Source organism: Lutra lutra, chromosome 2 (genome assembly GCF_902655055.1).
Source record: "Lutra lutra chromosome 2, mLutLut1.2, whole genome shotgun sequence".
Lineage (NCBI taxonomy): Eukaryota > Metazoa > Chordata > Mammalia > Carnivora > Mustelidae > Lutra > Lutra lutra.
Window position 1 is genome coordinate 186,546,385 of NC_062279.1, and position 72,089 is coordinate 186,618,473.

The window sequence follows — 72,089 nt, forward strand, 5'->3', positions numbered from 1 at the left end:
TATTTCTTGTGTGCAGTATTTTGCATTGAGTCTAAAAGCCTAACCATGGTAACCTTTATGGCAATAGAAAGCATTTCCATTTCAATTCAACGCAAGTCACCAATTTAATATTAATTTTACTGTCATTTTTCTCCTTTAGAAATATGACATCATTATAAAGAGCAGTTAGACTAAGCAATGATACATAATTTACCATGCTTCAGACTTTAGAATAAAACCCTGTGTGGACACTTCTTCCAATAATACTCCATTAGTTATAAGTTGAACATACACTTTGCATCTATAAAATAATTTTTTAAAGAACTGTAAGGACCTGTCATAAGCATATTCTTCAACACTGACAAAGTGCTTTTTCCCAGAATAATGTGCTTGACAAGTCATCAATCTTAGAACTCTAAATAGAGATTTATTATGCTTTTAAGATAGCACTCCCTATCACAATAGTGCGATTACTATGTATGGATTCTAGTCTATGCGATGGTCTCAACCAGGCTGTGTGCTTCCTAAGGTCAAAGCAGCACGGGGCTACATACAGAATAAATGCTCATTAAGCACTGTAATAACTAAGTAATGAATCAGAGTATGGGATCATGGAATGTTAAAGCTGGAATGGGTCCCAGGGATCTATGGGTCTGGCTACCCCTTTTGTACAATTGAGGAAATACTAATGAGCACTTGATTGTGCACTTGGGTCAGACATTTCATGCATATTTGCTCACAGCTGCCCCACTAGACGGACAAAGAAAGAGAACTAGAGACTTCAAGTAATGTGACCAGGATCACACACCTGGTCAGTGCTCACACTGGGACTCGAACCAAGGTGACAGGAGACCAGAGTTTCTGCAATGATGTAGCACAGAGACGGACGTTGACTGATTTACATGTGATCATATGGCTGGCTGCTGACGTCAGGCCTAGACTTCAGATTGGCTGACTGCCCAGTATGGTAGCTTGTTGTCAGATCCACTAGTGCAAGTATTAAGTTAAAAATTAGTTTTCGTCTGCTGATGTTCTTTACTATAATTCCTTATTTTTGTATAGTGAAATTTGAAAAGACCATACATGTACATTATATCTGCAAAATTGTTTCTCTGAAATGCATATCTTAGCATGGAAAAACATCAGCTCTGGTTCTCTTTCATTTCTTAAATAGAGCAACGGAGGCTCAGAGAGATGAAGAAACTAATCCAAGACCATGCCCAAAATGCCACAGCTGAGGAAAGACAGGGAAGTGGAACGAGGTCTCCTGCCTCCTAACAAAGGGCTGCCCCTCCTACATACTCTGGTTCCATATGCTGACGGAAGTCTGTTTCCCATGATCTATAAATCCATATTCCAGATATATCCTTCTGGAACTTCCCATTTTCTCCAATGATATTCATTTGTATTTACAAATATTTCCAATCTCTGGTTTACTTCTTACCCAATACTCTCAGTATTTGGGTCTAATTTGTACTCCTACTCACGTTAGTTCTCTGCCACTTGCCACTTGCTCGGTGGAAAGATCTGGCTACCTCCCCCACTGCCTCTCCTCCTCACACTGCTGAATTTCTCCTTCTTGCAAGGGGAAAGACTGGAACTGGCACGGCCACCATCATGCTCAGAATCATAGCAACCATGGCAGCTCCAATACCAAATCCAGTCTTCGCAGATTCAAAGAGAAACTCTGTGCTGCAAAGCAAGAAAATATGAATTTCCCATCAGCTGTCTGAAGAGGTCAATTAACACAACAAAAATGGGACAAACTTTTTACAGATGAGAGTCAAAAGGAAGGAGGGAGCCAAGAGATAAATTCATTTCCTTTCTTTCCTAGAACAAATTGTCTCATGTACAATGGTTCCATAAAGTCTATCTGAAGACATCCTACTTGACCAAGTACAAGCTGTGTTTCTTTTTGAAGCTTTGTCCAGTGTGGTAACATTCCACCCTCCTTCTCTGCCTCACGCTCCTTTCCCCCTCACTCTTGCTGCCCTGGGACTGCATTCCCAAGTAAAACATTCTCATGAACACTTTGTCTCGGGTTCTGTTTTCTATCCCACTCATACCATAAAAGCTTAATTTTTGAAGGGATAAATCTCTTACAAAGTAAAAATATCCTTTCACAAATTCATCTGGAAATTATTTAGATGAATACTCTTTTCTGAGATCTCCTGAGTCATGGCGATGGGGAGAGGAGACATATAGGAGGAAGCAGAAGAGTTCGTAGAAGGTGAAGGTAAGGCCCATTTAGCCTTATGTTTCTCTCCACTTTAAAAGCAGTTAAACATCTCTGCTCTCAGCAGACATGTGGTATTTACTAATGAACCTAGAGCTTTGAAGATCTTCAAGTGAGGTGAGGAAGTGGATGTGTACATTCCTCTAAAATATCTAGAATATCTAGGCTAATGGAAACTCTTTGGATTGTTGTTAAGTTCGATGGTAAGGGCCAGAAACTCCCTTCCCTTTGAAACCTGGATATTAGCTACCCGCTCTGAGCTTGGAGGAAGAAAGAGGTTTAATCTATGGGAAGAAAGGCCCAGAGAAGCAGTTGGCAACCCTCAGAACTCAAAAAACACCAGCCTAGGGTATTAATCATGATTTTTATTTTCTTTATTTTATAATGTTTGGACATTGTGGGGGTCTTGCAGATGTCCCTCCTAGGGTCAAGCTGATTTCTAAGGACTCTTTTTTATTTTTATTTTTTTAAGATTTTATTTTTAAGGAATCCCTACATCCAACATAGGGCTGATCAAGAGTCTCATGCTCCACCAACTGAGCCAGCCAGGTGCCCCCAGGTTAGTTAATTTTTAAAGATAGCAAACAACTCATCCCTGAACATGCCCTTATATGCAAACCAACCAACTCATAGCCCACACCCCAATCACTTTCTTTATCATACTCTCACTCACCAAGCCAATATTCCCCCTGCCCTAAATCACTCCAGGGCCAGGTACTTGATAGCTAGAAACCACTTCCCATAGCCCAGAGCCTATAGAAACGATTCAAACCATCTGATCCTAATAATACGCCCTGCCTTGCTTTTCCCGAAGATACCATAGCAAAGCTTTGTACCCATGCTTTCTCCTCCTCCTTCTGCCTCCTGACGCACTCTGGTGCTTCCCATGTTGTCCTGCATGGAATGCTATGTCTCCTTTCTCCAGAGGTCTGTGAATATGAATTTCTTCCTTCATGAAAGTCATGTATATGTCTTTGTGTTTTGCCATACCTGATGAAAGACAATCCCAAGTACACTGGGGTCGGGGGGTGTTAAATTTTTATTTATATTTTAAATTTCTTTTCAGTGTTCCAGAATTCATTGTTTATGCACCACACCCAGTGCTCCATGCAATGCATGCCCTCCTTAATACCCACCACCAGGCTCACCCAACCTCCCACCCCCGCCCCTCCAAAACCTCAGATTGTTTTTCAGAGTCCACAGTCTCTCCTGGTTCGTCTCCCCCTCCAATTTCCCCCAACTCCCTTCTGAGTACATTTTTTTGACACCAGCCCAATAGCACTCCTCCTCAGAGACCTGATTTTCGGCTGCATGGGGTCTCTTCTGTAAGTTTCTAAGTTTTAATCATCCCAACCTCCTTCCTTTGCTTCACCAGTCCTAGAGGGTGGTGGTTACTTTCAGCAGCTGCTACATCCAGGACACGGTGCTTCTTTTAACTTTTCAGTTGAAAATTCTTCTTATCTAGTCAACAATTCTTCATATTAAATCTTCTCTGTCAAAATAACTGTTGTTTTCCGTCTCTTGACTAGACCCTGATGAATACACAATTTTATGGTTAGTCCTGGCACTCGGATTTGCATCAGAGCTTAATAATTAATCAATAGCTCGTGAGATATTGCCAAGGTAAGGGTAAGGTGCGTGTGGCATAAACCCAGCCCGCGAAAATTCTGGGAAATCAAAGAGATTCAGATCAACTTATGATGTGTCATTCTCAAGAAAATAATGCTAAATTCCTCACACTTGCCAATTCCTCATCTCAGGCAGCAGTGAGGTTCTAAATCTTCACCTTTTATTAAATCAATAGAGGAGATATATCCAAGTCTCTATTGTCAACAAAAGTCATGATACATTTCTGATCTCATGAAGATCAAGAGGGTTTCAAAAACATGTCTTTGTCACTGGGCCTCTGTAACAAAATACTATAAACTGAGTGGCTTATCAACAAACATTTATTTTGCACAGTTCTGGAGGCTGGAACTGTGAGCTCAGAGTGCCAGTGTGGTCAGGTTCTGGTGAGAGCTCTCTGCTGGGTTGCAGACTAAAGACTTCTCTTTGTACCCTCACATGGAGGAAAGAGAGTAAAGGATCTCTCTAGCCTCCTCTTGGAAGGGCACTATACCCATCATGAGGGCTCTACCCTAATGACCTGAAGAGCCCCCCCAGCCACCCCACCTCCAAATACCATCACTTTGGGAGTAAAGACTTAACATACGAATTTGGGACGTAAGCATCCCGTCCACAACAATGTGTATAATAGAGAACAAGACCTTGCCCTGTGACAAACTTCTCAATGACATCCTTATGTTCCTAGCACATGAGAATCACTCAGTTATGCCACCTATTATTGTGATGATGGATAATGGGAAATACAGGTATCCCCTGCTTATCAAAAGTTTGCATTAAGCCACTTTGATTTTTATGAAAGACCTACATTATTGCCTGTTTTTGTTAACTGAGAAAAATCCAAAGAGCATTTCCGCTTTTACGCAAAGGAGGTGAAAGAAAAACAGAACGCAGCAGTTTTTGCAGCAAGCCATTACAGGGGCAACGCACATCTCAAGCAGCAAAAGCAGAACCACCAAGCTCGTTCCCCAGGAACCACACTCAGCATCTCACCTTCAAGCTGAGATGGTTCCAAACGGTGCCTGAGAGCATCTGTGCTTTATCTTGATTTATTTTGTGTATCTCCCAGCAAGACGTGTCCTAAAGTTTAAGAATGCCAACAAGAGGCTTTTGCGGGGGAGGGGGTCTAAGAATGCTCCAAAATTTTCCCATATAAATTAAAAATTGCCTCATGGCTTCTCATCATTTTGGCTCGTGAAAGTTTTCATAGGCATGTTCCACTTTCAGACAGGGGAAAGGCATGCTCTAGAGCAGAGGCACAGTACCTGGGTTCTAGTCCAGCTATACTATTGCATACTGACTTGAAAATTTGAAAACCTTGGGGAAAACGTGAATTTCTCTGAGCTTCAGTTTCTTTATCTGTCAAATGGGATTATTAACACTAAGTATTCCACCTACTTTACAAGCTTACTCAATTCACTGAAAAGTCATAGATCATCTATAGGTAAGATCTTATTTAAGGCATTCCATGATATGCAGAGAAGTAAAACATGTTCCCTGCCCTCAAGAAGTTTATAATCCAGTATTTGTCTATCATTCAACAGTTGTGAAATACCTCCTACCAGGCATTGTACTAGGAGCTAAGAATATAGAGATGTCTAAAATATGGTTCTTTCCTTCAAGGGGCTTAAAATCTGATAGAGAGATAAAACACAGATAACTAGAACAAGAGGTAGAGTGGACAATGAAAGGTTGAAAAAAATCAGCATGGCAGTTAAAGGAATCGAACTCTACACCTAGTTGAGAAGGTCAGGAGAGGTTTGGTGGCTCTGGTGCCATTTGAATAGACCATGAACAAAAACCTGAAAGAAGAAAAGATGAAGGAAACAAGCAGAAGAGTGAGGTAAGTTAGCTGTCATAAGATCCTGAAGTGGAGTGGAGGTGGTAGAAATCAGAGAGAAGGAATGAATGTAAGTGATATTAGATGAACAATGCTTGGAAATCCACATAGGACAATTATAGTAGTAACTGAGAGTTATGGATGAGGATATAACGGTGAATAAGGTGAGTGCGGTCTCTGTTTTCAAGGAACTTCAAATTGGTTGGGAATATAAAACGATTTTAAATTTCCCCTAATAGGGTCTCTGTTTTAAAATAGAGTTTAGAAATAGAACATGGGAAGTTCAGTATGGCTGACAGATAAGGAAACAATGGCCATTGAAAAGATGGTTTGGTACATTCGCAGGCACCAAGGGGAGGGGCCATGCATGCCAAACCATAGGTAGACGCACAAAGAAGCCCTGGGTTCTGTCAAGACACAGAGGAAGAGGAGGAACGTGTGGGCAAGAGTCTTTATTGTGGTTTGCACAGGGAGAAATGGGTGAGGCAGGGTAAGCAGGTTTGGGATTGGCTAGTTTGATTAATTTCAGTGGCCTCTGGGGTTTAGGAGCTGTCCACAGATGCCTGGTACTTGGCCCTGGATTAATTACGACAGGTGGGCCTGTGTAAGAGAGCCTGATAAGGAAGGTGATGGGATTATGAACCACCCCGCCCAGGGTCAACAAGGCACCGGATGTCAAGGCATCACGATACAAAAAATAAAACACATCTTTCATACAATCTCCTTAAAAGTGGGGAAGTTTAATTAGTTTTGTATCCCTGGCACCCACCACAATACTTTGTACAGGAAAGACTCCATAATGTTTGTTGAATGATCAGGTTAATATATTCCTTCTTTGACTCTTTCACTTTATTGATGTTGGATGACTCTAACACATCCTTGGGCATCAGCTGAGTGGTCACTTTGTTCTGGAGCTGGAGGTCTTCTTTAGATTCTTCAGACTCAGCTGGGCACCCTTGGAATGGGTACTGCCATGCATTGTCCCAATCCCCCTCCAGCGAAGGAGGGCTGTTAGCAAACAGCCTTCAGAGATTGCCCTCAGGAGATTGTGAATAAAAGCTAAATAAATAAATGATCCTTTTGAAAATTAAAGATACTATGAAAACCAAAAATGAAAAGTGAATAATATTTCTTTTGTGGCAAAACTACTTTATATTCTGGTTAGTGTTCTTTCAATTTCAAGGGACAGAAATCCAACTTGAACTTGCTTAAGAAAAAGAGGGAATTTATTGGTAATATGACTGGAAAACTGTCTTTAGTCATGGCTGCTCTCCACTTTCCTTTGTCTCTCCTATCTATTTATCTCTATGTATGACCTCATCTTTTTTTTTTAAACTGAAAATAACCTCTCTGTGTTTGGTGACAATGGCCTCAAACAGCTCCAGCTTATCTTATACTTAGAGCTCTTGATCCAGTAAGGGGAGAGAGAAACCATCTCCCCCCGCCCCAGAATCTCTACATAAATTTCAGAGGGAACTATTGAGTCCAGTCTGGAGATGGAAAACACACCGGTTCCTTGAACATGGAACAGGTACAAAAAAGCAGTTACTAACTTGAGACTAGGATGAGTGAACAATAAAATACTAAGGACTAAAGGAGTCCCCTCCCCATCAAGCATGAGATTCAGGCCTTTTGAAGGGGGTGTGGCTAACACAGGAACCAGAAACTTACTGGTGGTGAAAGAGACTTACCACACCGTGCTGGCCAGGGCCAGTCTCCAGAAGCAGCTTGCCATGGTGGGAGAATGTGGACAGGCTGCAGCTGATTTGTAGAGGAAATAAAGAGCTGCCAGAAGGTATCAGAAGCTGCTGATGGGGAGAGCATGGCCCAAGGGTACACTTAGAATTCCCCTGTGTAGCCACTAGGTTTCCATCCTGGATAACAGTAATAATAGAGAACCAGAACCTGGAAGGGACTTACCTTCCTACTGCTATTGCCTTGCAGGGTCACTTAATTGTCCTCTGCCAATGAAGTTTAACATTCCACTAGGTAGCTGGTGAAAGAGATATGTTTACAGGGGCCATCTGTAAGGTCACAAAGCAAGGCAAAGAAGGGTAGATTGGGAGCTGAGAGGCAACCGGTGAGGTTCTGTCCTACTTGGATCATATGCCCAGCCCCGCACCAATCACTGTGACCAGGGGAAAGAGTATTCTCATTAGCTAAGATGAGGCCAGGGCCATGTGCTCGTGCCTGTGCAGTGGTCAAGCAAATGGCAGGGGAAAGCAGCCCCACTGCCACACGTGGAATGGCTTCTCCATGGAGAAGATGGATTCTTCCACCAGAATAAAAGAGAGTGCAAGGCAAAGAGAAAAAAAAAGAAAGTAGATTTCCTTTGTATATTGTATGTTGACCTGTAATGTCCAGTTCCATTTGGAGCTGTTGGTATAGCCAAGGGAAAACCACGGCCTTTCCCTAAGACTGACAACTACATTTTCATTCATTTAAGAGATATTTATTAAGAACCTACTAAGAGAGGAACTCATCTTACTGTCCCAAACTACTGGCATTTTTGTGGACACAGGTTGAATTGAAAGTTCTAAAAATGAAAAGGCTTTTAAAAAACAGGTTGAGACAAGAAAATAAGACCTTTACTTACAGATTAAACTGTCCTAAAGAGTATGTCTACAACTTCATAGCAAAGTTTTAAAATACTATTCATGTTCAAGTTGGAACAAGGCAGTATGGACTTGTGGTTCAGAGCACATATTATACAGCAAGACTGCCTGCGTCCAAATCCAGCTCCGCTACAATGTGAGATTGGGCAAAGAACTGACCACTTGTGTGAAAGTCTTCTCAAACATAAACCTGGAATAACAGCAATACCCACCTCATAGGACTATGGGGGAGATTAAAATAAGCTAACATCTATAAAGTTCTTAGAACAGAAGCTGGCACCTAGTAAGCATTATACAACTATCATGCACTTATTATGAATTGGCTATTATTAGTTGGATATCAAGTAATGTGTGTTTCTCTCTATCAACTAAATTGAAATGGCCTTATCTCCAAAATATGAAAAAAAAAACTTGCTTAAAAACATCTATATGGTTTCACTTATTTGTGGAGCATAACAAATAGCATGGAGGACAAGGGGAGATGGAGAGGAGAAGGGAGTTGAGGGAAATTGGAAGGGGAGGTGAACCATGAGAGACTATGGACTCTGAAAAACGATCTGAGAATTTTGAAGGGGTGGGGGGTGGGAGGTTGGGGGCACCAGGTGGTGGGTATTGTAGAGGGCACGGATTGCATGGAGCACTGGGTGTGGTGCAAAAATAATGAATACTGTTATGCTGAAAAAAAATAAAAAAATTAAAAAAAAAAAAAACATCTAACTGCTACATGTATACATACATACGAGCACACATTCTATAGAAATAATTTTTTTTACTACCTTATGGCATTGAGGTATTCTCCTTTTGAACACAAGTCCTATATTCCATGGAATCAAATTAAGGCAAACAAAAATTTGTTCTTGGTGTTATTCTGCAGCATTCGAAGAAAATAGAAAACTTTTCTTTATAACCTTTCTTTAAATGTTTGTAAAATTGTATGAAAAGACAAAATCTTCCCTATAAATAAATTTGTGTATATAAAAGAATACTTTCTATAAGAGCACTTTTAGGATTTCTTTTTCTTTTTTCCCTTTTAATAGGAAACTGCCTTCTATAAATCCAGTGTTTTAAAATGACACTAGAACATTCCAAGCAAGAAATGTACTCCATCTCTGGCTGAGTCAGAGAAACCCGTTCTTAATGAGGACTCTGGCACTGACTGTGAACCACTGAAGCCTTCCTATTATGACATATTCTGCAATATTAGTGATAAACTGAAGTCTGAAATATCAAGTATCTCAGCAAGTCCTCATCAGTGAGTGTTAGAATGTCGAAGAAACTCTAACACCATCAGAATGGTGGTGGGCACCATCAGAAGGAATTCCATTTCTTTTCTTTTCAGGGATAGGGCTGTATGCTCTAATAACTCTTGCAACAGAGTTGTGGGACTATATGAAGCATCGATAACTGGGGAAAAAAAAAACAAATGGAAACCAGAGAAAACACTGGACAAAGTACATCTATTTGGAATTTATCCTAAATCATCAAAATGTGGCTGCGAGCACGCGCACGCACACACACACACACACACACACACTGTCTTAGTCCATTTGGGCCACTATCACAGAATACCATATATTGGGTGGCTCAAACACAAAACATTTGTTTCTCACAGTTCTGGAAGCTTGGGAAGTCCAAGATCAAGTTCTGGAAGCTTGGGAAGTCCAAGATCAAGGCACCAAGATCAAGATTTGGTGTCTGGTGAGAGCCTGCTTCCTGGTTCTTCTCCTTGTGTCCTCCTCATGGAAGGAACAAAGGAGTTCTCTCTAGCATCTCTTTTATAAAGATGATCCCATTCATGAGGATTCCACCCTCATGACCTAATGAACTCTCAAAGGCTGTACTTCCTAATTCTATCACATTGGGAATTAGGATTTCAACTTAGAATCTGATCTACATTCTAGATCATTGTGCACTCACGTACACACACATGCACACACAGTATTTCTAGACTACAGTTACCAAGAACCTCTTTGATTAAAGAATATTTCTTGGATTAAGTAAAATATGATCTAATACAGTAATGGAATTTTTATGTGTATCTTCTTTATGTGTAAAAAAGATTAAATACTTTCATACTAACATTGTCCTGATTCCTACAAATGAAAGTTTAAGAAATATAACACAGAATGGGCAGTTTTCAATATGCATGTAAAATAACATTAAAAGTATGTTCAGGACTCTCATAATGAAAAAGATTTGGTTACAATAACATATTATTAATAAGATATTCTTACCAAAGGTAGAAGCAATAAATATGGGACAGAGATGCATTACCCTTCTTGTCAAGCATTAAGGGGGGGGTTCCATGTTTCCACAGAATACTGTCCCCTCCGAGGGAAAATGGAGACAATCATGTACCTACCTCTTAGCTTTATTGGAAGACTAAATTAAACAATGTATATTGCAATGGCCAACACTTAGAGTCTCGAATTGATTAGTGCTGATAACTATTTTCTCTTCTCTCTTGGAGGACGTTCCAGGACTTAGTGATATGAGGGCATACACAACCACAGCCTTTTGCTTAAGCAAAAGGCCTCAGAGTGTGGGTCTAGAAAGAAGACACAGTTGGGAACTAGCCTGTATTCACAGTGTTTACCACCACTTCCTCATGCACCTTCAGAGCAGACTTGAGAAGAGCAGAACTTTGGTCCACAACCTCTCAGTTAAGCCAACTCTTTAAGTCCAGGGAACAATTACTCTTAACCCTGAGCTCTGTGCAAGCCTACGCTCCCATAATTTGTGAATGTGCAAAAGAGAGAATAATGTTATCTCTTGTACACATTATAATCCTGTTATTATGCACAGGTAGGACACTTACTCCTAGGTACCTTAAGCAAATAAATTATTCTGTGGTTGCAAGAGAATGTAAAATTTTTACAGTCTAGGTTGGGAAGTGATTACAGCAACACTCCGAAACTGAAAATTGAAAGAAAAATAGTTCCTTGATATCTGGGAAAAAAAACTATGAGAATAAAATAGATCCAGACGGTTTATAGACTTAGAAATTATAGTCCACTCTTCTAGTTGTTGATTGTGTAGAATCCAGGCTTCACTTCCCCAATTAAAACAAGAGTTAATTAATCTGTGAGTCTTAAGGACTCACAAGGAGGCCTTTTCTTCTGAGTAATTTACCCCCCTGTATAGCAGCTGGGCTAATCTATATAGATATAAGTTTCATTATTTTACCCAGGATGGTGGACTGGCTGGACCTCTTAATGAAACAGTAGGTATTAAAATTTCCTTCTCTAAGGACACCTGTGTCGCTCAGTAGGTTGTGTATCAGACTCTTGATTTCAGTTTGGGTCATGATCTCAGAGTCATGGAATCAGGCCTTCCATCAGGCTCTGTGTTCACCATGGAGTCTGTTTGGGATTCTCTCTCCTTCTCCCTCTGCCCCTGCCCTCCCCCTGACTCACTCTCCTTCTCTCTAAAATAAATAAATAAATCTTTTTTTTTTTTTAATGTTGCTTCCCTGTAGGAAATACATTTAGGGGATGATGGAGTTTTAAATATAAGGGTTTCCAAAAAACATCATTTTTTCCAATGGTTTTCCCATCATCATCCCCATTCACAATTCTGTAGGATTAAAAAAAATAGATTTACAGACTAGAATAATTGCTGGCCATGAGGAAAGAATGTTTTTATAGCTCCATTAAATATCTTAAAAAAAATTTTTTTTAAGTACTCTCTACACCCAGCATGGGACTTGAACTCATCACCCCATGATCAAGAGCCACATGTTCTACCGACTAAGCCAGCCAGGAACCCATTATAGTTCTCTTAAATATCTTAGTGAACATTTTGGGGGGTCTATTTGTTATTTCTCTATAACCTCTTCCATTGATGTTAGTTTCTAAAGGCTTAGTACTGTATTCCTTTCAATTGACAAAGAAATTAGGATATCTAGAGAGTTTCCTTGTTTCCCTTTTTATGATGAATCGCCATTTGTTATTTTCTTAAGGTTGAATCCTTTGATTCTTTATAACTTAGATAATGTTTTGATGGATTGGCCTCATAGAATGAATTAGAATCTCAAAAAAGACACTTATTAGCACTTTAATATGACTTTTCCCCTGGACTTTCAAACAAATCAATACAATAAGAATATTGAAACCAACTTGCAGATTGTTCCTGAACACACTTGTTGACAGCAAACATTTCAATTCGGAACTAAAAGGTCACTCTCAGTTCCTGAATCTCTACTTTCAACATTACTTAAGACCATACCACAATACATAGCCACTCTTCACTTACGAACTTTCAGAGAAGATTGTAGCAATTTCCTTCAGAAGTGCAGTTGAGACTCTCACAACTGAAGTGTGTGCATTCATGGCAATAAGAGCAAATGGATATTGATACAGAGTAAGTCATTGGTAAGACTGATAACTGTGGAGTCCAGCTATGAGGATATATAATTGCGAAATCGGCTGTGCAAAAAAGGAAGAAAGTCATTGTAAGACTGTTTGATTCACTGATTTATTCTTTTTGTAAATATTTACAGATAAAGTGAGTGAATAAATGAATGCAAGAACATTGAGGTTGTGCTAGACACTGCATATCACATAGCCTGATTGTATGGTCAGCAGAAAAAACATGGTTCCTGACCTCATAAAACTTAAGTCCAGCAGGAGAGAAAAACATTTTTTAAAATCACATAAATAAGTATCTCATTAAATTTCAATGACGATGGTGTTGATGAGCGTTCTGACTGTCATACATCTCCATAAGAGGACTAAAACACCCAGGAAATAACTTTTCAAGTGTAAAAGCTGGAAATAATATTTTCTCTGAAAATCTCTCTCTTGTAATGTGGATCCATTATCTCATTCCCTTAGTGTAAACGGAAAGCTGCTGTGTCATATTGCTTTTACCTTCCACCTTTCACATCTAATTAAGTACCATGGTATGTTGATTTTATCATCCCAATATATCTTCTATTCATGCCCCTTCTCCTTTTTTTTTTTTTTTTTTTTTAAGAGAAGGGAGAGAGAGAGTGAGCGGGACAGAGGGAGAACAAGACAAAGAATCTTAAACAGGCTCCACACATAGTGTGGAGCCTGATGTGGGGCTCAATTTCACAACCCTGAGATCATGACCTAAGCGGAACCTAAGAGTCAGATGCTTAATCAACAGAACCTCCCAGGCACCCACCTTCTCCATTTCCGTATTTGAAAACATAGTACTAGTTCTATGGTACTCTATCCAAATTCTTTTACTAGACTCCCGAATAGGAGATATTAAAGTAAGAAAGGACCCTAAAGATCATTCTTCAGATGGGGAAACTGAGGATCAGAAAGACAAATGTCTCACCCAGGATCCCACAATTTGGCCTAGCCACAGCCATGCCATTAATTTTTCTCTAGAGCAGCTAAGATGGAAGCCATGGAACACTATTTATTGACTGCTTACGGTCATTCCCGGCCTCTTCTTCCTTGTTAGAAAATCCCCTTTCCTGTGGTAGGAACCAAAAATAACATACTTATTTCCTAGGATGGCCATGTGACCCAGTTTGGGCCATTGCGCTATAAAGGGAAGTCTCTGGCTACTTTCTGAGAAAGAGTTTGCTTCTGACATAAAAAGAAATCAAAATGTTACTAATCCCTGACACCCTGTCTTCCTGTCTTTGGAGCTAAACGACAACAGCCTAAGGACAAAAAGCCAACAGCTGAGGGCTGGAAGAATCAAAGCACTTAGGACCCTCATCTATGAGCCCTGAGCTGATCTTGAAACTGTCCCCTTGCAGACCTTTTATTATGAAGAGTTTGAAGTCTTTCCTCCGTACAACTTTATGTCACGTGTTCTGTTACTTGCAGCTAGTGCGTCCTGAATGGTCACTGTTTCTTTATTTTCGCTTTACCCCTCTAAGCTCTACAGGAGCAAGGAATTGACCTATCTTTTTCATTGTGTATTCCCTGGCACAAAAATCAACCCTTGAGAAATATTTGTTGAATGAATGAATGAATGAATGAATGCCCCAAAATCTTCACTGGCTCTCTACTTCTACAGAGTATAGTCCAAAGGGTTAATCTGGCATTCAAGGCCCTTTCTGATCTGGCCCCAGTCTACCTTTCCAGTCTTATCTTTTACTTTTCACGCAGGCTACCACTCAGGAAAACAGACTACCTCCTCTCCTCCCAAAGGCCCCCTGAGTTTTCTGACGAAGGCCTTTGGATCACAGAGTCTGTCTGTGGAATAGGCTCCTTCCCTCTCCCCGACCCCCACCCCCTCCCAACCTGGATACTTTTCACTCATTCTTCAAGCTCCAGATAGACCTTCTCCTACAGCACTTCCTCTGATACTTTTCAGGTACAAATATCTTCTCCATTCGTTCCCTTTTCTTTTGTGCCACGTATCACTTTCAAACACTCACGCTAATTATTATGGTGTACTCCTCTCTATCAGATCATAAACTCCTTGGGGATAGAAGACTCACCCTCTCAAGAAACAAATAGAAAGATTTGCCCTGGTAGATACCTACTACATTTTTTCTTTGTGAGTAGGAGCATAAACAACATCAAAGGGAGCCCATTTAAACAATAATTCGGACCCAGGAATTGGTGCTGACTTTCACAGAAGCAAAGGTCTGATGAGTTGCAGGAGGGGAAAGAAGGAGGGCAAGATACTTTTTGGAAGTGTCGCCAGCGAGCTGTCTCCAGCCAATGACAGCAAAGTTCTTAATGGAAGATGATCCCAATCAATAGAACCAGACAGCTGATTTATATAATGGAATCAAGCCGAAGCAGTGGTCTTCCTCTGCAGAGCGGCGCGAAAGGGAAAAGGCTATAGACTAGAATAACCAAGGGACTCCACAAGTAGAGCTGCCGGTGTTCAGAATTGTGATCCCCATCAGCAAACCACAGGAGAGCTCCAGAGAGCAGCCTCCTTGAGCCTGGATGCTGAGGAGTGACGGTGGGGCGGGTGTTGCCGCAGCCTTTTTGGCTGCTGCCACTGGGCACGCAGCGCAGTGAGGGGTCCGACCTCTGCAGAGCCCGGGTCTGACTGCGAATGAGAAGTTAAAGGGAGCGAGGGCTGGGAGGCGCAAAGCCCAGCAGGAAATCTAGGGAGCAAAAGGCGAGCGAGGGTGATCTTGAGCCAAGACATCAGGCCAAGTGGACCCGGAGGAAATGTCATCATTGGTGAAGGAGGACTTGGAGAAGAAACTGTTTAAGCCACTCTCGCAGCATCTGTACGAGTTTATTGAAATCGAGTTCTCAGTCCAGGACAGGTATTACCTCTGCGTGTCAGGTAATCTGTTCTTTCTCTTATCACTTCAGAATGTAAATACCTCCCAGAGGCGTGGGTGATGAAAGGACAGGTTTGCATTTGTTTTCCGCTATAATAACAGCACGTGTATCTTCTGGTGATAGAGCTTAACCCTGCCAAGTTTAGGAATTTGGATGCCACAGGATTTTATTTTCAGTGCTAAAATGGAAGACAGAAAAATGATATCGTATTAAGACATATCTTGGTTGATCGTTCAGAATGAAGCCAGGTATGTATTTTCCTGCTTTGATTATTTTGTCTCCAATTTTTTATTTAATTTTACTTGCATGGTATACAATCTTAACGTGTAAGAGCTCATTTTAAAAAATTCAACAGAGAGCTTTCTGTATATTTTTAAATACACCGGAGAATTGAGTTATTTGGCTCTATTTCCAACCAGCCTAGACAACTAGGAGGTGCTCCTTTTTCATGCCAGGAAGGAGAAAAAGACCTTAGATTTTTCTTCTAAGGGCTTTTTTAGACTTCCTGGGGGCTTATTTTGAAAAGAGAAATGATCCTCTAAAAATTGTTTCTCTTCTAGGAAGTGTGCTCACAGAAACAATACTTTAATTGTAGAAATTAGTTCATGAAGATGGAACTTCAAGGATAAGGGTCTGCTCTCTAAACTCTCTGCTCTCTAAATTACTTAACTAAAATATAGATATAGATACAGATTCCCTCATATTCTTAAAATTCACAAAAACTTTCCATATGTGGGAATAGGCTTTTGCGCTTAATTATGATTTGCCTAACCTGCCATGTTTGTGAATTAAGGCAGAAATGTTTGTGCCATTATTGAATTTAATATATAGCATTCCCTTTTCCCAATCCATGCCTTTTACTACTTCTCAGGAGCTTAGGAGGAAAGAGCTCAGAAACTCTAAGTATTCATTGTGGATTTTCGTTTTTAAGGCACACCTCAGCATTTTCAGAAAACAACTTATTATAATTCACTTCCTGATAATTGCCTCAGAAGGACTCTCTAAAGTTGTCAAGTTGGAGTACTATAGGGAAAGTAGAACAGCTTTCAATAAAGTGCTAAGAATTTTTAAAAATTCTGTCATTCTTAATAAGAACAATATTTACTCAATAATAGGCATATTAATACTTATCTAACACTTTATCTAGCATGTGTTGCTATATAAATACAGAGTAAGAGGACTTGGCATATCAGCAAGGTAAAAAACTTAATTGGCCAGGAAAAAGAAAGAAATCAAATTGTGGAAAAAAGTCAAATGAAATAATTTTAGAAAATATATTGTATCTTAACCACAAAATTACTGTATTTTTAAGTATTTTGACTTAATATATTAAAGAAGATGTTTATTCCAACATTAACATTGAATTATTTTATTCCTATGATGATCCTCTTTATAAAGTTAATTACTTATCATGTAACATTAGTATATAAATATTTTTAAAGAAAACTTATAAAAATAGGGGCGCCTGGGTGGCTCAGTGGGTTAAGCCGCTGCCTTCGGCTCAGGTCATGATCTCAGGGTCCTGGGATCAGGCCCCGCATCGGGCTCTCTGCTCAGCGGGGAGCCTGCTTCCTCCTCTCTCTCTGCCTGCCTCTCCGCCTGCTTGTGATCTCTCTCTCTGTCAAATAAATAAATAAATAAAATCTTAAAAAAAAAATAAAATAAAATAAAAATAAAATATCTGAACAATACATATATCTAACTTACCAAATATAATTTAATTCTTCTCTCTAATCATATAAATAACTAAACTTGTTCTATCTGACATGAAAAAAAAAGGGCCCTAGAATTAAACTTTCAGAAATGGATAATGTTTTTTTTCTCTTGTTCTTGTGTTCTAAGGAAGATGCAATGGGCTAGGGTTATCTGCTATCTTTTTTCATAAATGACCTGAATCCTTTTAACAAGGTTCAGAAGGTCAAGAGGTTAACATTCATAACGTGTGAAGACAACCTCTTTAGGGTTCAATTTTCTCATCTGAAAAATGACCAAGTAGCGTAGATGATCACTTTCATTAGTAAAATTCAATGATTCTCTTCTGTAAGAAGTAAGGAAGGAAAAAAGAATGAAAAAAACAACAACAAAACAAAACAAGGTCTTCTCAGATGTGATGAGAAAGCAAGATTGTGATATTTCAGATAAAAGTTAACATTACAAGTCATAATTATTCCCAGTTTTTCATAGCTCTTCTCTATATTGTATCCATTAGTTTGAGAGCACTTTGACTAAATGTAACATCTCTTTATGACCCTTTCAAATAATTTAGGCAGAATGGTAATTGAAAATGAAGTCAGTACGATGATTGATGGTCTTTAATCTTTGATCATGCTTTACTTAGAAGATTTCTAATGATGTGAATCAAACAGGTCATATCACAATTATTGAGGCGAGTAACTCCAAATTTTGAATGTTGGCCACCTTCACAGAATAGAGGCTCATAGTTATAATTTTCTCTTTATATGCCACAGTCTAGCAGTTCTAAATTTGTAAGAACTGAAGGCAGGACCAACTGAACTCCATCAGGTATTTTTCAAACTAAAGAAGAAATGTTTAAATAAGTTAAATTTTCTACTTATCTATTCAGAATCTGTCTTTTGCAGAGGTCTCACAGCCAGATGATTGGGATGTACTGTTATCTTTTTTTCTTTAAGATTTATTTATTTATTTGACAGACAGAGATCACAAGTAGGCAGAGAAGCAGGCAGAGAGAAAGTGGGAAGCAGGCTTTCGGGGCTCGATTCCAGGACCCTGGGACCATGACCCAAGCCGAAGGAAGAAGCTTTAACCCACTGAGCCACCCAGGCACTCCAGGATGTACTGTTATCTTGATACTTCACCTGATTGATGTCAAGAATCAGATGCCATAAACCTAATCTCCTTCTCTGTATTTTGCTAGGATTTACTTTGAGGATTTCTTGGCACCTCCTTCCAACTCAGAGTTTGCATGGTCATTTCTCCTTGAGTTAAGCTTCCCCTAGCCTAGAGCATCGTTATCCCTGTCAGCTAAAAGCAGCATGTTCTTACAGAAGACAAAGGAGCCCTATTTTATGCGGGCACTAGAAAGGGATAAGTCACTTGTGCAATGATGAGTGCAAATGAATTAAAGAAATTCTGAAGGGCTTGAAATAATATATGCAGCATTCACCATAACCGAATAGGAAGTAGCAAGGCATGGTAGAATGGACCCTGGGATGCTTGCAATCAGACAGGTCTGGTATAAAACCTGACTCTACTTTGTCCACCTGCCAGCTGTGAAATTTGGGGCAAATAATTAGCCTCTCTGGCCTCAGTTTTGGTATCTCTGAAATGGAAATAATGACACCTACATTTACACATAGTTTTCTTCTGTTAAAGCCTAACTAGGAGAAAAACAAACATGATAAATTATGTTCCAAATAAAGAAAATAGAAAGTAGGGTTATATTTTTTAAATGTGCAGAAAAATATATTTACTGTGAAAACATGCTGAAATATATTTGTATAAATGTATATACTATAAATATTTATAGTAAAATGAAAATAGACACTAAACATATGTATTATATTTAATATATAATGAAAATTGAGATATATATTTTATAAATATAAATTATATACATATTCAGAAAAAGATTATTTTAAGCGTTCTCATCTATTTAGAAAAGCATTTTTCATTTATAAATGTTAATTTTAAAATAAATGGCATACGTGGCGCCTGGGTGGCTCAGTGGGTTAAGCCGCTGCCTTCGGCTCAGGTCATGATCTCGGGGTCCTGGGATCGAGTCCCGCATCGGGTTCTCTGCTCGGCAGAGATCCTGCTTCCCTCTCTCTCTCTCTCTGCCTGCCTCTCCATATACTTGTGATCTCTCTCTGTCAAATAAATAAATAAAATCTTTAAAAAAAAATAAAATAAATGGCATTGTCTAGAATTATGAAAACTGTGTGTATAAATTATCCATATGTATTATATTTTAATGTCAGAACAGAATTTCTGTGAACCAGGGAATCTAACGATTTTGTCAAACCATTTACAATAAGAATGGTAACAATAAGTGTGTTAAATAAGAATAAATTAACAAGAAAAAGAAACAAAATATTAGAGACTGGGTGCCTTATAAACAACAAATATTATTTCTCAGTTTTGGAAACTGGGAAGTCCAAGATCATGACACCAGTAGACTCAGTGTCTGGTGAAGACCACTTCCTCAGAGACCATCATCTTCCTGTAACCTTACATGGTAGAAAAGGCAAGGAATTTCTCTGGAGTCTTTTCATAAAGGTACTAATGCCACATCACCTCCCAATGTCTCCACCTCCTAATACGTCACCATGAGGGTTAGGATTTCAAAAATGAATTTTGGGAGGACAGAAACATTCAACCTATAGTGCTCAATAAGCCCCAAAATTGATTTTATAAAAATATTTCTAGAAAAAAATACGATTTGAAAATTGCTTTTTAAATGAAATCAATAATAACATTCTCAATGACCCTAAGACATCACTGAATCATTGAAACATTTTCACTGAAACTTCCTATCTTTGATATCTCCTGGTGTTTTTTTTCATATTATTTAATTTCAATGATGAAAACAATTATGTAACACTAGGATTGTGAAATAGCAGCCATTTGTTTATTTAAAACATTTCTGTATAGCTTATTTGTGAGCTAATTTTTTTCTCCATTCAGCAAAATTGTATTGGTTCAATTAGCCAAACTTCTTCCCATTTAGTCTTATGAATTACAGTGACTGTTTTATTGTGGCAATAGAGGCAGTTATTAATGAGTGTTTCTTTTGTTATTAAAAGTGAAAATAAATGGTTGGTGTGAAGTTAATTTCATAATTCTGAAAATGCTAACTAAACTAGTAATATTGGAGCAGGTTATTTTGAAGTTCCCTTAGTCTATAGATATTACTCACTAAGTCATAGTTGTATAATGACACCTCTGATGTTACTGAAACCAACTCTCTAACACGTGGACTATATAAACACATTTCTGTTTTAAGACAATGTGGTAAGTTTCCACTTTGCCACTGCATTAATGTGGATATGGCCATTTAATTTCAGCTGCAAGCAGATCCCAAGCATGGAAATTAGGGATTGGGTCCGCTCCAGCATGAGTAGACTTCTTTGACTCTTGGCTAAAGACAATTCTTGGAGCCTCCTTGACTCCAGAGGAGGCTACTTTTGCCAAATTGAAGAGTCTGCACTGTGTCTGTGCTGCATCATTGCCTCAAATGGTTGCCTTTTAAAGTGTGCTTGTTTTCTTAGTTTGGTGTTAGTGAGACAATAACCACTAATGTGAGACAGTAACCATTAACATAAGAAAACTTGATAAAACTTGATAACTGGTAGGTCCTCTCTCCTTAATGTCTCTTTCTGTCCTTTATAGAACTGCTCAAGAAAACGTTCTAGAATTTAAAGCTCAGCCTATCACTTAAAATCCTTCAGCAACAACCCTTCTCCCAAGACCCCTCCACACACACACAGCTTTTCGGAGAGCATTTCAACTCCTAAGCCTAGCATTCCAGACCCTTGAAGAACTACCTCCTGCTTTCCCTGGTTCCTACCACCTATCCACCAGCACACTTGATGCCAACAATACCAAATATCTATCATGACTCAAAAGGGTCAAGTACTTCATGCTTTTGTACGCATGCTGTTCCAGAAGTCCCTCAACTCCTTTCTTTATTCTGCCAACTCCCACTGCCCTTTACAACTCAGGTGACCCTCTTCAAGAAGCTCTCCCTCACCCCACCAGTCGGGTGAAAATGTCCCCTCTCCATTTTCCTCTATTACCCGGTCTGTGCTTCCCTCATTCACGGTACTGTGATCACCGGTGTTCTTTCAGAGCTTCCTGAGCTCTGTGAGAGCAAGAATGGTGCCTTATGGGAATTCATTGTTTTCATGCCTGCCACAGGGCCTTATACAAAAGGGGAACTCAAATATTTATCAAATTAATGAAATGAATTGGTGGGCCTACAGGCAATCAGCTAACTATCAGAACATGTAAATGAGGCAGTGGAATTTGCTTCAAATTACATTTCCACATACTATTCAGTTATTTCTCCCCACACCCATCCTCTCCCACACCCTAAGTAGCGAGTGAGACAGCAAGCCAGAACAAGAACATTGTCCTTTTCCTGAGGTAGAGCCTTTGCCTGAGCAGACACAGCTGCCTCCTGGTGGAAGGAACTGCCTCCAAGATCGTGTCTTTAGTAAGCCTGAGAGCATCAATTCTGCCTCTGAGAGCATCAATTCTGCCTCCACTTCAGAAAGAAAGGTTTCCTTTCTGATCCTTTCCTCTTCCCAAAGCTAACATCCAGACCAATGGAAATAGACCTTTCTTAGAGCTGGAGAAATGTACAGAGAAATGTACAGAGAAACCCACCAATTTTTGGAGGCTCACAGACTCTGAGACAGTTTGTTGGTACCTAGTTGAAATCTTCATTTCCGAATCGTCTCAAGGACATACTCTTCAATCACTCCCTTCATCCCCCAGAATACACGATCCTTCCTCTTCCAAACTCGTGGAATATGTGATCTAAATCATAGCCTTTAGTCTCCTCCTGTTTCTTGTTTTAATCCTACCTAATCCAGGAACTGGCACACAGTATGTACTCAGTATCAGTTCATGCATGAAGGAGTCTTCTACAAATTGTTCTGCTCTCACCATTCCCGAGAAACTGACCTCAGGAAAGAAATCAATGCTATTTCCCAAGTCAGATTCGGTGCCAGGTCTGAACTCTGCTTTACCCAACGAAGTGACTTCATGGGATGGTCTCCAATTTTTTAAATCCTCTTTCCTCTTGATTTCCACAGCATCGCATTATTGGGCTTGTCTCTTCCCATGGCACTTTCTCAGACCTCTCTACTGATACCTTTTTCTTCTCTGCTCTGTCTCACCTCTTTCCTCTGCTCTTTTCCCTATAAACTTGGTCTTGGAAATCTGTCCACACAGAAAAATCCCAAGCCCCTATCTCCACCCCTAAACTACAAACTTCCATCTCCTTCTCTTCTGAGATTGCTTATGGACACCTTCTCTGAATGTCAAAAACTAAACTCATTATTCTGCCCAAGCAGGTCACTATCTGTACTCTCCTGTTTAGGTTTCCACCCAGTGTTGTCAATGCCTCATTTGAAATCTTACTTAGATCTGCCACATCTATTACACTGCCTACATCCTGTGCCTAGTTTACAACAGCCTCTTAAAACAAAATAAAATACTTTACCATTTACTGAAAAACCAGGCACTATCCTACCTCATTTTTATACTTTATCTTTAGCCTGTACATGCCATGAGTTTGTAGAACTCTGATCTTGCTTTACAACTTGACTGAATGGAGGTTTAATCTCTCTGGACATGAAGTAGTTTACTCAGACCACACTGTACAAAGTGGTATCATGATTTGAATCCAAACTGTCTAAAGCCAGAGCCCACTAAGCCTTTCAGTTCTTCTCCAATGTATCGTGTGCTCCACTGCTCCCAGAAAAATACTCCTTTAACAGGGCCCCTCTGTACTAGCCCCTGCTCCAAGGAAGAAAGGGACTTACTGAGTAGGTATTACTGCATGAGCTTTCACTGAACACCTGATGGAGAGCCTTCTTAGATTGTCGACCTGTAGAGGACTGAAGTCACTGAGAACTGGTTGCCTTAATTTCAGTCTCACTTGCACCTTCAGAGGTTAATTACTCCCTTCACCAGGCCCGAATCTGGAGCCCTCACTGTCCAGACCAGAATCCCATCCCTTCCACCAGAGGGAGGATTCAGAGATCACAAGTCCTCGGTGGTTTCTATCCCTTTTCAAATCCAGAGGTTTTCAAAACATTTTCACAATCTTCTCTCAACCTAGTTCACCCTATTGCCCACCCTATCCTCTCTCCAACCAGTCTATCCAGTCCACCTGCTCTAATTCTATTGGTGAGGTTCAGCTTCTATTGTCATCCTTTTCCTCATGCTGTCCTTCACATAGAGATATTTTCAGTATCACCCCTGCCTTCCCAAATAGGACTGATTTAAATCCTTTCTAAAATTCTATTTCTCCCAGAATCCCTTCCTTAACTATCCTGAACCTCTCCCTCCTCAGGACTCCCGTTGAACATATTGTCTGCTGCACATTGTTTATCTAGCATTATGATTATATTATCATGAATTGCTTTATACCTTCTTAACCAAGAGGATATGCCAAAGTAGCACTTTCTAGAACCAAAAGAAAGTTCCTTAAAGACAAATTCCAACCTAACTCTTAGGGGACAGAAACAGTTTGCAACTCTCGAAGTGACATCATCCGTCTTGAAAGAGGCTTTCAGATATTCAATTCCCACCCCGACCTCTTTATAATATACCTATATACCATTATATACCATCATTATGTATTTCATGTGACTCACGTGTATTAGAATAGTCTCTTCAACAAGCCCATAGTTTCTAGAAGGCAGGGACCATGTCTCATAACGTGTATCCCTTTTGGCATCTGTAATAGCTCTATCAGGTAAATAGCAGATTCTCAGTAAATACTTCTTTATTAATTCATTGATCATTTTCAATCCAGGAGCTCCAACATCAAATGTTAATTCTTCTGATGTGTTCAGATGAGACCAAAGATTTTAAGTCCAGGAAATTATTTCCCTCATTTTGTTCACATCAAATAAGCAATGATTTTTCGCATGCTTTTTAAGGTATAGTACTAAAGCTTTTTGTCTTGATGGCACACTTTGAATGCTAAAATTTGGAGACATTCTAAAGAAGATTAAAAGTCTCAAACAATACCAAACAGGCCAACAGCAGCTGCAATCCAAGCACTTCTACATCAAAAATCTTACAGCGACTTTAAAAGAAAGCATGCAGAGTGTTCGAATGGTCACTCTTCAACACTGTGTTGCTGTGTGAGCAGAACTGTTTGCTTTCCTGACCTCACTTTCCATATTGTCATAATTAAAATTCTAATTTGTTCTGGTAAATACTTTGGCACTGACTGTATGCTAACACTCTTATTTCCTGCCATGAGTCGAACCCCATTCTCCACCCCAAAGCTCATAGCTGAAAGCACATAGCTCAGTGCTCCATCTGACAGACATTACCACAGCAGTATGTAACCACAGTTGTAGCAAAAAGTAAGTTAACATATGGAGCAAATTAGGGGGCGTACTCATGAAGGTTCAGATACATCAGGGTTCATCAGTGGGGTACAGATATAATGAAGCCTCAAACTTGGTTCTATGAAAAGGAGATACATAAATACTGAAAAGTGTAAAAAGTATAACTTGATGAATAATTTATTACCTTCTAAGAGTTCATGTAAACTAAATGTTTTTCTGCCCTCCAGTGACCAAAAATGAAGAAGTAAAAATAATTATGGTGAAACACTACAGAATAGGTTTAGATGAAAAATATGAAGTAACAAAAAAGTGGTCTTTGAACGATCTGCAGATGATTGATGGAAAAGAAGCAGATACCGTAAGTGTTATGTTTTGCAAGGGAGATGTGGGATCAATATGCTAGAAATCTTTATGTTCAATATCCTACTTCATATTATTCTTGGCATATACTAAGTGTTAAGATGACATAGTGTTCTTAAGTGCTATAGGTTTTTCTGCTGGGATAATCCACTGGATTTTTTTGTTATTGTTGTTCCATTTTTCTGAGCTGAAGTTTGAATTTTCGTCTTTTAAATTTAAAAGCATCTTTCTCAAGGGGTTCTTAACAAGTTAAACATGACCTACCAGTCAATCCTAAAACTTTATATGATGCTTCCACCGTCACCCTCTCCCCACCCCAAGTTCCTCCATTAAATGTTAGGGATTCCTTCCTCATCTTCTTCAAACTGCTGTTCCTTAACCACTTGAACCTCCAGAAACCAATAACTCTTGGAAATCCTACAACCTTAGAGTTGAAAGCGGAGGAGAGGGTGTATATGCAAATGTCTCCACAGGACCACTTAACACGTGATTTTCTCACTCTTCTCTTGAACTCATCCACTGATGGGGAACTCCTTATCATGTGAGGAAGTCCATTCAACTTCTGAATCACCATACTTTATTTTTAAATTTCCTGCTATGTTTAACCAAAAATTTACTTCACTCCTAACATCCAGCCATCAGTCCTGGTTTTGCCATTCAGAGCGATTTAGGAAAAATCCAATCCTCCTTTCACATAGCAGGCTTTCCAATATTTGAAGATGATTATAATATTCCCTCAAGGTTTCTCTTTTCTAGGTAAATGTATCCATTTCATTCTTTAAATAACTTTCATATGAGGATCAAATAAGGTAATATGATGGGACAATACAAATGCTAAGAGGTAGTAGCTTACTTGTGATTTCTTTCTGATGACATTGCTTCAACACCCTCCCTCCACCTTTTTCTCTCCCCTGGAATGCTCCAGCTTTTCAGAATTAAATACAATAGTTTAGAATTAGTGTGACTAGTTTGTATTTCCCATGATCTAAATTCTTTATTTCTATTAAACACTTACCTGAAACCTCAGGTCTTTTGTGCCTGAATTACCATTTAACCTGATCTGCCATAGCCTCTACTTACATAGAATAAAATTTAAATTAAGGCTTTTGGTGATCTGGCTTCTTTATTTCTGGTCATTCCCCCTTAAACTATACAAATCCACAGTGCTTAACTACTGATTCTTAAGGTTTAAAATGCCCAGTCACCTCCATCTCTCACCCCATTCCCAGATTCCCCATTGGATAAAGTCGTACTCATGTTTTCCTTCCCCAAAACCCCCATTGCATTTTGCATGTAAGTTACAGACATAATTCTACAAACTGCAATTGTTGGCTTACTCTGTCTCTCTTCTGGATGGAAACCCCCTAAAAAACTGAGACCATGACTTTTCATCTTTTATCGTAGTCTTCTGCCTTGTAGATAGTAAGCATTCAATAAGTGTTGGTGGTTTTGTTGGATCAATTTAGGCTTTTTTATTCTTTTTTTATTATTATGTTCAATTAGCTAAGATATAGTACATCATTAATTTTTTATGTAGTGTTGAACGATTCATTAGTTGCGTATAACACCCAGTGCTCATCACCGCATGTGCCTTCCTTAATGCCCATCACCTGGTTACCCTATCCCCGCATCCGCCCCTTTCTTCTGTAACCCTCAGTTTGCTTCCTGGAGTCCAGAGTCGCTCATGATTTGTCTCCCTCTCTGATTTCTTCCCATTCAGTTTTCTCTCTCTTCCCCTGTGGTCCTCCACGCTATTCCTTATGTTCCACATATGAGTGAAACCATATTATAATTGTCTTTCTCTGCCTGACTTATTTCACTTAGCGTAATCCCCTCCAGTTTTATTCATGGCAGTGCATTTGTTCTTAATCCTAGTGAATACCATATTCTTAGTTTGGCCTATTATTCCCACCTATCAAATCTTTTAACACCTGATTTTTTTTAATATTCACTGTATTATGATGCAGATTCAATGAACACAACATGTAGGACTTGATTCAAATCAATAATAAAAATGATGAAGCAGGCAGAGCTAAATGCCATTTGGGTAACCTCTAGGTAATTGTTAGGTTACTATTACCACCACTTGTAATACCTCTCCCTGATACCATCTCACATTTAGTTGAACTCTTACCAGATGCCAGGAACCACATGAAGCTCTTTTCATATATAATTTCACATAATCATCACAAAACCCTATAGAATTAGATTCTGTTATTACTTCCAATTTACAGATGAGGAAAACGGAACTCAAAGAGATTAATTGACTTGCCCAAGGTCACAAAGCTGTTCAGTGATGGAGTTGGACTTTGCCCAAAAATCTATTAATTTGCCTTCTTTGGACTGCTTGTTTAACATCTCTACAAGTTCATATATTCATTCATTCATTCATTCATTCATTCATTTAGAATTTGTGGTATACCAAATTGTGCTAGGCTCTGAAGATACAGTGGTAAAATGGACAGACATAAGCACTTAATTCTACCTTACTTACTTATTTACTTAATTATCTAGTCTGAATGCCTGAATTTTGCCATTATGATCTTTACTGAAATCAATATATGCTATCTGCCATTATCTTGACATCACCTAGGAATCAATCCTATTTAAAAATTTGGTATGTTTGGCATAACTTCTTGGCCAAAGCATGCTGGATATCATTGTTGTTTGTTTGTTTGTTTTTCCTGTACTCACATAACATTTTTCTGATAATATATTCAACTTAAAGTTTCAGACACTTAGGAAATAATTATTATTGCATATCTATATAATGGAATGTCACATGTCATTAAAAATGATGTTTCTGCAAGAATGGCTCAGAACACAGTTGTTCGCCACTTAATAAGCTTCTTTTGTTTGTTTGTTTTAAAGATTTTATCCATTCACCTGAGAGAGAGAGAATGAGAATACAAGTAGGGGGAGAGGCAGACAGAGAGGGAGAAGCAGACTCCTTGCTGAGCAGAGAGCCTGATGTGGGACTCCATCCCAGTACCTGGAGACCAGGACCTGAGCCGAAGGCAGACGCCCAACCATCTGAGCCAAATTTTAATTTTTTTAAAAGTCAGCCAAATACAAAGTTTTTTTTGCTCTTATCTCATTTTGCATATTTAGAATATTTCATATTATTGAAAACTAATATCTGAAACTTAAATTCAATTACAAAAAATACATACAGGTATACATATTTACACATGTATATGTATAGATGAAAGAAATAAGTATTTTAACAATAATTACCTCTGTGTGATGGGATTTCATATTTTTTTAAAGATTTCATTTATTTTTTTGACACAGAGAGATCGCAAGTAGGCAGAGAGGCAGGCGGGGCAAGGGTGGGGTGTGGGGAGCAGGCTCCCTGCTGAGCAAAAAGCCCAATGTGGGGTTTGATCCCAGGACCCTAAGATCATGACCAGAGCTGAAGACAGAGGCTTAACCCACTGAGCCACCCAGGTGCCCCAGGATTACATATTTTTAAATTATTATTTCTTCTTTACACTTTCATGTACTTGTCAAAATTTCTATACTGCTTTGAATTCTATTAGAAATCAATTATCAAGGGGCTCCTGGGTAGCTCAGTTGGTTAAGCATCTGACTCTTGATTTCAGCTCAGGTCATGATCTCAGGGTGTGAGATTGAGCCCTGCATCAGGCTCTGCACTGGGTGTGGAGCCTCCTTAAGATTCTCTTTCCCCCCTCCACCCCCTACTCATGCTCTCTCTCACACTCTCTCTTACTGTGCTGTTTAATAAATTAAAAACATTTTAAAAAAAGAAATCGAGGGATGCCTGGGTGGCTCAGTTGGTTGGACAACTGCCTTCAGCTCAGGTCATGATCCTGGAGTCCCGGGATCGAGTCCTGCATCAGGCTCCCAGCTCCACAGGGAGTCTGCGTCTCCCTCTGACCTTCTCTTCGCTCATGCTCTCTCTCACTGCCTCTCTCTCAATAAATAAAGAAAAATCTTTAAAAATAAAAAAAAAAAGAAATCGATGTCAAGTTCACTGATCTAGTTTCATGACTTAACCATCCCTGTCTCTTTTTGGGGCCCGTTTTCTTTTCTTATTTTTCTCTCAAGTTCTCAAATATTACTGGTGTCATAATGATTTTCTACAAGCTTGGTCAGTGCCTGAGGTTGTATTCAGCAAGGCTGTCAATGTAGATTCCCTGGAAATAGCTCGCTGTGGTCTATTTCTTCCTTACCTTCTGGCCTTGATTCCATCCCAACCTTGTTGATTCTTCCCTTTCCCGTGGAAGATCATCATGAACTAGATACAAGAGAAAAGTTGAGTATTTCTAATTTTCTCACCTAAAACTTTAGGACCTAAAATACTAAACTGCCAGGAATTTAAAAAAAAAAAAAAAACCTTATCATATTCAAAGAGCATTTCTTTCAGAGATTTGGTTTCTGTGGATGAAATGAAAATATCCCAGATGTCCTGGGAATTTCTATGTCTCCTCTCTTTTGGAATTGAATCCTCAGAAGTCGGCATTTATTATATTTTTCTCAACAACAATGATACGGTTTTAAATAGAACAGTTTTGAGCCAGAGAGTTGTCAACTTTAAAGTGAAATGGAATTGAAATTGAAGTCAGTCTATAAAGCAGAAATCAAAAGGACTGGGGATTTGGAGAGTGATGTGGTATACCAGGAGGACGGGTGGTGTAACAAAACATTGGGCTGGGTTGACTGAGATCTTGGTTCTTATCCTGACTCTGCCAACAACTACATGTGTGACCTGGGCTCCACCTCTCTGGAAACTATCATCCCAGCCATAAACAAGAGGTCACTGAGTGATCCATGAGATCCCCTGCTAGCTTTAGGATTCTATGGGAAGAAAGAACAAGAGAAGAGTGAGAAAGAGAGGGAAGGAGGTACTTGTATTCCATATGCATGCCTCCTCGGGCTTCAGTTATTAGGCTAAAGGAGAAAAGTAATATCTGAGTATCTCAAAGGCATACGGATATTATCTACAGGATAAGGAACAAATGTTCCGGTGAGAAAACTATATAAAGAGCATGATTAGTATGGTGATGGAATGGGCGTGACTTCCTTTTATTGGGATTTCCTGCAGAAGTGTCTTTCAAGCTGAAATTATGACAGCCAGGAAACTTTTTGCAAGGTGTGGCTCAAGGGAACACTGTGTTTAAAAATCACATCACTTTTGTACAATCTTGTTTGAAAGCATTGGGTTTTTTTTTTTTTTAAATTAATGGTAGGAAGCAAAGTAGCATTTACACCAGTATCACAATCTATGGGGGAAGATTAGGGGGAAAAAAGAGCTATTATTTATTACACTCTACACATGCAGTTTTTATAATTAATCTCATATAAATTTCATAGTAACTTTTTCTAAAATGAGGAGAAAACTGAAGGTCAGATCAGGTAAGTACTTTGCCCATGGTTACATCAGAGATTTGAAATGGTTATCTAACTTCAAAACTCATGTTCTTTCTCCTGCCTCCCACAAGAATTTTCTTATTTAAAAGAGAAATTGCAAATGCATAAGCTATTTCTGTATAATGTTTATACACTACATGGTAACAAATTATTAATAGTCTGGTTTGGTCTCTCTCTACCTCCTTGTCATTTAGGGCAACACTTACTCCTCCTGTCTTTTTATAGGACTACTTCTGATCAGTTCAACACACATTTGTTGAGAACTTAGTAGTTGCCATGGATAAGCACTAGGAACACAGAGATAAATAATTCAAAACCTCTGACCTCAAAAAGAGTTAGGGGTTAGACAGTTAATGAATGTGGAAGCATTTTGTAATGGAAAAGCATTTTATAATTTCAAGGCATTGTTGTTACTGCTCTTAGTAACAGCAATGATTATTTTAACATATAGGACCTAGATGAGATTCGGTGTCCACTTTTTCTCAGAACACCTCCGCTAGATGTATGGCAACAGCCAGGAGCAATCAATAGAGGCAGTCTTAAGTAATTTGACAGTTTCAGTCAAATGATTTAATGATCCCAGCTATTAACTTCAAAGATAATTCCTTGCTATTAACTTCAAAGTCAGCAAGCTGGTGATCTGTAGCATGGCAAAACTAATCTTGCCATCTTATATTACCCCCTTCTACCACTGGAATAGCACAAAGAGCCAATCTCCTAATAAAGGAAAGGAGAAATCTTTTCCCCTTTCCCGAAGTCTGTAAGGGGGGTTATTCTCTTTTTCCACCCCTACTTATCCTCTCAAACTTACTACTGTGGGAAGACTTGGTAACTATGCCTCTTGAGACATGTTTTATTGAATCACTGAAAAATCACAGAGGCTTCTGAAAATAACCTTCTGTATTATTGTTCTCTTTAGAAGCAATATGTTTAAACCAGATAGCTTTGGAAAGCTCATTTGTAGATTTTAGGAATATGTTTGATACTGACACTTTAGGACCAATAAGCATATGTAAGAGAATATGAGAGAATCCCCAGGAAATCTAGCTACTTTCTTGGTGACAAGCTTAATCATGCCTCTCTTTTTCTTCTAGGACAATCCATTTTTTGATCTGCATTTCAAGAAAGTGTACAGCTTAGAAGCATACAGTTGTGCTTCTAAATATGCCTTTGCTCGAACTGTAAATAAGCTGAATCATGCCTATCTTAAGAAGGACTTACAGATTGTGAACTTTGATTCTACTTACATTAATGATGATTCCATTTGGTCCTCCAACAACAAGGATTGCTTGGTTCTTATGAGAATATGCTTTTATGCTTTCAATCTAGTGTGCTTGTCCCTGTGTCCCCTGCCACTCTGAAGATGTAGCCCATGTTCCTCCATCAGTGTTCCATGAAAATGGTTCCCTAGGTAAATATCGATAGTTGTGATTTTGTTTTTTCCCTTCATCAGTGACTCTTATTAATATGAAAATAAAATGATGCTTTTTGAATGCAGTGAAATATGTTTTGATGCAATCATTCAACATTTGGGACTTTTCCCTGTGTGTTTCTTAGTAACTTAGGAAGGATCTGGATGGTTTTACCTACATTTGTATTCTGCTAAAAAGTATCAAGAAGTATCTTGAAAGGCCTGAGCAAATGGAAAGACATCTGTGTTCATGGATTGGAAGAATTAATATCATCAAGATGTCTGTACTACCCAAAGCAATCTACAGATCCAATGCAATCTCTATTAAAATTCCAAAAACACTTTTAGCAGAACTGGAAAAGGCAATCCTCAGAATCATATGGAATTGCAAGGGGGTCTGAACAGCCACACAATCTTGAAACGAAGTACAAAGCTGAAGGACTCATATCTTCCAATTCCAAAACTTACTACAAAACTACGGTAATCAAAACAGTGTGGTACTGGCATAAAGATAGCCATATACACCAGTGGGATAGAATTGAGAATTCAGAAATAAATCCAAACACCAGTGATCAACCGATTTTTGACAGGGGTGCCAAGTTCATTCAAAGGGGAAAATAATCTCTTCACCAAATTGGGCTGGGACAACTGGATATCCCCAAGTAAAGGAATGAAGCCCCCATCTTACACCATATATAAAAATCAACTTAAAATGGGTTAAAGACTTAAATGTAAGATCTGACACCATAAAATTCCTAGGAGAAAATATAGTGGTAAATCTTCAAGACCTTGGATTTGGCAACAGAGTCTTATGAAATCCAAAGTATGGGCAACAAAAGAACAAATAAATTAGACTTCATCAAAACTGCTTTTGTATCAAAGGACAGTATCAAGAAGGTGAAAAACAAACCTACAAAAAGTGGGGGAAAATATTTTCAAGTCATATACCTAAAAAGACAAACAACCCAATTCAAAAATGACTCAAGTAGACATTTCTCCAAAGAAGATAAACAATAAGCTCCAGAAAAGATATTCAGGGGCGCCTGGGTGGCTCAGTGGTTAAAGCCTCTGCCTTCAGCTCAAGTCATGATCCCAGGGTTCTGGGATCGAGCCTCATATCGGGCTCTCTGCTCAGCAGGGAGCCTGCCTCCTCCTCTCTCTCTCTGCCTGCCTCTCTGCTTACTTGTGATCTGTCTGTCAAATAAATAAAAATCTTAAAAAAAAAAAGATATTCAACATCTTTAGTCACAGGGAAATACAAGTTAAAGCCACAATGAGATACCACTTCACACCTACTAGGATGGCTTTAAAAGCAAAAACAAAACCAGAAAATAACAAGTATTACAAGATGTGGAGGATTGGAGTCCTTATATGTTGTTGGTGGGAATGTAAAATGGTGCATTCACTGCAGAAAACAGTTTCACATTTCCTCAAAAAGCTAAACACCAAATCGCCAAATGACCCAGCAATTCCACTCCTACCTGTACACTCAAAGGATTTGAAAGCAGGAGGCTTGAATAGATGTTTGCACACCAATGTTCTTTATATATATATGTATATATACATACATATATATATATTATGTTAGTCAGCATATAGTACCAATGTTCTTTGCAGCATTAATCACAACAGCCAAAAGATGGAAACACACCAAGTATCCTTAAACAGATGAATGGAGATGTGGTCTATGCATACAGTGGAATATTTTTCTGCTGTAAAAAACAATGATGTTCTGATTCATACCAAAATATGGATGAACGTTGAAAATATGCTAAGTGAAATATCAGACACAAAAGAACAAATATTATATGATTCTACTTACATGAAATATCTAGACTAGGCAAATTCAGAAACAGAAAGTAGGTAAGAGGTTATCAGGGGCTGGAAGGAGTTGTTGCTGAATGGTTACAGAGTTTCTGTTTGGGATGAAGAAAAAGTTTGAAACAGATGGTGGTCATGGCTGCACAACATTGTGCATGCGCTTAATACTGCTGAATTGTACATTTACAAAATGGCAAAAAAGGTAAATTAATGTTATATATATTTTACCATGATTTAAAAAATAATAATGTAATATGCTAAAGTCACTGAACTGTACACTTTAAATGAGTGAATTGTATGGTATTTAAATTATATCTCAATAAAGCTGTTTTAAAAAAAGACTACATTTAGTCTACTGGAAGTCTTCTAAAGAAAACATGAGTGAATTTTTTATAAACTGAGACTTGGAAAAACTGTTTGCTATCACTCAAATCCAGAAATAATGAACAAAAAAGTGATTAATTTGACTATGTAATTATAAGAAAGCTTTGCATGAAAAAATATTATAATCAAATAAATGACAAAGTTAGAAAAAATGCAAATTATTGCAACATATTAATATTTTTCACAAATGGAGTTCTCCTAAACTTGAGGGGTTAAAAAGACCAACAATGCTGGGCCCCTTGGTGGCTCAGCTGGTTTAGTGTCAGACTCTTGGTTTTGGCTCAGGTCATGATCTCCCGGTCACGGGATTGAGCCCCACATCTGGCACCCTGCTTAGTGCACAGTCTGCTTAAGTATGTCTCTCCCTCTCCCTCTGCCCCTCCCCCCGTTTTCTTTCTCTCTAAAATAAATAAATCTTCTTTAAAAATTTGCTAAATTTAGCAATTCACTAAAAAATTAGGGAAAAATTAGGAAATGATATAAACAGACATTTCATTAAGAAGAACCGCAAATGACACTTAAATATATAAAAAGATGCTTAGGGGCATCTGGGTGGCTCAGTGGGTTAAGCCTCTGCCTTCAGCTCAGGTCATGTTCTCAGGGTCCTGGGATCAAGCCCTGCATCAGGCTCTCTGCTCAGCGGGGAGCCTGCTTCCCCCTCTCTCTTGGTCTGCCTCTCTGCCTACTTGCGATCTATCTCTGTCAAATAAATAAATAAAATCTTTAAAAAAGAAAAAGAAAAAGAAAGAAAGAAAGAAAGAATGCTTAACATTGCCCATAATAAGAGAAATTTATTTTTTAATTTTTTAAAAGATTTTATTTATTTATTTGTCAGAGAGAGAGACAGAGAGCATGAGCAAGGGGAGTGGCAGATAGAGGGAGAAATAGGCTCCCCACTGAACAAGGATCCCAATTCGGTACTCAATCCCAGGATCCTGAGATCATGACCTGAGCTGAGGGCAGATGCTTAACCGACTGAGCCACCCAGGTGTCCCAGTAAGACAAATTTAATTTAAATCTACAATGTGATCCTGTTTCTCACCTACTAGATGGGCAAAAATCCAAACTTTAACAATATTTTACTGGAAGTGGGAAAACAGGCTCTCTCATTCATTGTTGTTAGAAATGCAATAGGGTACGAATCCTATAGGAGAGGAATTTGACAATATCTTGCAAAACCACATATGCATTTACTCTTTGACCCAGCAATTTAATTTTTTTCCTAGGACTCTATCTCAAAATCTCAAAGATATTTTAGCAAAGATGCAGAATGACACACGCACAGGCACGTGACATTGTTTACCAGAACAAAGTATTTCAAATAGTTCAATGGTCCATCACTGGAGGATGAATGGAATAAACTGTGGCAACCACGCGCAACCCAGTACCATGCCGCAGTACAAAGTTAGGGAATAGTGAAGGCACCAGGTGTGTTCTGTGCGGGGGCTGTTGGCATGGGAAGCTGCAAGGGGGCTGACTGGAAGCAGGGTATCTTAGATGACTGGTTAAAAGCACATATTTGGCTTTCTCCAATAGGTCCTAAGTTAGACGTGGGAGCCCAAATTAAGGAAGTTGTCAATTATTAATCAAGTCCAGGCCACTTGGACCAGGCTATTTGACTTTCTAGGCTGATTGTTACAGATCGTACTTTGACTCCTGGACTGGTTCTTGCACCTGGTAGGTTGGCTTCCCACGCTGACTGCTGCAAGTTTGGGTCAGAGTTCTATTCCTGTGTGTAGTCTGGTCACGGTCAATTGCATATTCAAAAATATCTTAATTATGGTGGTAGTCACATGACTATATATGCTTGTCAAAATCCACTGAATGTAAACCGTATTCTGAAGTTTAATTATCCCTAGTAATAATGTTAATGTTATTTTGACACAATTGTGACAGTAGTGAGTATTATAAGATAAAACATATGTTATCATGTTAATGTCATTAGAAACTGAGACTTCAAGCTTAAGAGTGAGAATACATTCAAAGAAATTAAAATCCTGAAAGAGTAATTTAACTGAAAATATTAACATAAACCTGTCTTTTAAAAAATAAGCATGCATTTTCTAGATTTGTCCACTGAGACCTTGAAGCAAAGAAATCAATGAGCAATAAGCATCTTAGCTTTCAGGAGTCATCCATAAACACTATTCCTTACTGAAAAGAATGGGGATTACTTAAAGAAACTAGTAATTCTAAGCCTGGGGCAGAAAATGCACAAGATGAACATGGGACATCCTCATACACCAGGAAGAAAGGAAGCTATCAAAGTTGATTGGGATCAAAGGACAAAGGAGCCAACTTGAAGTAACTCCCACCGACCTAAGAGGGAGAAATCTAAGCATAACAAAGAAAATGACTATAATAGAATGACACAGCAAATATATAAGTCCATGAATTTCATAATACTAAAAATCTCGTGTATCATCATTGGAATATCTGAAGGTTGATAAATAAAAGAAAGACGCAAGCGTGTATCTTGCCTTTCCTGTAGGAGCTGTATTGCGGGGAAGATTTAAAGTAGAATTCCAAATACTAAATGCCATAGGAATGATAGAACTAGAAAATTGCTGTTTTGCAATCTCTAATGAAATAATGGATTTAGGCAACAATTATCAGTGAATGCTAAAACCATTAGGGGAAAGTTTATGGGGAACTTACAATGAAGGGATCAGACTGGCAACACTTGAACCCAATGAGCCATCTTAGTATCACTAGAAGTGGATGAGCTAGCTTGAAGTATTCATGAGGCAATGAAGTATGTACCCAACACCACCAATGAAGGAGTCTCACCTAAAAAATGAACCTGAATCTAATCTAATCTTCTAGGTCTAGCCATAGGAAATACGGAAAATGGAAGAATGAGCTAAACGACACCCAAATACAGAATGTGAAATTCTACAACACCAGGGACTCATTTTCTCTAATGAATCAATTATTTTGATGGAGTGTGAGGAGGAGCAATGTTTATTATTATCTTATTTCTTAATAGAAACTTAAGAAATATGGTGTCCAAATACTACACACACACCTGGTTTGGACCCTGTTTTAAATATATCAAGTATAAAAGGACAGTTTTAAAATAGGGAAATAGGAATTTGTAGAGTATTAGATATCGAGGAATGGATTGTTAATTTTGTTAAGTGTGAATAGAATGTGGTGGGTGTGTTTCATTAAAAATCCTTATACAGGGGGTCCCTGGGTGGCTCAGTGGGTTAAAGCCTCTGCCTTCAGCTCAGGTCATGATGATAAATAAAATCTTAAAAAAAAAAAGCCTTATACAGGGTGCTTGGATGTCTCTGTTAAGCAGCTGCCTTTGGCTCTGGTCATAATCCCAGGGTCCTAGGCTCAAGTCCCGCATTGGGCTCCCTTCTCAGCAGAGAGCCTGCTCTGCCTACTTGTGCTTTCTATCTCTCTGCCAAATAAATAAATAAAATCTTTAAAAAAAATCCTTATGCATTAGACAAGATAGTTAGATACTTGGACATTTATTGGTAATATGCCATGAAGCGGGGATTTATTTTCAAATACTCCAGGGAGCAAAAAATGGAAAGCTATAAAAAAATAAGATGGGCATAGTCATTATCAAAACTGGATGATGAATCTATGGGAGTTTATTATACTAGTCTCTCTACTTTTGTGTACATTTAAAATTTTCATAATAAAACATTTAAAAATACCTGCATCTATCATCTTGAAACAAAAGTTGGAGCTCATTTTGGAATACCATTGTCCTATAAAAGGAGCCAGAGTTCCTTGAGAAGGGCTCAGCAGGGAAAATACTAGATAAGCCCAGAACATCTTGTGCCAGAGGATGAGGAAGCACTCAAAAAAAAAAAAAAAAAAATCCATGGATGAGGAAAAAAGACTCAAGAGACAACTTGAAATAGCTCCCAATGGCCAGGGCTGGAACAATTTGAGCAAAACTAATAATGGAAGTATTGGAACCCAACCCAAAGAATTAAGTAAATATTAAAAAAGAAGAAGAAGAAGGTAAAGATGAGCACATACTGATAGAAATGAATGAGTGAGGGGAGCAAGGACAACTCTTCCTTGCACTATAATTCCAAATAATGAAAGAAGAAGGAAACAATGGGACTAGTTAATGTAGGAAAATGAGAGAAATAGAAAATCACCAGTAAAACACCACAGAGTAATAATCATTATAGGCAAGATCAAGAGATGAATGCTTAAATTAGTGAGTGAAAGTATAAAGAGAAATGGGTTGCTTTCATAGCCTTAGAGTGTTTCCCTTAAAATATTTGTTGACTAAAAAGGGGAAAAAATAGTAACTTGACATTGGCAGATACCTGATACACACTCCCTTAACCAGGGGATTCAAGGTCAACATCATCAGCAGCAATGGGACGTATCAATGTTGTATGCCCGCTGACATGATGCAGGAGAAAGGCGCATCACTTCCATAACCTTATTCTAACCATGAGGAAACGTCAGAGAAATCCAAATTGAGAGACCTTCTACAAGGTAACACTCTTCAAAAGTGTCAAGGTCCCAAAAGATAAGAAAAGACTAAGTGTATTTTCTAGGGTTGCCATAACCAAGAACCACAAACTAGGAGAAGCAACAGAAATTTATTGTTCCACAGTTCTGGAGGTCAAGATAGAAGTTAAAAGTCAAGGTGTCAGCAGAATGGATTCCTTCTGAGAGCTGCGAGGGAAGGATCTGTTCTGGGTCACCTTCTCCTGTCTCCATATCATCTTCCCTCTGTACACATCTGGGTTCACATTACCTCTCTTTATGAGGACAATAGTCATATAGGATTAAGCCCCATCCTAATGACCCTGTTTTAACTTCATTACCTCTAAAAAGACCCTATCCCTAAATAAAGTCATATTTTGAGGTGCTGGGATTTAGGGCTTCAACAAATGATTTCACACAAATTCAACCCATATTAACACTCACAAACAGACAGAGGAGGTTAAGGGGATATGATAACTCAACACATTATAGGATCTTAGAATGTATCCTGGAACAGAAAAGGGATATTGGTGGAAAAACTGGAAAAATCTGAATAAGATCTATAGTTTAGTTAGTATACTGTCCTAAGGTTAATTTCTTAGTTCTTATAACTGTGTGATGGTGTGTGAGATAGTAGCATTGGGGGAAGCCAGACAGGAAGTATGGAGCTCCCTGTACTATCTTTGCATTTGCTCGGGAAGTCTAAATTTTTTTCCAAAGTAAAACTTTTAAAGCCCTATATGAGTTGACTTCTGTGAAGCAGCTAAGAGATGAACAGGGCCATGATGTACAAACAGCATCAAAATGTGGAAAAGTTAGTGGTGTCTCACTCCCTGAAACCAAAGTTACTTAGTTATCTAGTTGCTTTGAAAATGGAAATGCCCTCTAGTTAAGTACAATCTTGAGTACATCTTTTAATCAAAGCAGGCAGTTCAAATGACAATATGCTAGAAAAATCTCATATTTCCTGTGCCAAGTCTTACGTTGCCCTTTCCAACTAATAAAAACCGATCCATATAGCTCACATGTTTCCTTCTCAGGTAAAGAGTTCAGACTGTGGTTAACAAAAGTGACCACTTCCTACGTTGGAGTGATGTCTTTATAGAGAGAATAAAGATAGTATCTTATTCACTTTTAGAATATACACAGGAGGCACTCAAGATATATGTATTTATTTTCTTGACATGCAATCCTTATAAAGGAAGTCTGACCCTTTAAGTACTTATTGAAAACCTCATCAAATAAACATTATTTTGTGTTTCTTCTCTCTTCCCTTTGCCTTTTCTGTGTTCTTTTTTCCAACTTGTTTTTAGTTGAATTCCTCTGCAAACCAAAATGCCCTATTTCTCTATACTCTGTTCTTAAATATGTTTTCTTGTACTCCTCTTTATTTTCACCACTGTAAGCAGTTTGAAACTCCCAGAACCTAGTTCCCAAGACCAGCAGGGTCACCCGTACAGGCATTCATGTTGCACACTATACAAGAGCACCACGTCTAAAGGGGAATTTTGGATCACCCAGCTGAGTACTGCTGCAGTGGGGGGTGGGGGGGTGCTGGGGTTTAGGCCTGTCTGAATTGGGCCAAGGTGGCCTCCAACCTTCGGATGAGTTCAGGTTTGTGCCACATCTCTCTTCCTCCTTGGACCAATGACTACCCAAGATTTTGCTTCTTATGGTCAAAGACAGGAAGATCTTGAAAAAATTTTTAAAAGGGCAAGTCCAGTTGTGCAAACAGATTTCAAAATTCTGCTCATATGATCTCCACTACCAAACCACTGGTCAAAGCAAGTCACCGGATCAAGTCCAAAGTCAAAGTATGGGGAAATATACTTCACTCAGCATAACATCACCAGGAATATAAAGGTATAATAGGAATCCAGGGGAATAATAGAGACCAATACCACAATCTAACAAACTCCTCATATTGCTTCTCTTGCTCACCTTCTTCTCTCAGAAGCCTAAGCCATTCTGTCTTTGTTTCCTCACCTAGATGGATATTGGAAGAACGAATAGTAGCACAATATGCATTCTGCCTGCCTGGGCTCTGGAAATCTCTCTCAGGGGGAGTTATTCAGTTGTACAATAATATACCACCTAAATTTTTTTTTTTTTTGAGAGACAAGAGTGTGCAAAAGCAGAGAGTAAGGTAGGCAGAGGGAAAGGCATTGAGAGAATCTCAAGCAAGTTCCATGCTCATTGCAAAGTCCAACACAGGGCTCGATCCTAAGACCCTGAGATCAAGACCTGAGCCAAAATCAAGAGTCAAACCTTGGGGCGCCTGGGTGGCTCAGTGGGTTAAGCCGCTGCCTTCGGGTCGGGTCATGATCTCAGGGTCCTGGGATTGAGCTCCGCATCAGGCTCTCTGCTCAGCAGGGAGCCTGCTTCCTCCTCTCTCTCTGTCTGCCTCTCTGCCTGCTTGTGATCTCTCTCTGTCAAATAAATAAATAAAATCTTTAAAAAAAAAAAGAGTCAAACCTTTAACCAACTGAGCCACCCAGGTGCCCCATATACTATTAATCAAAATTTAATTTTTTGGGATGCCTGGATGGCTCAGTTGGTTAGGTGACTGCCTTCGGCTCAGATCATGATCCTGGAGTCCCGGGATCGAGTCCCGCATCGGGCTCCCTGCTCGGTGGGGAGTCTGCTTCTCCCTCTGACCCTCGCACTTCTCATGCCCTCTCTCTCTCACTCTCCTCTCTCAAATAAATAAATAAATAAATAATCTTTATAAAGATATTTAATTTTTTACTTTAAATTAAGTAAAGTAAGGTAAAATAAATTTACTTTAATTAAGTTCATATCAAGGCATTGCATGGGTGAAAAAGTGATAGGCTTACAGGGTGGATATGCCCAATGGTCATCAGTTTTCATTCTAAAGTCCTTGAAGGCATGATAAAAGCTCTTCATCTATGGGTTCCTCAGGGCACATAATACAGTGCCTGTCCCCACCAATGTTTTATAAATATAAAAGTGAGGTTTTATTTGGAAAACCAGATTTGTTTTTTATAATACAGAGACCTAAATTGTAAAGGCATTTATTTGATTGATTGCTGTCATGCTTCCCATTTGCAAATGATACACATTTTTTTATCCTTAAATAAGTAGCAAATAAGTCTATGATCCTGTAAGTCCACTAACGTGTTGCCCCTGAAGGCTGGTTGTAGGAGAAACTTGGAAATTTTCAGTTCTCAAGTAAGTGAAGCCAAGTCCTGACAGAAGAGAACTAATGGACATTTCAGCCACTTGTTTCCTCATCCTCTGAGAGTAGCTTATTCATGACGTGAAAGCAGCCACTTTTCCCTTCTTGGGAAAGTCTGAGCCAGGAAATTATTCATTAACATAATTACTTCCCAGATATTATATGTAGGGTACTTAAAGAGATACAATTGTTAATCTAATGTAATATTTTTAATCATCTAATTTTCTGTTTTAAAAAATCTCATTAAAAGAAGACATCAGTAAAAATAGTGATGATTGGGGCACCTGAGTGGCTCAGTCTGAGAAGTGTCTGCTTTCGGCTGAGGTCATGATCCTAGGGTGGTGGGTCAAGCCCTGTGTCAGGCTAGAGAGCTCAGCAGGGAGTCTGTTTCTCCATTTCATTCTCCCTCTGTGCTCTCTCTCAAAGAAATAAATAAAATCTTTAAAAAAAGAAGAAGAGGGGCGCCTGGGTGGCTCAGTGGGTTAAGCCGCTGCCTTCGACTCAGGTCATGATCTCAGGGTCCTGGGATCGAGCCCTGCATCGGGCTCTCTGCTCAGCAGGGAGCCTGCTTCCTCCTCTCTCTCTGCCTGCCTCTCTGCCTGCTTGTGATCTCTCTCTGTCAAATAAATAAATAAATAAATAAAATATTTTTAAAAATAAATAAATAAATAAAAAATAAAAAAAGAAGAAGAAGAATGACGATTGCCGGGGACTTGGGGGAGAGGTCACGTGATAGGGAGCTATTGTTTAATGGGCACAGAGTTTCAGTTTTGCAAGATGAAAAGTTATGGAGATGGATGGGGTGCTTGTTGCACAACAGTATGAATGTACTTAATCCCACTGAATTGTACACCTAAAATAATAAAGATGGTAAATTTTATGTTATGTATATTTTTACCACAACGTTTAAATATTGGGAAAGAAAAGAAAACACTGAAAATGTTAAGGAAGTGAGTAATCCACTGCGTTTTCAAAAATTTTCCTGCCCTTACACAAACAACCGGATAAAATAAAAACCGTAAACTGTCCTGATAATTAACACTGATCAGAATATTAAGTCAAGTATCGCTTCTCGGCCTTTTGGCTAAGATCAAGTGCAGAATATTAAGTCAAGTAAAAATACTTGCAATTCTCCACCAATGCAGATATTAACAAGCTCCAATTGTTTTACCATCAAGAAAAGAGAAAATAAATTTTGTAGGCATCCATAGATTTCAGAAACAAGTCTTGGGTTTCAACCATGCTGATGGAAATGTAGTCCAGGTGAGCTCACGTTTCTCGGATGGTTAGTCCTCATACCAAGTTTTTGTACATTCTTCTTATATAACCATTCTAGGTTGGACAACCTCCTGGAGGCCACTTTTACTGAATTTCTCATAACCGTTGTGCTTTCCTATTTCATGGTTTGACTATCCCTTCTCTGCTCACTACCAATTTAAATATTCTTCCTGAAAGACTGAAGATGCTGTGAAAAAATAGGTAATCAGTTTACTGCAGAAGTACCAGATTTTATATACATTTCTAAGGGAAAAGCAGTCTTGGAAACTCATTTCATGCCTCTCCTAGGAAATCCTTGATCTTCAAGAGACTTCATTAAAGGTAAAAATTAATTATCTATACTCCTTGCCACTAAGTAATGACAGTAACAGCAGTTTTACCTTTGTACAGTGTAAGTGCTACTTACTAGAAAGTTACTTATTGACTGTTATTTAAACATATTACTTAGTATATGTGAAAATATATTGCCATTGAGTTTAATCCATAAAATGACTAACAATTTAATAATGTCTTGGAATTAAGGAGGGTTATAAGTCTGAAGCTTCAGACAGTTGGAGTATTCAACATGAAATCTGATTTTTAGCAAAAATTAATGTGGTCAAGCCCGTGTATTCATTTATAGTTATATTAGTTTCCTTCACTTCTAAGGTGCAGGTGTAAGTTTGCCAGTGGCATTGTTCCTGAATTCCCCAAGTGCAGAGAGAAGAAAAATCCTATGTCCTGTGCTTGACCCAAGTATATTAATAAAGTCATGCTGAGAATCATTAACTTCAACTTCAAGCCAAAATATGTATATTTTTTCCATGGTGGCCAGTTCCCAGAAGAGATTCAGAATTAGTTAAGAGCTGATCTCTGCACTTCTGAAAGAATCCCTCTGAGTGTGTGCAGGGAACTTAGCACCATGTCTTTTATTGTAATATCACCCCACAATATGTACATTGAATAAGGCAGCTGCATTAAAAAAGCATGAGACACAATGTGATTCTGCAAGCCAAATTTTCTTCCTTGTATCTGTATATCTTATTGTATTACTTTCTGTGTTGTTCAAATGTGCATCTGTTATGTAGCAAATATTCATTTTTTATATTTACTTAATTAATAGTGGCACAGAGAATTATCACTGTCATTTAAGAGTTCCCTGACTTCCTTCACTAAAGCTGCAAAGAAATGAAAAGTATTATCATGGGATATTTATATCTGTTTCTAATAAAGCTTAAAACAAACACCAATTATTATATTCGTAAGAATAGACACTGTTCTGTCATCCTGACACTTTTAAAGCCATTTATAAAGAAAGAGTGTGGGAAGTGGAGCACTGCGATTCTCATTGTTCCAAAAAATACTACTTGGTTTTCTTTGTATTCATACTAATGATCTGACATCTCTGAGAAGTTGTTCTTCCTTTCTTAGACAGAAATGTGCCTAATTGAATTGTGAAAAAACAATGCTAAGAGAAAGAAAAGAGAGAAATCCAAATAACTGACATAATCAAAGTCCCCAAAGTCAGGAATAAGGAAAAAATGAAACTATATAAACTTATATGATTTCTTTAAACATATAAAGGCCTCTTGGCCTCATATGCGATTAAAACCAATCAGATGTCAACTAGGGGACAGTTGGACTGCAGTGTTAGTGGGCTATTTGAAAGTCCATTTCTGTGAGCCCTGTGGTTTCTCACTAAAGAAAGTCCGCAGAGTCAGTTGTGCTATCCATGGGTGTATCATCGAGCAGAGCCCTGGAGAAGGACACTTCTTTTGTTCCTCCCTCAGGGTTTCAAACAGAGGAAAAGGGCTTCCCCCTCTGTCTCCAAGAGGTGGGAAATGAGGAAAAGAGTTATTCGGAGTGCTCTAAGATCATTAAGAATCCACAAGCTTCCCACCTCTGCTTTTTTGGAGCAAGGTATCAAGAGAGATTTCTCTGAGGAAGCAATTAACCTTAGTAATCCTGCTAATGCTGTCATCATCAATATTCACCACTCTTGGCTGCTTGGAAGAAACTTTTCCCTCAGAGCTTCTTTTTTTTCCTTTTTAAAGATTTTATTTATCTATTTGACAGACAAAGATCACAAGTAGGCAGAAAGGCAGGCAGAGAGAGAGAGAGAGAGGAGGAAGCAGGCTCCCCAAAGAGCAGAAAGCCCGATCCCTCAGAGCTTTTTAACAATGAAAAAGTTATTTCATGCTATCCAAACATGAGATTACCTCCTATGTGATCTATGTTCATACATGTGGCCTTCTGTCTATGAAAAGGAAGCAGGATCTCAGAGCCTGAGTGACTATCGCTCATTTTTCAAGAACCTCAATCTACCCGATCTAATCTTCTAAATCAACAAGCATGTCATAGCAGTTATCAGGTTTTGACTGCTTACTATGTGTCAAGCACTATCCCAAGTGCTTTACCAGAAATATCTCAGCAAATTGCATGAGAGTCCCAAAAGCTGGGGATTATTATTTTGAATTTACAGATGAGAAAATTGAGGGTCGGTAGAGTTAATTAAGTAACTTTCCCTGTGGTCACTGAACCAGTAAAGACCAGACTTAAACCTAGTTCTACATGACCCAGTGATGATAGTAACGTGAAGAGATATTCATTAAAATACTACTATGTGTTTATTATGTGTCCTGGGGCTAAGTAATTAATCTGCGCCTCCATTTTCTAGTCTTCAAAGTGAGGATCATAAAGATTCTTACCTCACAGTATTGTAGTGAAGATTAAATTAGTTAATACATGTAAAGTGCTTACAATAGTATATAGAACATAATAAGGGCATTGGTATGAGATCTCGGAACTGGGAATACAACTGAACAAAATGGATAAAAGTCCTTGCCTCATAAAGCTTCATTCTAGAGAAAGAGAAAGAGCAAGTAGACAAATACCGTATATGACAGGATGTAATGTCATAGTATTCCAGGATGTAATAAGAACCATGAAGAGGAAAACAAAGCAAAGACAGAAGATAAAGAATGCTAGGTTGGGACACTATTTTATTTTATTTTTTCTTAAGTAATCTCTACACCTAGTGTGGGGCTTGAACTCACAACCCCAAGATTAAGAGTTACTCATTCTACTGACAGAGCCAGCCAGACACCCCTGGGACACTAATTTAAATAGGGCTATTGTGGAAGCCATCACTGAGGTGACATTTGAGCAAAGACTTGAAAAGGATGCAGTAGTGAGTCATGCAGATATTTAATGGAAAATCACTCCAAGCAGAGGAAAAGGCAAGCACCAAGGTCTAGTTTGCCCGGACTTTTTGTGGAACAACAAGGAGGTCTGAGGAACTAGACTAGAGTGATCAAGTGGGATAGTGGAAGATGCAGTCCTGGCAGGTGGACAGAGGATCAGATTGTGTAGAGGTTTATAGGTCATTGTGTGACCTTTGGTTTTTACTCTGGAGCCACTGGATGATTCTGAACAAAGGGTAACATAATCTGACTCATGTTTTTAAAAGGATCGCTCAGGAGGCTGTGTTAAGAAGGGACTGTGAGGAGACAAGGATAGAAAAGCAGAGCGCAGGGAGCTGTAAGAGGTAGTTTGGACAGCAGTAATTCAGGAGAGACGTGATACTGGCAATAATCAAGGAAAGAATAGCCATGAAGATAGTGAAAAGTGGTCAGATTCTGGATTTACTTTGAAGGTAGAAGCAATAAGATTTCTTGAAATACTGGATGTGGAATGTGAGGGAGAGAGAAGAGAGAGATACCAGTAGTCCAGATAGAGAAAGCTGAGGGAGAAGCTGTGTTTAGAAGCCTTTCACGCATCATTTTATTTATTTTTTTGTACATTCTTTAGCTGAGGCATCCTATAAGTACCCACCTCCAAGTCATGCATCATTTTAAACCCTTCCATCTTCGCCTCCTTATTCTAAGCTTTGGCCAGTGAACAGTTCTGCGCAGGTATCGACCAGCTTCTCTCAAGAGCAACAGAACAGCACCTTGTCTCTCTCACTTCCTGCTCATAGCATGGGATACTTGCAGAAAATAACCCTCCACACCCATGTGCAACCAGAAGCCTGCGAAGCAATCTTGACCAATGACAGGTAGACAAGAAGGGATGGATAAATGCTTTCCTCTTTCTCCTTCATTCCAGTGAAGAATTCTGAAAGACATTCCATAAGGCTTCTCAGAAGGCACCATAAGATCAATCAAAGTAGGCCATAGCTTAGGCTACCTCAATAATGCACCCTTGTATTGGTTTTTCCTCCTCTATTTTATTTCCTCTGTGCCCTCACCCTGTTTCCTGAACTCATATTCTCAAATAAACTACAAGCATGTAACCCTTCATCTTGGGCTCGGAAGCCTGGGCTCTAAAACTGGCTCTAGACAGGAAACCTTCAGGGGCAGATTTTGGAGGCTGAGCCTATAACATGGATCACAAGACAATAAGGACCCCTGCTGGTGGTAAGTGGTTGGTGGTAAATCCCAAGAGGTGATAGCCGCTGGCAGAGAGTAACGTCACAATTACGAAGATTCTCAGCTCCAGTAGATTGGAAGGAGGGACAGACAGAAGATGCAGCATTGGGTTAAGTGGTACATTCGGTACTTCACCTTTATGGCAGTAATAGCAATTCTAAGATGGGCTGATGTCTGTTAACTGCTTTGGAGAGCTTAATGAAAGAAAATGACAGGCTGTGTGCAGCCAATCATGGCACACTGTGAAAACCATAAGTCCTCTAGGACCATGTAGCCACAGACCAAACTGTGCTAAAAATCAGCTACAACAAATAATCATAAGTGTGGCAGAATTATGAAGAAGTCTGCACAGCTTTTGAAACATCACCCATGTCAAAGCCTGGGTCCTAATGGAAAAATAATGGGACCTTGAGGTCCAGCATGTGGACATTTTTGTGGGCATGCCTTATACTCCTAAGCCCTCAGATTTTTTGTTATCCTCTGTGCCAACAATCTCTTTCCTCCTGATAAAGCAGCCTCTCCTGGTCCAGAAATTCTGCAGAGAATATATCTGAGGCAAGGGCTTCCTAATATAATCTTATTTCCCTCGATATCCACCCCCATTACCTTCATTACCTCAAGCCTGTAACCACAGTCAGATCTCAGCACAGCCTATGCGGGCGTTGGCAATTCCTGCTGTAAGGGTAACTAGACCAGCATTTCTCAATCTCAGCCCTTATGACATCTGAGCTGGATAATTCCTTGTTGTGGAGGGCTGTCCTGGTATTGCAGGTTATTTATAGCATCCCTGGCATCTCACTACTAGATTCTAGTAGAACCCCTCTAATAATGACAATCAAAAATGTTGGGACGCCTGGGTGGCTCAGTTGGTTGGACGACTGCCTTCGGCTCAGGTCATGATCCTGGAGTCCAGGGATCGAGTCCCGCATCGGGCTCCCGGCTCCGCGGGGAGTCCGCTTCTCTCTCTGACCTTCTCCTCGCTCATGCTCTCTCTCACTGTCTCTCTCTCAAATAAATAAATAAAATCTTTTAAAAAAAATGTCTCCAGACCTTACTAAACGTCCCCTAGGCATCAAAATCACACCTGGTATAGAACTACTGAACTAGACTAACTCATAAGGAATTGCAAGACTGCTACAACATACCAATGTGAACCAGGGGAATATTGGTGAGAGTGACGATTTAGAGTGTTATACCAGAGGGATCTGGTTATAAGGCTGTACAGGGGAGAATTTATATCAGGGGGCCATTTGCCTGTGATTCTGGATTTAATGTTCCACGAAGTCATCTGGAGTCAGTTCTAATACAAAACCTCGATGTCTTCTTAAAGCTGGATATGATGATGGCCTGTGCTAAATGAGATGTTAGAACAATTTTTTTAATAAATAATGACTCATTTAATCCCCTAATAACCTTATCAGCCCCATGTTACTAGAACAATTCTGAATGAGTATTGAGAAAGGAATCAGAAAACAGAGAAACAGAAATGTTAGAATGAATTTATTGAGGTGTCTGAGTGGCTCAGTCAGTAAGCCTCTGACTTTGGCTCAGATCATGATCACAGGGTCCTGTGATCGAACCCCACGTCGGGCTCCCTGCCCAGCAGTGAGTCTACTTCTCCTTCTCCCTCTGCTCCTCCATTTGTTTGTTCTCTCTCTCTCTCTCTCAAAGAAGCAAATAAATAAATAAAATTTCTTAAAAAAGAATGAATTTATCACGTGAGACTAAAGAACCACCACTAGAATGTGTTTCTCAGAAGTAAGGATGTTGGAATGAACTTGTGAAACGAAGTACCCATCGCTTAGATATGCTCTCACAAGGGCTGTAATGCAAGTTACTTAATGCTCAGGTCATTCGTTTGAGCAGATCTCATGGTGCTAGAGGGATCTATGATAGATTTTTAAAAAAACACACTTTGACATTTCTGGAAAGCCTCCAGTAAGAGAGTTGCAGTACAGATCCCTCATGTTCTACAAGGTTATGGTCTCTGAGGCAGAGAACTAGTCCCTGGAAAAACGAGAGCTATTTGTCATGACCTGCATAGGATCAGACCCATCACCCATCAAGTCATAAGCACATGGATGCAGCAGGAATGAATGAACTCTGGAAATGGTATAGAATTGAGCCTGAGCAGATCCAGCAGACACAAGTAAAAACTACATGACTGAGTGGATCCGACTCCTGGCACTTACTTCTACAGCAGTGACATCTGTTCATCAACACACTCCTACGTCCTTTTAGGATGTCCCTATGTCCACCTAACACAGAATAAAAAATTTAAACCTGGTTCACAGATGAGTTTGCGTATTATGTTGGTAGGTAGATAGGACTGGACTGCTGTTGCTCTATAGCTCCATGCAGGGAAGGATCTAGAGAACAGAGGTGAAGGGAAATCTTCCCAGCTGGCAGAGCGTGAAGGATTATTCTTTGTTATTTGCTTTGGAGAGAGAGACAAGTGGCCTGAAATAAAAATCTTTACAGATGTCTAGGTTTTTCTCTCTTGCCTGCCGTGACTCTGCCAATGTCTATGACCACCAGAATTATAATATTCGTGCTCAACATTATCTCAACCAAGGAAACCATTTCACAGCTAAAAACCAAACCAACTGCACGGTGACAATATACACATCACCATGGAATCCACTGATATTACAATATCCCTCATCACTCAGTAGCAGCCAGTCTTATGAAAGTAGTAAAATGTCTTGCTACAAACCCAGTTAACGTAGCTGCTGGGAGTTGTGGTGTTGTCATAAAAGATGTGGTTAATGCCAAAACCAACCAATAAAGAGTATCCCTGGGGGCGCCTGGGTGGTTCAGTGGGTTAAGCCTCTGCCTTCGGCTCAGGTCATGGTCTCAGGGTCCGGGGATCGAGCCCCACATCGGGCTTTCTGCTGAGCAGAGGGCCTGCTTCCCGCTCTCTCTCTGCCTGCCTCTCTGCCTACTTGTGATCTCTGTCTGTTAAATAAATAAAAAAATATTAAAAAAAAAAAAGAGTATCCCTGGACACTCAAAGACATGGCTCCAGAAACACAAGAATTGAAGAAGGATTGGCCCATCTTATCAGTGACTCACTTATAGATTTATGTTTCCTAATTCTCAAATTTAGGTTTTGCTAGATAATAATGATTAGTTCTCCAGGGGTTGGGTGGAGGGGTATTTCCACCAGAATACACAGCATGGAATTCAGTGAACTTGAAACTCTTACTATTTCTTGGTCACTTCGGTCTCCATTCTTGCCTTCAGTGGGCAGTTTTGAGACTTATCTCATGAAATTTCTGAGAAGGTCTTAAGGGATCAAGAAAATATTCAAATGTGGTGATAACCAATTCAATAACACATCATTATATTGCCTCTCCCTCTTCCTTCTTTTACTTTCCCTCTCCCTTCTCTTACTCTTGCTCTCTGGGGTCAAAGCCCTAACGAACTTCTGTACACAGGTCTTTGTTTCAGCCTCTTTTTTGGGGAAAGCCGAGAGGGGAGAGGGGAAAGAATAATTTACTTTTGGACCCATTAGGTTGAGATGTCTGAAAAGACATGCAAGTGGAGATGTTAGGGAGGTGGTCTGTACCCAAATTTGGAGTTTAAGGAAGAAGTCCAGACTTTTGAAATGCAATTCACTTTCCAGCTTTGAAGAGAGCCACAAACATACAGTTGTTTAAAAAAAAAAAAAAAGCATAATAGGACAAAAGAGCACATGCAATTGTCACCTAAATAGGGTCCACGGTAAGAGTTCTAGGACTGAGCACGAAGGGCCAAATGGGTCCTTTTAAAGATAGGGTTAGATACAGATCCTGCTTTTAAAAGGAAAATCATTTAATGAAATCGAAAATCATTCCAAGTAGCATTAACTAGAACATATTAATCTCAGCAGCAAATAGGTCCTTATTAATTCTGAATTTTTCCAACAAATTATTTATTCAGATAAACACTGAAAGATGCTTTACACAGTTATCTTTCTCTTTCTCAGTGACTCCACACCTGAGAGAATTAGTCCCTTCTTCTTTTACAGTCCCATGGTAGTCTCTTTTGTGTTTACCTCACCAAACTATAATTTATCCATGTGTTACATTCTGTTTCCCTAATCAGAGTGTGCCCTCTTTTTGAATGGAATCCCTGCCTTTGTATCTCTAGCTCCTGACACAATGCCTGGTATAGAGATGGCATTGTTTGTTCAAATAAATTGAATGCACACATAAACGGATCCCTGCAGAATGCCTGCAAAGGACTGTGTTGAGCAGGACCAAAGAAGTCACACCTTTGAATTCCCAGCACACTTATCTCACCTGCACATCTCTTTGGTCCCTTATTTTGTATCTTTTATATGTATTTGCACCTGCCAACCTGTGAACTTGTCAGCATAGAATTCACGTCTGAATCACGTCTGCACCTGGGTTAAGGTGCCTGGCATAAAACCAGGATCAGGAATATGGAATATGAATTATCTGCCTGCAACAGCAACCTCGGCATCATCTGTGCTTCTCAAACTTAAATGTGCATAGGGCTCATTTTGTTAAGATGCAGATTCGGATTCAATAGATCTGAAGCGAGCCAGAGTCCGCAGTATCTAAAAAAACTTCAGCTGATGCCCAAGCAGCTGGGCTGTGAACCACACTTAGACTGTCAGGGTCACTACATCAATTATTCTCGACTGTAGCTGCATTTTAGGATCTCCTCGGAAGATACTGAGCACTGAAGTCTGAGTCCCGCCCCTCAGAAATTCTGATTTAAGTCATTTGAACTCCCCATGTTGTAAGTAGCAAGGACCTTGGGTTAACAGACCTTTACATATACAAAAAAGAAAACACTTAATCGGATAGCTTCCTAAATGAAATTGCGGGAAAGATCTGAATAAATAACTCTTCTAGAGAGAGTAATAGCACGCAACACCAAATTCCCGGGAGCCAAGGCGGTCTCCGGGCGACAGAGGCCCCGCCCTTGCCTATCCTTGACACGCCCCTCCAGTGGGACCCCGACCGCTTTGCCACGCCCATCATCGCCTCTCCTTCCTTTTCTACGGGGTGGACTTCCGGCGTGGGGTTTGTCACGTGCCCGGAAGTGGGAAGTGGTGGCGGAACGGCTCAGGTGACGGGTTCAGGCTAGTAGCGGTGGCCGTTGCGGCCCTGTCCCGTCTCTCTCTTGGAGGACCCGCCTTGGCACGGGCCGGGCTCGGTCGGGCCTTGCGGTAAGCCTTGGGCCGTGGCTGCCCAGTACTTCCGGCGGCGGTGGACAGATTAGCAGACAGGCGGTGCCCGGGTCTGAGGCGGCGCTTCAGTCCCGCTGCTGGCTCCGCGTCCAGGGTCGGGTACCTGTCTCTCCGCCGTCTGGCCTCCCATTCTTTCCCCCTCTGTCTGGGTGAGGCTCAGAGTCCGCTAGGAGCATCCGCCAACTCCTCGTCCTGGGGGCTGGGAGAACAATTCCCACACATCCCTTCCCTGTTTCATCCATAAGAACCAGGTTTCATTTGTGCAAAATGGCCCTGATCATTCGCTGTTTGGCGCGGACCAGGAGAAAAGGACGTTGACAGTGCCTTCTTCTTTGTCCAAATCCACATTTTCTTCTAGATCTCTGAAGCGCATTCTCCGGTCTCTGTGCACAGTTTTCTCTTCTGGATGACAATGCTTCACTTGCTCAGTTGCCTCGATAGCATACAGGGCCCGACCCACGCGGACACTCAGATTGACAAGCTCTTTGTCACGCAGTGTAATGGCCCAGCTGATTTTGAGGAAACAAAAACCCGTACAGAGAACAGTAGCTCACTATTTCTGGAACGTGGTCAGACATGGATTCTTAAACTGGGAAAATAGTTTTATTTGAGGATCTCTAGTGATTTATTCACTGACTTATAGAAAAGTACTCTAAAGACTCGACCCTTGAATGTCAATGCCACTGGGGCACGATGTTCTTGTCTTCCTGAACATGTCTGTCATATTCACCTCTAACGTAGAACAGTGCTTGGCACTTAGTAGGCATCATTTGCTGAATGAAAAAGGGTGGCATAGTGCTTTCCCTTATGCCTAACTCCTTTATGAGGTATAACCAGTCCCCTCTTGCTTTACACGTCCCATGCACTCATTGTTGCTTTTGACCTAAGAGGGACTGTGTGGTAAAGGTTGGCCACTATTACTCATTTGACCAGTTTTTACTATTCAGTTCCGGTTACCTCAAGAGGCATTTGCTGAGTACCTGCTAAGCAAGAACACAGAAGTATGCCGGAGCACCTTCTCCTCTTTCTCTCTTCTTTCAAGAGCATTCTTGAGACCTACTAGCTGATGGTCTCATGAATCAATTGGACAGCAAGTGCTTGATTATTTAGTAAATACAGAAAGTGCTCTAGCAATTGAGAGGAGAGATCGGTTTGGATCAAAGTCATTATTGAATCCATTCACATAAACCATGAAGTGTAATTAGGGTTTGGATGGATGTTATTCCCTGCATGGAAAAGCACTAAGCAAAGATGCAAAGACTGTGCTGAGAAGAGGGCTTGGACTGGAAGATCTGTATTTGGGAACCTTGGGAAAATGTTGAGCAGGGGCATGTTGTGATGAAAGCTATGTTTTAATATTATTTGTTTATACAGGGTTTGGGGATTGTGGAAACTTGCAGAGAGATAACCAGATACTGAAGTGTTAAATGGTTATAGTTGATGTGAACCTGGGTTAGTGTGGTAGCAATGAAAGGAAGGGTAAACTATATGTAGATGAGGGGAAATCAGCAGAACGTGGCAGCAGATTTCATGTTGACAAAGGAGAATAAAATAAGACAGATTTTGAACTCAGACATTCGCTTACAGATGTGAGAGTTGGAAAAGGGAAATCAGGGAAACTATTGTTGTCGTGTCATTTGGTGCTATCATTTTTGTTTAATTTTGAAATGCCTGCTATGTCTTTGCCAAGTTCTAGGAATATGAAGATGAAGAAGATATAGTCCTTTCCTACAAAGAGCTATTTTTAATGGGAGAAAGAATACAACTAATGAGAAAACAGGGTTTGTGTTATGTTAGCAGAGTAGAGGTGAAATGTTTGAGAAGTATAAAATGATTATTCTCTTTATGCGTGTCATTACCTCACAGAAGAGTTGATATTTTAGTGGGATCTTGAAGAATGAGTTGGAGCTTCCTGGGGTGGGAGGGCGGGAGGGGGAGAATTCCAGGAAAAGGAAATTGCATGAACCAAGCGCAGAGATAGAGAAAAAAAGTGGCCATTATCCAGAGTTAATTTCCTAAGCAAGTTCACATGTATGAAATAGCACACATTTGCATTGGAAAATAGTAATATGTATATACACATAAATATATATATTTAAAAATAAAGTTGAAAAGAGATTTTTAAAAATATTTAACCTAAGTTGATATTTGAAAAAAGGTATTGAATTTAGTGAGAAAAAGGAGTTAAGTGGAAACCTTTTTCTTTATAATAGCTTTATTGAGGTATAATCATATGCTATAAAATTCACCCTCTCAAGTGTATAATTCAGTAGTCTTTATTGTATTTACAAGGTTATATAACCATTTACTACTATCTAATTCAAGGACATTTTCATCACCCCAAAAGAAGCCCCATACCCATTACCAGTCCTTCTTGCTCCTTAACCCTGGCAACCACAGATCATTTTGTCTTTATGGATTTGTCTAGTCTGGACATTTCATGTAAGCAGAATCATAAAATATGTGGTCTTTTAACTGGTATCTTTCACTTAGCATAATGTTTTCAAGTTTCATCAATGTTGTAGCATATATCAGTACTTCGATCCTTTTTATGGCCAAATAATATTCCACTGTGTAGATATACTTCATTTTGTTGTATCAGTTCATTAATTAGGGAATATCTGAGTTGTTTCCTACTTTTTGGCTATTGGGAATAATGCTGCTAGGAACATTCATGTACAAGTTTTTGTGTGGACATATATTTCCAGTTCGCTTGAGTATATGCCTAGGAATGGAATTGGTGGGTCATATGGTAATTTCATATTTAACCTTTTGAGGAACTGGCAAACAGTTTTTCCAAAGTGGCCGCGCCATTTTACGATCACCAACAATGTATGAAAGAGTTCTTTTTCTCCACATCTTTACCAATACTTGTCTTTTTATTTTAGCCATTCTAGGGGGTGTAAAGTGGTAGTTAGCACATTTGGTTTTGGTTTGCATGAGCATCTTTTCATGTGCTTATTGGCCATTTGTATATTTTCTTTGAAGAAATGTCTAATCAGATCCTTTGCTCAGTTTTTAATTGGGTTATTTGGTTTTTATTGTTAAGTTGTTAAGAGCTCCTAATATAGGAAATTTATATTTTAAGGTTGAGCATAGGTTTTTGTTTTTTGTTTTTTTTCTTAAAAATTTTTTTTGTTATCATATGGGTAGCATTTCAAAGATTATGGAATTTGATAATGCTGGTTCTCTAATTTCTTTTCCAATCATCACGACTTTTTATTTTTATGATGTTGGTATGTTGATGTATGAAATCATCCTTCCTATGCTTACTAGCCATAAATAAGATAGGTTTTTAAATCATAAATGGAACAATATGAGATAGAATGATTTTGAGAATGAGCTTAATATCAATACTCTCAATTTTTTTCAGCTGATTAAAAATGACAGCAATCAAGCATGCATTACAGAGAGACATTTTTACACCAAATGATGAACGCCTGCTGAGTATTGTCAATGTCTGCAAAGCAGGAAAAAAGAAAAAGAACTGCTTTTTGTGTGCCACAGGTGGGTGTTTAGTAAGAAAAAGCTCTTGTTTGGCATTCTTTTATTGTTTATTACCCAGGGGACTTTCCCCCTTGTTTTTAATATTCTCATTGTCTCAGGATGTCTGGATGGCTCAGTCGGTTAAGTATCTGCCTTCAGCTCAGGTCTGATCCCAGGGTTCTAGGATTGAGTCCCGCATTGGGCTCCATGCTCAGCAGGGAGCCTGCTTCTCCCTCTGCCTGTCATTCCCCCTGCTTGTGCTCTCTCTCTGACAAAATAAATAAAATCTTTAAAAATATATATATTCTCATTGTCTCTATAATTGGAAAAACTGTTGGGCCAACAAATTCATTTTTAAAATTGTCTTTAATTAAATATTGAGTAGATACAATAGAATCTATATTATATATATAAGATGCAAAGACTAACCATACAGGGAACACTCACGTGCTTACCACCCAGTGTAAATAGAATATTACCATTACCTTTGAAGTGTCCTGTGCGCCCTTCCCTAATCCCATTCTCTTCCCTCACTCATTAAGAGGTAACTAGTATCCTGAATTTGGGTTCAATCTTTCCTTGCTTTTCTTTATCATTTTACTATATTTGTTTATAGTCTCAAATAACATATTGTTTAGTTTTGCCTGTCTTTGAAATTTACATGAATTGAATCATAGTGCATGTATCCTTTTCTGACTTTTTCCACTCAACATTATGTTCATGTTCATGAGTTTAATTTCTGTTTCTTCATATAGCAATAATTCTTTCACTTTCACTCCTATGGAGTTTCTACCCTGTGAGAGTAGCAGTTTACTTACGCATCCCACTAAAGAAGAACATTAGGTTTGTTTTCAGGTTCAGACAGCACTTCTGTGAACATGTTTGTCCATGTGCCCTCATGTATACAGGCAAGAATTTTCTAGGGTTGATACTAAATGTAAAATTGCTGGGTCATAGGCATGTAAGTGTTCAACACTACTCTAATACCAAACTATTTTCAAAAGTAATTACACTGGTTTTCAAGCCCACAAGCAGTGTGTGTTTGGAGTTCTTTCTCCATATCCTAGTGAAAAGTTGGTTTTGACACTTGGTTTTGACAGGCTTAATTGATTCCAATCTGGTGGAAATAGTATGTAAAATAGTACTCATTGTGGTTTTAAATTTCATTGCCCTATTAATGATGAAATTAAGCATCTCTTCATGACTTTATTGGCCATTTGGTTTCCTTGTCTTAGAAATTTGCCTTAAAGCCTTCTGCTCATTTCTCTATTGTGTTGATTGTCCTTTTACTGATTTGTACAAGTTCTATATATTTACTAATCCTGTGTTGGTTATTTGTATCCCAGTATGTAGCTTGTGTATTAGCTTTTTGATACTTTTTAATGAAATTTCTAATTCTAATGAGATCTCATTAATCAGTCTGGTCCTTTATGGCTTCTACCTTTTTATCTTATTTAGGATATGTTCCCTAGAAGGGCACCTCTTGGTTGGCTGAGCATTTGACTCTTGATCTCAGCTCAGGTATTGACCTCAGGGTCGTGAGTTCAAGCCCCACATTGGGCTCCATGCTGGGTGTGGAGCCAAATTAAAAAAAAAAAAAAAAGATAAACTTCCCTGGAGTAGCAAAAGTATTCTCCTATACTGTGTTCTTAAAGTTTTATAATCTTGCCATTCACATTCTGATATTTAATTTACCTGTTTCCATGTTTGTAGTAATGAATATGAGTGTGCCCGTTTCTTGGTTCTCTCCTGTATCTGGTTTTTATTATGTCTTGTTTTGATTCTTCATTCTTCTACCTAAATTTTAGAATCTACTTGGCAACTGGCAGATTTTCTTTGGATTTTAATTGGAATTGTTTTAAATATGTAGTTCAGTTCAAAGAGAACTTGTATTTTCATGATACTGAGTCTTCTTTTTTTTTTTTTTAAAGATTTTATTTATTTATTTGACAGAGAGAGAGAGAGAGAGATCACAAGTAGGCAGAGAGGCAGGCAGAGAAAGGAGGAAGCAGGCTCCCCGCTGAGCAGAGAGCCCGATGCGGGGCTCGATCCCAAGACCCTGAGATCATGACCTGAGCCGAAGGCAGAGGCTTAACCCACTGAGCCACCCAGGCGCCCCGATACTGAGTCTTCTTGTCCATGGACATGGTATAGTTCTCCATTTACCTTGGTCTTCTTTAATGCCTTTCAGTAAGTTTTACAGTTTTGGAGTGCCTGGGTGGCTCAGTGGGTTAAAGCCTCTGCCTTCTGCTTGGGTCATGATCGAGCCCCAATTCGGGCTCTCTGCTCAGCGGGGAACCTGCTTCCTCCTCTCTCTCTGCCTGCCTATCTGCCTATTTGTGATCTCTCTCTGTCAGATAAACAAAGAAAATCTTTAGAAACAAAATATTAAAAAAATAAAATAAAAGTTTAAAAAATAAGTTTTACAGTTTTAAAGGCTTTCAATAATTTTGCACATACGTTGTTTTATTCCTAGATTTTTTGATACTATCATAAAAAGTTATTAGCACTAATATATCTTTAAGACTTTAATTATTTTTTAAGATTTGTTTATTTATTTGTCAGAGAGAGAGAGAGAGTGTGCACACAACCAGGAGAAGCAGCAGGCAGAGCAGGCAGAGGGAGAAGCAGGCTCCCAGCTGAGCAAGGAGCCCGAGGTGGGACTTAATCCCAGGACCCTGGGATCATGACCTGAGCCAAAGGCAGACGCTTAACCCAACTGAGCCACCCAGGCATCCAAGACCTTAATTTCTTAGAGCAGTTTTAGGTTTACAACAAAATTGAGGAAGGAAGTGCACAAATATCCCCTACCCTACATATGTGTAGCCTCCCCCTTTATCAGTACCACTGGCAACAATGGCAACAGTTAGCAAGAATGAACTTACATTGACATATTGTAATCATCCAAAGCCCATAGTTTACCTTAGGGTTTACTCTTGGTGGTGTTCATTGTATGGGTTTGGACAAATGTATGATGAAATATATCTACCATTGTAGTATCATACAGAGTATTTTCACTGCCCTAAAAATCCTGTGTGTTCTGCCTTTTCATCTCTCCCCCAACCCCTACCCTTTCAACCACTGTTCTTTTTACTCTTTCCATGGTTTTGCCTTTTCCAGGATATCATATCGTTGAAATCGTACAATATGTAGCCTGCTCAGTGTGGCTTCTTTCACTTAGTAGCATACATTTACGTTTCCTGCATGCCTTTTTATGGCTTGATAGCTCATTTCTTTTTAGCATTGAATAATATTCCATGCCTGGATGTACCACAGTTTATCCACTCACCTATGGAAGGATATCTCAACTGTCAGTTGGACAGTTATGAATAAAGCTGCTCTAACCACCCATGTGTGGATTTTTGCATGGACATAAGTTTTCAGCTCCTTTGGGTAAATACCAAGGACTGCGATTGCTGGATCATATGGTGAGAGTATCTTTAGTTTTGTACGAAATCACCAAACTTTCTACCAAAATGGCTGTATCATTTTGCAGCCAGCAATGTTTGAGAGTTCTTGTTGCTCCACATTTTTGCCAGTGTTTGGTGTTGTCATGTTCTGGAATTTGGCTGTCCTGATAGGTGTATGGTGGCATCTCGTTTTAATTTTCATTGCCTTGATAAAATATGGTGTTGAGTATTTGTTCATATGCTGATTTGTTATCCATATACCTTCTTTGGGGAAACATCTGTTAAGGTCTTTGCCCATTTTTTAATCAGGTTTTTTGTTTTCTTATTGTTGAGTTTTAAGAGTCCTATGTATAGGGGCACCTGGGTGGTACAGTCAGTTAAAGGTCCAACTCAGTTTTAGCTCAGGTTGCAATCTTAGGGTTGTGAGATGGAGCCCATGTCAGCTCCGCACTCAGCACTTATTCTGCTGAAGACTCTTTCTTCCTCCGCCCCTCCCCTACCATGTGTGCAGGTGCTCTCTCTCAAATAAATCTTAAAAAAAAAAAAAAAAGAGTCCTTTGTATATTTTGGATAACATTCCTTCATTAGATGTGTCTTTGGCAAATATTTTCTTGCAGTCTGGCTTGTCTTCCAATTCTCTTGATGTTGTCTTTTGCAGAGCAGAAGCTTTTAATTTATTGAACATTAGTATATTTTAAAAATCATTTATTAGAATCTGGAAATACAGTTGGTTTTTTATATGGATTTCTTTATCAATCTTGCTAGACTTTCTTATTAATTCTGATTATTTGCCCACAGACTCTAAGTAGTGATACTGTCTTCCTTCCTTTATAGTCTTTATTTTTTTTTTAAAGATTTTATTTATGTATTTGACAGAGAGAGATCACAAGTAGGTAGAGAGGCAGGCAGAGAGAGGAGGGGAAACAGGCTCCCTGCTGAGCAGAGAGCCCGATGCGGGGCTCGATCCCAGAACCCTGGGATCATAACCTGAGCTGAAGGCAGAGGCTTTAACCCACTGAGCCACCCAGGCACCCCAATAGTCTTTATATTTTTTATTTATTTCTGTTGCTTTAGTCTGCTGGTTAGGACCATCAATACAGTGTTGATCTCCAAAGGAATGGTTTCACTTTTTAGTATAATTGCTATTGGGTTTTTTACAGTGCAAAGGAAGCTCCCTTCTATTCTTGACTTTTCTTTTTGGGTTTTTATCGTTGAAAGGATGTTCAATTTTATCAAATGCTTTTTCAGATCTTTGAGATTATCATATACTTCCTTAATTTATTAGTGTGGTGAGTAATTGTTCAAATGATAAATTGAATTCTTGGAATGACATAACTCAGTCATGATGTACTAGATACCATCAATTATATCATATATTATTTTACGTACCATTTAAAAAGTGCTATGATATTACATCAATTGTTAAGACATACTCTGATTTCAGAAATATTAAACTGTGGGAAAAAGTGTACATCTCAGAATTGTTGAAATGAAATACTACCTTTTGTATATGACCTTGGATTAAGTTTGCCAGTGCAGTATTTGTTCGTAGTTACTTATATATTTGTAGTTGTAAGATTTTTCACCCATATTCATTAATGACACGGTCCTGCAATTTTCTTTTATACACTGTCTTTGTCCTTACAACCAAAGCAATAAAGTAAGTTAGGAGTGTTTCCCTGTTTTCTGTACAGTGCAATAGTTACGTATGTTTGGAATGTTTCCTTGGAAAAATTGGCAAAAGATACCAGTAAACCTGTGTTGGACTAGGTTTTGGGGAAGAGATTTTTCTCTTACTAATGCACTTTCTTTAATACAAAAGATTTTCCGTATTTTCTGTTCTTAAGTCAGTTTTGGTAAGTTACATTTCTTAGAGATTCAACCACTTCATGTAAATTTTTAGATGTACTGGCATTCACTCCTATCCATCCACTATTCTGCTGACAGAGTAGTTTTTAGAAACAAATTAGAGCAGTTCATTTCCCTAATTAAAGTCCTCTAAGAGCACTCAACAACCTCAGATGAAGACCCTTCGTGATCTGAACTTTCACCTTTTTTTGTAACTTCATTTCCATCCACTTTATTGCATAAACAATCCATACTAAACCACTTAGCACTGTCCTGAAATGGTGTTAGGCTCTTTCAAGCCCCTTGGCTTCACTTAGGTCAGTCATTCTTTAGGGCTCATACTGTTCTTTCAAAACTGGTCTGAAGCTTTGCTTCTCAAGGAATCTGGCTCTGACCCTTTTGTCTGATTTAGATGTTCCCTTTGATGCTCTGTGCATTCCTTAGTCGTGGCATGTATTGGGAAATACCACTCCTGTTCTAGTACCGTGTACAGGCATCTGACAGCTGTATTTGCAATAAGTGGATGAATGGGTGAAGAATAAGAATATTTCTGATGAAAGTGTGTTTTATTCAACAGTGACAACTGAACGCCCTGTGCAGGTGAAGATGGTCAAAGTCAAGAAATCTGATAAAGGAGATTTCTACAAAAGGCAGATTGCTTGGGCCCTTCGAGACCTTGCTGTGGTAGATGCCAAGGATGCTATTAAAGTATGTTTTTCTTAGTGCTTTGACCTGTGTTCAGAAAGTGTCTTTCATTTTCTAACATAGTACTCTGTCTTCTAAGATGATCTAAACTTATTGTTTTATAACCCTCTCCTCTACCAACTCACCAAGAATTAGTCTAAAGTGTATTATTAAACCTTCCATTCGACCACTCTTCAGTCTCACACTACTAAAATAAATCTGTATGCATGTGGTTTCATTGTTTTTGCTTTTTTTTTTTTTTTTTTTTTTGAGCTGTAGTTATGGTTGTGCACAACTTACATACACTGGAGCAAAACAACTATATATTTTGGTGTTTAGGTTAGGTATATTTAATATAAAATCCACATATTAGTACACATTTGTAAAGTGTTGTGAGTAGTTTTTTTTTTTTTTTTAGATTTTATTTATGTATTTGACAGAGAGAGATCACAAGTAGGTGGAGAGGCAGGCAGAGAGAGAGGGGGAAACAGGCTCCCTGCTGAGCAGAGAGCCCGATGTGGGGCTCGATCCCAGGACCCTGGGATCATGACCTGAGCTGAAGGCAGAGGCTTTAACCCACTGAGCCACCCAGGCGCCCCGTGAGTAGTTTTTTTTAAAAGCCTTCATTGTTCTGATAAAACCTAGTTCAACATCATGTGTAATGCTATAACCAAAGTGAGTCTTCCTTAGTTTGTCTTCACAAATTAATGTAGAATTATCAGCAGAGGCAACCAGGCTGGCCTTTGAGGCCATGGTTTCAAAGTTGTGGCTCAAGTAAAGGAAGCGATGGTGAGTTACAACCCTTATTTTAAGGAACTTAAAGAATAAGATACAAGAATGTAAATACCTATACTTTTCTCTGAAGCCACACTCAAACTTTAAGAAAATTGAATAATGTAATGATCGTGTTAAAGGACCATGTTTAATTTTGACAAGTCCAGGCTTTTCACAGCAATACACTTTTTTCAGAGAAATTAAGTAGTGCTCCTCTGGTGAAATTAGGTGCTCCTTCCCCCTCAGCCTCTCTCACCCTGCCCCTCATCTTCCTTCTGCAGGAAGGTTTTGCATCACACCCACTTGTGATGGGGCCTATAGCAAGGCTTACATAAATGTAACTGCAGGTGCCCTTTGACTGAACCCTTCAAGTCTCACACATTCACTTCAAAGACACAAAGAAGTAGAAGCTACCTTTGTAGAATAATCCAATAAAATAAAAGTCTCATTTCACCCTTATCCTGGTACAGACCTCTGAGGAACTAAAGGCTGGACAAAATGACAGGCTGTTGAGTTGAGTGTGAAATACTTTTTAAATGAAGCAAAAACAACTTAGGAGAGCTTTGCATGACTAAAATACGCAATTCAGAGTTCAGATTTCTAACAAAGGTGGTTAATGCCTTTCTAGAAGTTTTTTAGGCACACTGGGTTGCAGCTTTATCCCTAAGGGGTACCCAAAGCACTTTAATAACTTATTTAATATATTCTGTTACCATGGGAAAAGAGCAAGAGTAGAGACTTTTTTGCTAGGTTTCTATTTAAGAGAAAATACAGTAAGAGCTTTTTAGAAATGTGTCTTTATTAAAGAGGCTTTTTCCTTCAATAGTTTTGCACTTGATAAGCTCACTGACTTGCATAATTCACTAACATTGCTGATGCTTATCTGCATGCTTTCTCACAGCTGATGCCTCCTATTGCTGGCTTTCTTAATGGATATTATTGTTTTTTTCATTTTATGTAGGCACCTTGGCGTGCGCACCCTATATATGGATATAAAACATAAAATTTTTAAACATAGCCTAACATTAGCCATTTAGTGTCACACATTGATCTGTGTGAGTGTTGCCACTGGAGCACTCAGCTTCTTTTATGGCATTATGGGAAGTATTCCCGGGGAAATGATCATTTCCCATCAAGTTTTAGATTAGTTGCCAATACTCTTAGATTTTTTTTATAAGTAATACAATTACCTTTTTATTGGAAATGCAGTTTTTAATCTTCTGATACATCAGTTCTGCTTATTGAGCTAATTAGTAGTTCCATGCTGCCTTTATGGATTGTTGTACCAGGTCAAGTCCTGATCCCTAAATTATCCCCACTCTTCACAGTGGAAGTCTGATATCATCTCCTTTACCCTGGAGGCGATTATTTACACTCCCCCCCCCCAAAATGACACTTTGAATGAATCGGATATACTAGTAGCCTTCCGTAGGACATTAAGAACATTTGAATCTATTTTTAATTCCTCCGATGTGAAGAAGAGCATACATCTGTATGGTTTCGTGTTTTAGATAGCAGTCAAGTGATTCTGCATTCAGTGGGAAATATTAGCCTAGTACGAAATCACTGCTGCAAGCTGGCCGAAGAGACAAGGAGCGGACTGCACTTCTCCCACAGGTTGAGCTTCTTGGTCGTTCGAAAGAACTTCCAGGCTAGCCAGCATTTTTTAATTTTTGAGGCACCTTTGATCTTTCTCTGTTTGCAGAATTGAAGACAGAATCAGTCCCTGCTTTCACCTCTTTTGTTCTTGGGAAACACAACAGGGTGTAGAATGTATTTCTTTCTCATATGTTATAATTAGAAGACCTATTCTTTATGAAGGAGTTAGTGTCAGATCACAGTTATGAATAATCGTGCCTTATCATCAAAGAAGAGGTATAGCTCTAAAACCCCAGAGGCAGTTTAAAAAGAAAAAATAGGTCCACGTCAAAACTGGAGACCATTGTCATCTTATAGACCAGGAAGCCGGGCCACAAGGCTTTTACCTAGACATCCTATACTTCTACTCATATACCTAAGGGGCATAGGAAGGAAAATACCGAAACACCGTGTTGTTTTTTTTATCCAGCTTCTTTTGGGAGGTAAAGTTTTTCCTATAAATTGAATTCTCTGAACTGTTCTCTGTAAGTCACTTAGCTGATGTTTAATGGTGATTTTTTTTTAAAGAACAACTTCTTTTCATTTTATAGAAATATAGACTTTATAATAATGCAAAAGGGATCTGATCCAAAACAATATCTTTTGTGTATTTTTATTTCAGGAAAATCCTGAATTTGATTTACATTTTGAAAAAATATATAAGTGGGTTGCCAGCAGCACTGCTGAAAAGAATGCATTTATTTCATGCATTTGGAAATTGAATCAACGATATCTCCGGAAGAAAATCGATTTTGTCAATGTTAGCTCACAGCTCTTGGAAGGTAAAGTTAAATAAAAATGCTTATGTGAAATCAGTATATCTGTAAGTGAATATATAATTTGAAATTACTCAAAATGATTAGCTTACTGATTTACCTTAAATTGCAGAGGAGTTGAAAAATAATATTTCTTGTTGCAGAAATGATACTTGCTCATTATAGAAATTGATACATTAAACTAAATAAATAAAAATCACTTATAAACTTAATCTTCAGATAACTGCTGTTGATGTTTTGTTAGACGTTCTTCCAGTCTTTTTTCTATGCATATTTAAAAACTTTTTTTAAAATTCACATTCTGTTTTCTAACTTACTTTTTCTTATAATGAGCATTTTTCTTATAATGAACGTTTTTCATGTTATTAAATACTTAACCCAACATTATTGTTAGTAGTACCATAGTATTCCATTATATGAATATATCTTATTTTATTTAACTAATCATTTATTTTAAAATTTCCAGTCTTTGCTTACTTTAAATAATTTTGACATGAATATTCTTGTAGTTGTATTTTTGTGCAGAGTGTAAGTGTAGTGGTTAAGAACATAACTCGAGTCGCACTGCTTGGTTTCAGATCCTGGCTTTGTCACTTACCAGTCATGTGACCTTGGATTATTCTATGTTTCCGTTTTCTTTATCTCAGAAATAGTGATAATTAGTAGTATCCACCTCATAGGATTGTTGTGAGGATTAAATTATTTGATATATGGCAGTGATGAGAATAGTGCCAGGTGTATAATAAGTACTCAACAAATATTAGCTCTTATTATCTTATCAGGATAAAATCCTTAGACATGAAATTAAATAGGATATTTTTGATCAGTATATCCTTAGGGATGTTACTATGGATTATTTTGTGTTAGAAGATGAAAACTTATTTATTAAAAATTCACAATGAAATGTTATTCCTTTAAGATTTCTTTCATAAAGACATAAACATTGTAAGAAAATGATTCTGTATGCCTTGTGGATACAATTTGTGTTGTATTCTTTATCTCAAAGAAAGCAGTTGAAATAACAGCTAGTATGCAGAAGAATAGAGTTGTTGCTCCTCTTTATTAATAAAAAAACCAGATTTATTCCAAATAATATATATTAGTAAGAAAACTTAGATTTGTCCTAAGTTGTATATTAGCATTTTAAAATAGGAGCTTTGTTCTGTTCAGTTAAAACATCTGAAATAGCCAATATTCAAACATTTTGACCTATAAACATGGTGTTTCAGATGCTTCAAACTATTTACTCAGCCACTTGCCTCTGTCCTTTCTCTATTCTGTTTTACTTGCTCCTTTTCTGTTTGCCTGTGGATATTTCCCTGAAATATAGTATTCCTTCCCAGCACTTAGTAATTAGTAAGCCCGTTATTGGTTTCAGGTTTGATGTTCTGCTGGCAGAGGCAAGTCCCATCTGTCAGGCCCTGTACTACTTCCCCCGATGAAGCCCTTGCGTAGCCCTTGGGGTCACCATCTCACCAACATTAGACCCCAGTGTCTTGTCAATTGAGTATATTGAGGGAATGGCCTTAAAGAAATTGATGGTAATTTTTCATGCCTTGAATAGTGGTTTAATTTGTTTTGAACAGCTTTTATTTATTTACTTTTTTGCCATTTCAGGGTTGAACATTTTATTGAGGGAATGATTGCCATTCTGTCTTTAAATATTGTGTATTTCCAGATGTTATTTATTGCCTACGACGTGTTTTAAACCAATACATTTCACTGAGTCATGGGAAAATACCTGGTTTTCCCCTCATTAAGAAATATTATCTGGTTTCCCTCATTAAGAAATATTACCATAATCAATAAAAAGAGTTGCTCTTTTTTAGAATGAAATGTCTAGCTTAAAAAAAAAGACATTTAATTTTTTAAGGCCTAAAGCAAAAACTGTAGACATTTTCATGTTTATAGAAGTTATAAGTTCAGACCAATTTTAGGTGTACTGTGAAGATCCTTAAGGATCTCACTATTAATATCATTTTCCATAAATCAATAACTGTTGCTTTGGTTTAGAGGAGTCCAGAGAGTAGTTTTCTTAATGTCTGCAAATTTGTGTTAATGTTTTAATGGATTTTGAAATCATAGCAGTTGATTCCCATTTAGAAAAAAACAATAAATGTATCTAAGTTTTGGGTGATGTTAGAAAACAAGTAAGAAATTATCACCATCTACTTTTAAGAGATAAGTAATCATCCAAGTAATACTTCACTGTGAATGCTAACAGTGGCATCTTTAGTGGTTTTTATTGGTGACAATTGAATGTTTACGCTAGTAAGTAGGGTTTCTCAGCAGAAGGCTTTTAAGGTTTTTAAAGGAGGATTTTTGTTAGCAGTCGAAGTAGAGTCAAGTTTTTGTTTGGCTTTTTCTTTTTCATTCTTATAACCATATTTTAAAAAAGAAATCTTTGACTTGAATCCTTAAAAGCCAGCTGGAACAGATATCTCGTGTGTTGTGGTTTGTTTTTTTTTTTAATTATTTCAATCTCGTCCTTTCTAACCGTGTTTTATGACTAATCTATTATGAGGGAGTGTCTGGGTAAAGTTTTGGGGCCTTGAGGGAAAATAACTAGACTAAATGCATGAGTCACAGCTGACCTAAAAATAATTCTCAGGAAGTGATCTATTTCCCAGTTTTCTCCAAGGACTAGTTGGTGCTGTTTCTTAAAAAGAAAGGAAAAACTAGGAAGATAAATGTATTTTTAGTCATTGTCAGAAAAAGAATAAGAGAGTTAACTTTGGAAATTTAGTTTCTGAGGATCTTTCCATCTTGTACTTGATTTGGACATTGTCTTTTAAACTTTGATGTACCAGAAGTTCAAATGAAATATGGGTAGTATTTAAAAAATTTTAAACCTGTATACTTTTCTACCCAGCTAATATTCTTTGCTTACTTTCCTCTGCTTTTTTCATACCTTTTTACTCTCCAGAACTGCCTAAAGTTACAGAAGGTGCGTAACACCTTTTCTTTTTATTCTATTCCATATATTTTTTATTACTTGCCATTGTTATGTACTGTTGGTTGCATATTTTATGAAATTGTGCATAGGGATAGGTTTATTACCACAAAATCCATATAGTAATAAAATTAATGATAGGATTCATTATTGACTTTCAAAGGACTGTGTTTCATGGAAGAGAAAATACTTCTGAAGCAGTTATGGTCATTTAAAATATTTATTTATTTTAAATATCTGCTTGTGTAAGGAGCCCTATCATTTGCGGCAGTCCCTGCCCCCTAGTGGCTAATAACTGTCAGACGTGACAATTTGACATTTCCAGAGTGAGCTAAAATGGACTTGTTCAAAGGACAGGGAACTAGGTGATACCTGTCTAAAGAACTATTCATATACTGTAATCTGTAATTGCCTGTACCAAGAGTTTTATTAGTTTTATTCCCCTCCTTTTTTATTCTGGGATATTATCTAAATCTGCCTAATTATCATTCGTAAATCATTTATTACTTTGAGTTAGTTGGTTTTTTCCTAGAACAAATTAACCTATGTCAAGTCATGCAGCCTGTAAATGTTTCATTTGCATACAAAATAATGAATAGTTAAAGTGTCCAAAGATTGTGATTTAAATCATGTCCCATTAAGTTTATGAAAATCAATAACTTTATTTAGAGTTTTAGTTAGAGGATAAAAAAAAATTTTTTTTTCATGTTACCTCTCCTAACCTCATACTTTATATAAAATCCCACAAGCTAAGTATATTTTCTCAAAAAATTGAATTGAAACAAAAAATTGAATTGAAACATTTATCCGGAAACAACTTACATTTGACCTCTTGGTCTTTTGTAAGAAGCATGAAGACCATTTAAATATTTGTAATTTTGAATAGCCATGTTATTGTTGCTCTTGTTACTCTAGAATTACTGAGAAAACTTTTATACCTGATCTTTAGAAATTTTATCAATGCATATGAAAGTGTTTTAAACAAAGAAATGGAAAATTCAGTTAATGTTTTTAATACCCAAAATAAATTGTGAATACATTTTTCATTTCAACTAAAAGTTATTTGGAGAAAAAAGCATAACCAGGACAAAAAAAATGGAAGAAAAATGTTACCGGGGGGAAAAGAAGGAAAGCAAATTATTTTTTATGTGCCCTAAATTCATAGTCAATGTTTTGTTAGACTAACAACCACCTCAGGTAGGAAAAAAAGATTAGGCTGTTCCCACATAGTTTGTTTCTGGTTTTGTATTCGTTTTCATAGTTTAAGAATGTTTTGGGGAATTGTTATAAAGCCTATTTTAACACTTAAAAGTGAGTGAATTAGACTGCATGTTTGTGTTTGTTAAAGTAAATGTTATTGTAAAAATATATTAACATATGCAATTTTTCATAAAAATAAAGTTTTTTTAATATTCTGAATCATTCTTTCCTATTTTCCAGCCACTAAATGTGACCTGTGCTTATAACTGACTATAAATACCATGTTATTGTCCTTCCTCCTTTTTTACTACTTTATTTTTAATTTTTACCCTCTTTAAGAGTCTGTTCCAAGTGGAGAAAATCAGAGTGTGACAGGAGGTGATGAAGAGGTAGTAGATGTATACCAAGAGTTAAATGCAAGAGAAGAGCAGGATATTGAAATAATGATGGAAGGCTGTGAATGTGCAATCTCTAATGCTGAGGCCTTTGCAGAAAGGTTGTCCAGAGAGCTGCAGGTGTTGGATGGGGTAAGACCTTTTTATAATCTGTAAATGACTGATATGTAGTGGATTGAGAAGACCAGGGATGTGCAGATTTTACTTCCTCAGCACCTAAGCCTTTATACTGTGATTATTGCTGTCTCTTTCCATAAGCACATTACCAGATGCCTTATCTTCTACTGCTCTTGTTCAAAAGACAGAACCATTCCTGTTAATCAGGCCAGCGAAGGCAGTTGGCTGAGGTTGGGGATTTGGGGAGGTTCTTGACACAAAGTGATGGAAAAAAAATAGCCAACCAGAAACTGACTTGTGATCGCCTCCCCCCAGCCTCTGAAATACCGCAGAATAGTTCAGTGCAAAAGAATAGCATTTTTGTGTTTTGGGAAAAAAAAAAAAAAAAGTACAAATTAGAAATAGAAAAATTAGTTTGAAATAAGTGAATCGTGTACCCAAACGGAGCAGAATAAGTATAGTGAAAACAAGGAGCCAGGGGAAAAGGATGTTTGGCTCTCCTGCTAAAATGTTTTGGGATAGCTCTTTTTAATTTGTATGCACAGTTTCTGAGTCTAGAAACTAAAGCACATCTTTAGAAAGTAAAAAGCTAAAAGACAGCTAAAAATAACCCCACTAATGTCAGTAAAGTCTAGAATAAGAATGTGTTTTTTGTTTTGTTTAGACAAAGTAAGCATTTAAGAAAAACCTCAAATTTGAGAGGCAGGGAGGAGGGTTGTGGGGGCGGCAGGGAAGGAAAAAATGAAACGAGGGGATTGGGAGGGAGACAAACCATAAGAGACTCTTAATCTCACAAAACAAACAGGGTTGCTGGGGGATGGCGGGGTAGGGATAGGGTGGTTGGGTTGTGGACATTGGGGAGGGTATATGTGCTATGTTGAGTGCTGTGAATTGTGTAAAAGTGATGATTCACAGACCTGTACCCCTGGGCAAATAATATGTTATATGTTAATAAAAATAATTTTTTAAAAAACCGTCAGAGAATGAAGAATATTTTAAACACTTAAAGAATTTTGACATATTATACATGAAAGTTGCAGAATTTATGAGGTTGAACTCAGGCCCCGAGATTACACAAATAGTGCAAGTTTACAAGTTTATAAAACTCACCAGAAGCTAAGCCTAGAAGAAACTTAAAGATGTTACAGTGGAAATTGTCCTGGACAAGGTCAAGCCCCGGGTCTGCTTCTTGAGAGATCTATTCAGTGGCCCAGAGCCCTGCTGACTCTTGTGGTTGGGTTGCACTCACAGTTGAGTTATTATGAATAGCATACAAAATATGTGTGAAATTACAGTATCTACTGTCCTGTGAAATTCTTTTCATTCCTAGGCCAAGTTTTTTCCTCATACCCCATTACCTGCCTTCTTAGTGTGGCTTAGTGGTTTATAATTTCTTTTCTAATAAATATTGCATGTATGTTACAAGTTATCACATTGCTTCCCAGTTTTATTTTGGATTTGACAGCTTCCATATTTCAGGAAATTTAGAATCAATAGTCAGAATCACTTAGAAAACAATGATAAGGGGATGGTGGTTTGTTCCTGCTTTGCCTGGAAAAAAAACGTACAGTAGTTGCAAATGAAAGAGAAAAGAAAGAAGACAATAGAAGGAGCTTTCTTATGGATATATAGTCTGTGGCCATATGGTCTTATGGTCACGGCTCTTCCACATCATGTAAGTACCAATTATACTACAGTTTTACATTAGTTCAGTGTATCCTTCAAAGACTGATATACCACTGCTACCCTCTTGATTGAAGTATTACACTGATGATTAGGCATATTTTTTTTAGCATTTTACAACAATGTTAAGAAGTATAGAAGATTTTTATAGCTGGTAGAATTGGAAATATCAGAAATGGGAAATATCGACACTGATGATACATTGTGGGGCAAAACCCTACTTGTACAGCCTGGGGAAATATGAAATACTGAGGCATGGTCCCTAACTTTGATAAAGAGGCAGTTGTATCTGCTTGAAATACTGTGTAAAAAGGGAACATAAACATAGAGTGATAAACTAAAAGAAATGTATAGATGCATACCAATCTTTGTTACTCGGCTGTCAAAGGGATTTTGCAGTATTTCACCTTCTACTTCTTTTATCCATTTAAATAATGGGAAGAGTTACTTTTGTTTTTCATTTTGTAGGCCAACATCCAATCAATCATGGCCTCTGAAAAGCAAGTGAACATACTGATGAAGTTGTTGGATGAGGCTCTAAAGGAGGTAGATCAGATTGAGTTGAAACTGAGC

The 72,089-nt window shown here is 38.5% G+C and overlaps 2 protein-coding genes across 10 annotated transcripts in view; both read left to right on the plus strand.

Moving 5' to 3' along the window:
• The first annotated feature begins 15,342 nt into the window (after positions 1-15,342).
• Positions 15,343-31,948, plus strand: EXOC1L (exocyst complex component 1 like). Its single transcript, XM_047719358.1, has 3 exons — positions 15,343-15,538; positions 24,842-24,972; positions 31,463-31,948. The coding sequence occupies exons 1-3, from the start codon at positions 15,418-15,420 to the stop codon at positions 31,727-31,729; spliced, it is 519 nt and encodes a 172-aa protein (XP_047575314.1). The 5' UTR covers positions 15,343-15,417; the 3' UTR covers positions 31,730-31,948.
• A 20,431-nt stretch (positions 31,949-52,379) lies between these two features.
• The window catches only part of EXOC1 (exocyst complex component 1), a 62,075-nt gene continuing 42,365 nt past the window's right edge, over positions 52,380-72,089 (plus strand). For 6 of the 9 annotated variants that reach the window (XM_047719351.1, XM_047719348.1, XM_047719356.1 and 3 more), the window contains exons 1-7: positions 52,380-52,531; positions 55,926-56,059; positions 61,874-62,004; positions 65,015-65,174; positions 68,095-68,115; positions 69,661-69,848; positions 71,985-72,089. The exon at positions 71,985-72,089 is cut by the window's right edge and continues 123 nt beyond it. In XM_047719351.1, the coding sequence (XP_047575307.1) occupies positions 55,936-56,059; positions 61,874-62,004; positions 65,015-65,174; positions 68,095-68,115; positions 69,661-69,848; positions 71,985-72,089 (729 nt within the window). In that variant the 5' untranslated portion in view covers positions 52,380-52,531; positions 55,926-55,935. The remainder of the gene's footprint in view (positions 52,532-55,925; positions 56,060-61,873; positions 62,005-65,014; positions 65,175-68,094; positions 68,116-69,660; positions 69,849-71,984) is intronic. The other 3 variants (XM_047719349.1, XM_047719354.1, XM_047719357.1) reach the window with 1 other exon arrangement.

Coding starts and splice junctions, on each gene's coding strand:
- EXOC1L (XM_047719358.1), top strand. CDS start 15,418: ATGTCATCATTGGTGAAGGAGGACTTGGAGAAGAAACTGTTTAAGCCA. Junction 15,539..24,841: donor GTATTACCTCTGCGTGTCAG/GTAATCTGTTCT, acceptor TCTGCCCTCCAG/TGACCAAAAATGAAGAAGTA. Junction 24,973..31,462: donor ATGGAAAAGAAGCAGATACC/GTAAGTGTTATG, acceptor TTTTTCTTCTAG/GACAATCCATTTTTTGATCT.